The sequence below is a fragment of the Eschrichtius robustus genome, chromosome 17 (genome assembly GCF_028021215.1).
Source record: "Eschrichtius robustus isolate mEscRob2 chromosome 17, mEscRob2.pri, whole genome shotgun sequence".
Taxonomy (NCBI): domain Eukaryota; kingdom Metazoa; phylum Chordata; class Mammalia; order Artiodactyla; family Eschrichtiidae; genus Eschrichtius; species Eschrichtius robustus.
This window is the reverse complement of record NC_090840.1, coordinates 44,217,167-44,289,255: the sequence shown is the minus strand read 5'-3', so window position 1 is coordinate 44,289,255 and position 72,089 is coordinate 44,217,167. Positions and strand designations below refer to the sequence as shown.

Genomic DNA, 72,089 nt, shown 5'->3' with positions numbered 1-72,089 from the left:
TATCATGAGCTGGTAACCCTGGTGATTTTTATTATAGAATTTAAATAATAAAATTTAAGATTTACTGATGATGTCCCTCCTATGTTCCCCCAACCTTCTCTAACACAGAAACACTGCGGCGTGTTTAACTAGCATTAAATTTTCAGTTCTATGAAGAAGAGACCACATCTGCTTTATTTACCACTGTATCCCCAGTACAGTTCCTGTGTCAAATTGTGATATGCATCCAGTACATATTTGAATATCTAAACCCATGAATGATGGCAACAAGCTGGTTCATTTGACTAGTTACATGAAATGCTAAGATATGTTTCTTGATTGAGTCATTACAATTTTTCCCATCACCTATTGTTTTACCTTAGAATCATAGAAACTTAGAGTTATAGAGGCCTTATAAGTCATGTGGTGGAGTGGTTTTCAACTTTAAATGCACACCGGAAGCATCTGGGAGCTTTACAAAAGACCAGTGCCTGGGTCCCACCACCAGAGATTCTGATGCAATTGGTCTGGGATGTGGCCCAAGTGCTGGGAGTTCTAAAAGCTTCTCAGGAGACTCCAATGTGCAATCAAAGTTGAGAGGCATTGCTATGTTGCAGCCTTTTAGAGATAAGGAAGTTGAGGTCCAGAGAGACTGACTTGCCCCACATCACAGAGTTAGCTCGTGGCAAAGAACGGAAACCCAGGTGTCCTGGTTCTCAGATCAGTGTTCTTCCCACTTATACCTGTGTTTTTCAATCTGGACTCACTCACAAATCATTTACTCTATCATTCAATATTTTCCCTTAAAGGGACTCCTTTTTTAGCAGTTAACCGATTTGTCTTAAAAGAAAATTTTGTATCATTTGATAACTGGAAAATCTGTTTCACTTGCTATACATAGATGAGAACTAAAAATAAAAATGTTACTAAGTTTTAGCTCGATGAAGTTGCCTGCTGAAGACTCTCAGCCTGAAACTTGTTCTCTCCCTGAAAAGAAGAAACAGGTAACTATCATTAAGTTGAGGCTTTCTCCTTAACAAGAGGATTGAAAGGGAATTGAAATGGAATGACTAGACATAGAGAATGGAGATTAGGTTTAACATAAATACACTACCAAGTGTAAAATAGATAGCTAGTGGGAACTTGCTGTATAGCACAAGGAGCTCAGTTCGGTGCTCTGTGACAACCTAGATGGGTGGGATGGGGGCTGGGGTGGGAGGGAGGTCCAAGAGGGAGGGGATATATGTATACATACAGCTGATGCACTTCATTGTACAGCAGAAACTAACACAGCATTGTAAAGCAATTTTACTCCAATTAAAAAAAAAAAAGAAATAGTGGTCTTCAAGAATCAGAAAATAGGATATGAAATCCCGTGAAAGAAAGATGACACTTGTTCCCTCTTCTCCCGGAGGGCAGAATCATTCATTCATTCATTCATAAAAAAAGAAAAAAAAAACGAAATGGAATGACTTTTTATCTATATGAGTCAAATAATAAATTTTAGAAGAATGAATGAATTCTTTTATTAATCATAGATTCCGTGTCCACACAGCACCTACATCTGCCTCAAAGGCCAAGGTGGGCCACATCACATCCTCTGTGAAATCCCATGATGCAGGCGTAATTGGAGCCACAGCTGTTTCGCTGCTTTCTCTGCAATGGCCATCGAATCAGAGCGGTTAAAGACCAAAATATATTAAGGGTAGAATTATGGCATAAAAGAAACTGTATATAAAGGGGAGAAAGGAACAACACAGCATTCTCTTTTGATATGCCAAAAAAGGAAAAACTCACCAAGAATTTCTCTTACTGGGTTTAAAGCTCTTTCAAATTTTTCAGTTATCAAGTTCTGATGCAGATTACAAACTGGTATATTTACTAAGTGCTCTCTCCAGGGAGAAAAAGCAAAAACACTGGGTGGAATGAAAATAGAAGATAAAAAGTGGGTGGAAGACCCTGCTGAATTCTCAGCTAAGCCAAGCCTGATTAGACCACATTTTCTAAAGCAAATGTTTATTTTCTGAGGCAAAAGTTAACCTTATCAGACACACATGGCATGGACAGTGGAATGGGACAAATTATGAGGGACACAAGCCTGATGTCTGTTTCCTCAAGCATTATTCCATACCGAGGAAACGTTTGCTGGAACAATCCTTATGTTCTCCATAGCATTTGAACTTATTATAGGCACTCATCCAGTTTCTTTCTTGGAGGCTGAAAACGTCTTTGTCTACTTTGTGCTGTTTAAAAGTTGTCTAATCAACGTTGGCCTAATGCTCTGTCCTTCCTGCAAAAGAGCCAGCTGGGATCTTTGGTTCCATCAGGGGGTAAGTTATAATACAGCCATTTTCCTTTCAACACATTGGCTGGGAAATCTCCCCTGCCAGGAACTAAAAGGCTTTAATTTTATGAATCATCAAAGCTTTTTCTTCTACATGATGTAGAATAACCTTTTCTTTTCAGAAGGTCTAATCCCACAGACTCCCAGAAATCAAGATGTCACCAAATGGCATGTGCGTGGAGCTCAAGAATAACAAAGGCGAGCGCTATTCAAGGCCAAGCTGCATCTTGCAGTCTTGCATAACACCCGGTGTTAGAAAACCTCGACCCATAAAACACTCACCTACTTTGTGGAGTTTAAATAAAGCAGAATGGTGTTCCTTTTTAAAGAAGTGCTTTACAGTTATCTTCCTGTCAGAATTTCAATTATTCTATGACTCAGTGGGTATATGTCTAGCTTTTTTTTAAATTCTTTTTTTGGGTAAGAATGTGAAGAAGTTTTTCGGAGAAGTTTGTAAAGGAAACGTTTATATAACAATGCTAAGCTGCATCAAATACAAATACAGTTTATTTCATTATTGGAAATACAATGTTTTAAAAGTAATGTTTTAAGAACTGAGCCTTATCTATACAAGTGAACAAACTTTTCTTTGGTGCATTTGAAAACATGGTAGTTCACTTAGGAATTAACTGACATTTATGGCAGAGTTGAGGTTATTCAATATTCACCTGTCTCAGTCCTTAGGATTCAGACTTCCATAGAAGAAGATAAATCAGGCTGAAATTTCTTACATGCAAGGGATTCATTTTTCCTGCTTTTGACAAAACCTGAGCATCTGTCGTTTCTCTCGTCTATAGCATAGCCTGGCCAGCTGCTCCCTATACCCACCTCCGCCTCTGAACACACAGCTAGACTACGTTCCCAGCCCTTCGTGCAGATTAGCACGGCCTGTGACTAGTTCTGGCCAGCAGAACGTGGACAGAAGTGGTGCGCTTTTCCCGCCTGGCCCATAGAAACTCCCTGTGACACCCGCGCCCATCACCAAATGGCCAAACATCCAGGGAGGACACTGAGGCCAAGTCACAAGCTGAATGGCCATGTGCCAACCGCAAACGTGCACAACACTGAACTCTGAGTCTGAAATAAGCTTTCATTGTGTTAAATCACTGAGAGTTTAGAGTTTTTCATTGTTTTTAACAGTAACAACCAATACATCACTGTTGTCTTTTCTTCTCTCTTTCCGTCTCCTTCTACTCTCCTCTTTCCTTCGCTCGTTCCTACTGTCTCTCTTTATCGTGTGATTAGGTCTTTCCGATTTAATGACTAAACCAAATTGCTTTTATTGGATTTGCGATTAAGGCCTTAACAGTGTTGAAATAATAAGCAGACTCAATTAATTTAATTGGGAGAAAAACTTCAACTTTTCAAAAAGCGTACAAGTTAATATTTAGGATAATTTTTATTAAACAACTGAGTAAATAGTGAACATTCTATCTCATTTAGAAATCACATGAGAGCCTCAGGGTAAGTTATCTTAATGTTAATGACCCAGCAGATGTGTACATGACAACCATCTTCTAATGAGGAAAACCGGCGTCCATGCACTTGGAAACAGATATAACCTTGTGTTCTCAGACAACTCTATTTGAATGGCACTGTGACTTCCAGTGGGCAAGCATGGGCACTGTCACATCAGGCAGGCCAGAAAAAACACTAGTACTACATATGACCACGTGAGGCTTCCAAAAGAATTAGAGTTTCAAAGTGGCTTTTAGAAAATCCAAAATGAAAATTCCGATCTGATCTTGTGTAAGCTGCTTTCTTTCAGACTTAATATGGCAATTAACCCTCCTCCTTCTTTTCTTGCTCCAAGTTGGTGATTCTCAAACTGGGCTCAGGGAAGCCCATTTAGAGGTTATCTCAAGAAGTAGGCTCCAGGCAACTCACTCCAGATTTGACTAGAAAAGCTTTATTTTGATCTGTTTTGCAAATTGGGTTTCTGCATAAGCATTTATTTTTGTGTGTGAGTGGAGAAGATTCTTTTGCTTTAAAGCAAAAAAACATTGCTCTATACGTTCTACCTGGATATGACGTCTACTCTCCGAGTTTTAGTCACACAAATGTCCAAAGATGTCCAAATCTGAACCTCCAGCACATCATCCCACTTGTATTTCACCACCTCCACTTGCTGGATGCCTCATAGCCACCTCTTCACAATATTCCTGAAATAGAATGCATTATCCTGCCTACCCTCTTCCTGCATTAATGACATAGCCTCTACCTGATTACTCAGCAGAAAGCTCTGAATCATCCTGACCCCCTTTCCTTTTCCTCCCCGTATCCCAGCAGTCGTTTAGTCCAGTTTGTAAACTGTCCTAAGTATCCATTAAATATGTCCTTCCTCTCCATCCTCGTTGCCACGGCCTTAGTGTAGGGCCTCGTCATACTCCTTCTGGACCATCACAATAGTCCCCAGTGGCTCTCATGTTACTCTGCCCCTACTGCACTGATTTTTCTGAAATACAGTAGAAATCATAATAGTTAATATTTATTTTTAGCTTGGCAGTTAATAAAATGCTTTCATGTACATTGTCATATTTAAGTATCACCACATTCCAGCAAGAAGACATTGTTAGTCTTCATTTAGATCAGGAGGCCTCAGAAAATTATCTTGATCAGGCATCCTCAGAAAGTCAAAGAGCTGGTGTTCGAACCCAAGGACTCTGAAGTTAATTCAGATGATATTAACCACACTACCAAACACACATCAGTCCTTGGCTTTAAGACCTTCAATTCCTCACCACTGCCTACAAAAGAAAACCCAGACCTTTTAGCACCTCGAAAACAGCTCGCTCTAATAGTGCCCCAGGAAGCTTTAGAAGTTAGCAGTAATAGTTAATTTAGTAGTTAACATTCCAGCTCTGGAGTTAGAACACACATTCTAGTGTAAAACCTTGGATAAGTTGCATAACCTTTTTAAACCTCAGTTCCTGACTGTGCAATGTAAGGCTAATAATGGAGTTTCTCCCACGAGGTTGCTGTAGGGCCTAAGTAAGATTGCGCACGTGAAGTGCTTTACACACTGCCTGTCCCGTAGAAAGTGCTCAGTGAATGTTGGCTGTGGGGAGCAATTTACCAGCCTCTTCCTGCTCTGTTTACTTTCTATCCTCTACCCTTCAAGCAGCCACACTCTCTGCGATGTTCTCCGTGAAACCCCGAAAATCCCATGTGGTAAGCCCCCACCACTTTGTACACACCTCTACAGTTAGATACTTGGTTGGGTTATACCACCCGTAAGACCAGGGGTGGAATGTTCCCTGGGGCTGGTCACTAGGTCTTGGAGAAAGTCCGCACAATGGAAGCCTCTTCCCACAAGCTCTCCTAGGTCTCTTGCTTTAGGTTTCTTTGCTCTGCCTCTCCCCCCACCCCTGGCACTTCTGACATCAGAGTTGTTCTCCAGCCTTGCCTGTGCCCCAGCCGGCTAGCCCTGCTGTCTAAGTCCGGCAGTTCGATGGCTATCTGACCTCAGCTCCGTGCCAGCACAGTTGTTCCTCTTAGGTGCAAAGCTTTGGCATCTGGTCTGGGTTCTTTCTGGCATCTGACCTCCAGTTTCTAGCTTTTCTGAAGCTGATGACTCCCAGGGTCTGACCAAGAATGGGTCAGATGGGACGATCATGAATCTTATCACGCTGTTTTGTGCTGTTTGTCTTGTCTTCCAGGGAAGAGGGATCTTGTCTTTGATCTTGGTAGGTCCTCCACAGCACATGGTTTAGAATAAACACTTAATCAGTGTTTGTTGACTGAATATGAGACAGGCTGGGACCTGCGACCTGGGACCCTTTGTTGTAGTGCTGGCACCTGGACAAATGTCTCCTCAAGCAACAAAATGTAAAGAAACTATAAGGGACTAAAAACAACTGTGTGCATGCACAGTTGGGGCAAATTATGGACAACAAGATACAAAAAGACAAAAAAAAAAAACCAAAAACCAACTGCCACTTCTGAAGAGCCGGGAGCAAAAGCAGGGTGTTGGGAGCAAAAGCGGGGTACTGTGCATGACCCTTGCACACAGCACTACCAAAGGGGTGAGCAAACTACCTAAGCCACCTCTTCAGCCTGACCCCTGGACAAACCCCTACTCTCACCCCAGAAAAGGAACCAGAGAGTGAGCAAGCAAGGAAACCTGTTGCTTGTTTTTTCTCCCCCCTGCTGTAACAGAGGCCCCAGTAAAGCTTTGCCTGAATTTCTTGTCTGGCCTCTTATCAATTTCTATTGATTAAGGAGGCCAAGGATCCTGGTCTGTAACAAATAGACTATTCTTTCCCAAACGAGTGGCTGTGAGTCTTGGGAACTCCTGATATATACGTTCTTAAGACCACCTAGAGGCATCTGACAGCGAACTCAGTCTTCTGAAACCTCTCAAACACCACAACATTCAGATCAGTGGGAAGTACACATAACTGTGGTCATACGTGAGGGTTTTATCCCAAGTGGAATTAAAAAAAGCATTCCACCTGTAAAGTGTTTTTTTTCTTATTTTTGTCCATTATGTAATAATAAACTTCATTTTACGTATTTTCAAGATTGACTGCTTTTTGCTAAGCACTGTGTTGATAGTAATTCCTTGCAACTGTACATAAATTCCTTGAAAGAAGTCTTATCTTTGTGTACTTTTTCTTTTTGGTGGCACCTTGTTGAGCAACTTTATGAAAAGTGCATGCCACAAAATGTTTCTTAAGTTGAAATACACTGCAGTTTTCCAAGTTTTGTAGCTGAAAAATATTCTCATTTTGTGTTTGATTCAGTTATTGTGGCTTTCATTGGATACACTTTTTTAAACCACTGAGCGTTATTTTTTTTTTTAATCTGTAAAACAAAAAAGTTGCCTAAATGATCACTGTTTCTTCTCAACTCCAGCTATCTGTAGTGTATAGTTAAAAACCCTGGTGTCTCCCTATCTCGAATGGTCTCAGAATTAATCAACAAAGATCCTAAAATTCTATTGGTTTACTAAAAATAAGAATACACTTTGAAATTATTAAAATTTTAAAACATATACTTAAGAGAAATGCAAAATAGTGCAACAATGAGATACTACTTTTTGCCTACTTATTACTTAAAAACATATACTTTAGGGAAATGCAAATTAATGCAGTGAGATACTGTTACTAAGTCCAGGCTCACTCTGCTAGCTGCACAACAGGCCAGTGAATCGGAGATGAGGTGTTGAGGTAAGCAACACGACTTTAATTCGGAAAGCCAGCAGACCAAGAAGATGGCAGACTAGTGTCTCCGCAAACCATCTTATTGGGGTCTGGATGCCAGTTTCCTTTATAGAACAAACAAGGGGAGGAGATGAGGAAGTAAAGTAAAAAGGTCATAAGTTTTGCAAATATCCCCTGGAATAGACAGCCTCGGGGAGGGGATGTGTTAATGTTAATTTCTTCTTTCTTACAGCCATCCACAGGTGGACAGGGTCCGGATGTTTCCCTGAACAAAGGCATTTTGGTTTAACATTCAGGCAGAGGGGCAGGGTTCCCTGAGGCAATCCATTCTGTATAGACAGTATCCTTTTAGTGAACAAAAGCAATGGGACGCAAGGGTTAAAGTAAAAAAAAACAGATCCAACATGTAGTCAGATTTGGCTCTTCCCTGTTAAAAGAGCACAAATTGCCTACCAAAAAGAATGATTATCCCCAATGCCATGAATATTATCAGACACCACTGGTAGGAATGTACAACCATTATGGAGGACAATTTCACAATATGTATCACCAGACTTAAAAATGCATATTTAAAAAATGCATATAGGGCTTCCCTGGTGGCGCAGTGGTTGAGAATCTGCCTGCCAATGCAGGGCACACGGGTTCGAGCCCTGGTTTGGGAAGATCCCACATGCCGCGGAGCAACTGGGCCCGTGAGCCACAATTACTGAGCCTGCGCGCCTGGAGCCTCTGCTCCGCAACAAGAGAGGCTGCAACAGTGAGAGGCCTGCGCACCGCGATGAAGAGTGGCCCCCACTTGCCACAACTAGAGAAAGCCCTCGCGCAGACACGAAGACCCAACACAGCCATAAATAAATAAATAATAAATAAATAAAATGCAGTAATTAAAAAAAAAATGCATATAAACTCTCAACCAAACATTATTCTTCTAGAAGTTTCTCCTAAAGAAATGATCGAGGATAGATGCAAAGCTTTATTTTTTTTTTTGCATCTTTATTGGAGTATAAATGCTTTACAATGTTGTATTAGTTTCTGCTGTACAACAAAGTGAATCAGCTATATGTATACATATATCCCCATGTCCCCTCCCTCTTGCGTCTCCTTCCCACTCTCCCTATCCCACTCCTCTAGGTGGTCACAAAGCACCGAGCTGATCTCACTGTGCTATGCGGCTGCTTCCCACTAGCCATCCATTTTATATTTGGTAGTGTATATATGCCAATGCTACTCTCTCACTTCATCCCAGCTTCCCCATTCCCCTGTGCCCTCAAGTCCGTTCTCTACATCTGCATCTTTATTCCTGCCCTGCCACTAGGTTCATCAGTACCGCTTTTTAAAATTCCATATATATGCATTAGCATACGGTATTTGTTTTTCTCTCTCTGACTTATTTCATTCTGTATGACAGATTCTAGGTCCATCTACTTCACTACAAATAACAATCTCATTCCTCTTTATGGCTGAGTAATATTCCACTGCATATATGTGCCACATCTTCTTTATCTATTCATCTGCTGATGGACGTTTAGGTTGCTTCCATGTCCTGGCTATTGTAAATAGTGCTGCAATGAACATTGTAGTACGTGTATCTTTTTGAATTATGGTTTTTTCAGGGTATATGCCCAGTGGTGGGATTGCTGGGTCATATGATAATTCTATTTTTAGTTTTTTAAGGAACCTCCATCCTGTTCTCCATAGTGGCTGTATCAATTTATGTTCCCACCAACAGTGCAGGAGGATTCCCTTTTCTCCACACCCTCTCCAGCATTTATTGTTTCTAGATTTTTTGATGATGGCTATTCTGACCAGTGTGAGGTGATACCTCATTGTAGTTTTGATTTGGATTTCTGTAATGATTAGTGATGTTCAATATCCTTTCATGTGTTTGTTGGCAATCTGTATGTCTTCTTTGGAGAAATGTCTATTTAGGTCTTCTTCTCATTTTTGGATGGGGTTGTTTTTGTGATATTGAGCTGCATGAGCTACTTGTATGTTTTGGAGATTAATTCTTTGTCAGTTGCTTCATTTGCAAATATTTTCTCCCATTCTGAGGGTTGTCTTTTCTTCTTGTTTATGGTTTCCTTTGCTGTGCAAAAGCTTTTAAGTTTCATTAGGTCCCATTTGTTTATTTTTGTTTTTATTTCCCTTACTGTAGGAGGTGGGTCAAAAAGGATCTTGCTGTGATTTATGTCACAGAGTGTTCTGCCTATGTTTTCCTCTAAGAGGTTTATAGTGTCTGGCCTTACATTTAGGTCTTTAATCCATTTTGAGTTTATTTTTGTGTATGGTGTTAGGGTGTGTTCTAATTTCATTCTTTTACATGTATCTGTCCATTTTTCCCAGCACCACTTATTGAAGAGGCTGCCTTTTCTCCATTGTATATTCTTGCCTCCTTTGTCAAAAATAAGCTGACCATATGTGCATCGGTTTACCTCTGGACTCAAAGCTTTAGCTGAATGGTAGTTCTTGACCTTGAGATTGGAAAAGAAATGAAACAAATGTTTGTGGATTGGCTGAAATGCCATTTCCCCAACAAGTTGGACAGATCTTTGGGGTGATTGTTCTGTAAGCACTGTAGGCTGGGCACACAGTAGTTCAGAAACTCACACAGACTCTTTCTGGAGCTCAAGTCTCGGGGCTGAATCCCACGGGGGTTAGGCTGGGCAGGGCCATTTTCCTTTATCCCCTCCCTGTCTTCGTTATGTGACAAACCAGAGGGAACTGAGCATCTCAAAATCTGAACCAGAGGTTTGAGGAAGAAGAGCCTGGATGAGGTAAGGGAGCCGAGGAGAGGAACAGAGGTAAAAAGCTAGAAGGGAGGACAAAAGAGGAGGCTAGGGCAGAGCCACTTCCGCACCCCCTATGAGGGGACGAGCTCCGAGAACAGGAGATGGCTGGGTGGAAAAGCAAAGCGCTCTCTTGCGCCACCTTCTGGTAACTATGCGTATATGCACCATACAGACATCTTCTGCTCATAGATTCTGCTTGCTCTTCTAGATGGTTAGGACATAGTTACCGGATTACAGTAGAAAGTAACCAATAGGTCCAATGGTGGAAGATGGACTGAGAAAATTTTTATAGACGACTACTGTAGAGGAGGAAAAATAATTTTCCTTTTACTCTTCTAAGTTCTTAGCTGAGAACCCTGTAATAAAGACATTAACAAGAGAAAAACAGGAATTTTATTAATGTATATGTCATGTATACATGGTAGAGACCCAGAGAAAAATGAGTGACTCCTTGAGGTGGCTCTTAGAATTCAGACTTAAATACCATTTTAATAGAGAAAGGGGAAGGGAATGTAGCCCTCTCATCAGGGAGTGAATGATTTTTAGGAGAGATGGCTGGGCACTTAGAAGAGCAGGTGGGAGGTATGATGATTTGTGGCAAAGCTTGTCTGGTCTCCTCTCCTGTGGTAAAAGTCTGTCATCCCTGGTTGATGAAACTCCCGGGGAGGAGACTTATCACCGTTGAGTTCCTTGGAGAATCTGTCTTTAGGCAGATAAAGCGAGTTCAGAGAAAGCCTCTCCCTGAATTTGCTGCTTTTCCAGTAACTACAGCTGAAAATTTAAAAAAATATACAAAGCAGCATATTTTGGGGTTGCATACTCTGCTGTCCTTCACCATTTTCTAACATGAAATGCTATTTACAATACGCAGTTGAGTGAAAAAAGCAGGTTACCAAAAAAGTGTGCGGCCATTTCATTGCTGTAAAAACAACACACAAGTCATATGTTGTATATATACAGTCAGAAACATGGAAAAAATATGAAATGCTACTCTTTAAGGTGTTAACAGAGTTCTAGGCCCTGGGGTTAGATACAGAAGCAAACAGGACAGACAAAGCTCCTACTTGTGGACCTTTCATTCTCGTGAAGACATACATAACTTAAAAAATAAGCTAATAAATAAATAAATAATATGTGCCACATACTGTTATCAGTGCTGGGGTTAAAATTTTGTGTACATGACGGGTTGATATGGTCCCTATCCTGATAGAAGGCTCAGTCCTTCTGAGGAGGCAGGCAGGAAAACAGGTTAAGTCGATGCCACGATCAGTGCTATGGAAGGGGAAGTGAGGTCGCTGTAGGGCTGAAGGGAAGGGGTGCCCGACCTTATCCTGGGGGTCAAGGAAAGCTTCCTGAGGAGGGAAGTCCAAGCTGACAGCTGGAAATGAGGTAGGAGTTAGCTGAAACACGGGGGAGCTTTCCAGAAAGAGGCCATTGCAGGTTGGAAGGCCTCAAGGAGGCGGGGAGGTGGAAGAACAGACAGACACACTGGCTGAATGATAGAATGAGTCATTCCGAGAACCGAGTTTGGGTTCTCTGGTGCTTAGAGTTTGAGTGTGGACAGAGCAATGAGAAGAAAAGAAACTGGAGAAGCAAACAAGGGAAGACCATGAAACCATGTTAAGCAGTGTTTGGACTTGACCTTGAGTTACCTCTCAAAGATCATCATGAGTAATTCAAGGGATCAGTAAATGGGGTTAGCCCTAGTATGCTCCTCTTCAGGAGGAAAACATTTTAAAATAATGATGTTGTTAAAATCAATTTCTGAAAAATATTTAATCGCATGCGAATATGTTTATTCTATGCAGTTTTTTTTAAAAAGTAGGCTACAAAACAATGTGTAGCATATAATACCATTATGGAAAAATGTATAAGTTTGACATCTATTATTTAAAATGCAAAGAAAAATGTCTAGGGAAATACGTCATGGTTAAAATGTAATCTGTGTTTATTTATCTCTAGTGATAGAATTTCAGGTAGTTTTTGTTTTCCTATCTTTTTTCTCTATTGCCAAGAGCTTCTACAAGGAATATATATCATTTTTATGATCAGAAGAGAAAATTTAAATGCATTAGAAGTATGATTTGGAGATAGAGAGCAGTGTCTTAAGGGTCAGAAATCTCCACGCATCCTAATGATGTGAAAGAGATATAAGCAGTGGGAAAAACTCAGACTCAACACTGAGGGTCCATGAGATTTTACTCTCATTTTTCTGTAACAATTTGAATTGTAATCTGAGCAGCACTAAAGTAAGCTGTTTATCTTTTGACAATAAGACATAAATTTCCCTATTGGCAGATAAATTTCACCTGTACAACTACTCTATATGCACATATTTTTACATGTCTAATAGCGTCATTTGCATATAATTTAAAATCAGAAGTCATGTTGGAAGAATTCTGAGCCATACTTGTTGTACTCAACAAACAAGGGAAACAACCTAAATTATATCCTGTCTCTATTTAAACTATTATCAGACCAGCAGTGGGTGTCCTGAGGAGGCTTTAATTCCAGCTCTCCATTGAGGGGCCTTGGATCTACCACAGAACTCCTTAGGGCTTCAGTTTTCTGATCAACACTTGAGGGAGGTAAGCAACCATTGCTAAGGTCCACCGAAGTCTATGATTTGGGGACTTCTTTTTCCCCATGGTAAAACTTGACAACATCTTAAAAACATTCTACAACTGAGCACTCTTTGGATACTAATAATCTTTATTCTACAAGTTTTACAGAAAAGTAACAATTGTTTTTTTAAAAAGAAATGTTTGAAGCTGCTTTCTCATTCTGGAAAGTGGAAAAGACAAGGCTGATTTTTTTGTTTGAGAAATACCTGGAAAGAGCTTTTGGGTTATAAAAGGTGGGCTCTGTCTGGCATATTCTGGAAAGAGGTATTTTGACAGAGAATCTAACTGTTCTGTAGGTAAACTAGAGAGATTGCGGATTTGCAGTGGTAAAATGAGTGGTGACTATCAACAGAAATGGCTTCAGCTGTTATCCTATAACCTCCAGTAGACCCCTCAACCCACTCCAAGTAACATATAATCTAAGTTTTTAAAAACAAGGTGCTTCTAAACAAAGGACACTTGGACAGAGGGACTTTACCCCTCACCTCCAATCAAATTTTCCTCCCCAAGCCCCTTCCATATAGTCTGATAGTCATCACTGGCAGAAGGAAAAGGTTTAGGAACCCTGGGGACTCCAAGAAGAAGATAAATGGGAAAAATTTCAGGGTGGAGAGGAAGGTAGGTCCCAGCAGCACACAGCAGGCCAGCGCCTGAAAGTTAAGACAACAATGTAAATTCCCCACAGTGGAGAATTGGCTGAAGGACTCTGAGAACACCAAGGCCTAACATTCAACTTGAAGTTGTTTTCTGATCCATGCTATGCTGTAGCCCCTCCTCTGTTATTCCAGATCTTTGGCAAACCGTTAAAACATACAGATATCTAACAGGGATCAAATGGATGCAAAAAGGTATTAACAGATATAATCAAAGAAAAAAAAATCCTCAAAATGAAGATTTGAATCTCCAGAACTAAAGTACACATTCTATTTGAAGAAAATTAATATCAGTGTGTTTAACTCTAAGGTAAGTCATTGGACTTTAAAGATAAAATTCTTTAAGCATCCAGGCAGAAAAAAAAGTCCCCTACAAAAGAAGAAAGTTAAACTGCCCTCAGACTTCTCTACAGCATTATTAACTGTCCAGACATAATGGAAGAGTCTCCAAAATTTGGAAATAAAATTTGACTCAAGGACGTTAGACCTAAGTAACCTGTCTTGAATTCAAAGTTTAAGAGACAAACATCTTCAGACATGAAGGAACTCAGGGTATATGACATACAAAACTCCTACTTGAAAAAATAAAAAAACAAACCCAAAAATTATTCAATGATGAAATTCAGCCAAGATAATGCAAATGTTAAAAATATGGTAAACACGATTAATGTAACACTCAATTACAAACAATTAAGTAATGTCTCTGGGTCCTGAACAAAACTAAACGTAAGCCAAGAGTTTTGAACGTAGTCAGACTTTTCTTGAGTATAAAGAGAACAAATATTATCAAACATGGAAGAAATCAAGAAATGGATCATCCATGAGACTTTTCTAGAAAGTACAACCTGCCAATGGAATTAATTCAATTGAGAGACAAATAGCATGTAGACATCAAGAGTTAGATTTTGAATATTAGAAATACTGCAGAATGGAGGCTTCCCTGGTGGCACAGTGGTTAAGAATCCACCTGCCAGCGCAGGGGACACGGGTTCAAGCCCTGGTCTGGGAATATTCCACATGCTGTGGAGCAACTAAGCCCATGTGCCACAACTACTGAGCCTGTGCTCTAGAGCCCTCGAGCCACAACTACTGAGCCCATATCCCACAACTACTGAAGCCCGTGCCCCTAGAGCCCATGCTCCACAACAAGAGAAGCCACCACAATGAGAAGCCTGCACACTGCAACAAAGAGTAGCCCCCGCTTGCCACAACTGGAGAAAGCCCACGCGCAGCAAGGAAGACCCAACACAGCCAAAAATAAAAATAAATAAATTTTTAAAAAAAAGAAAGAAATACTGCAGAATGATAGGGAGTTTCATACTCTTTGAGTGGAATTTAAATTAGTAACATTGTTCCAATAATAATGGCAATGATTTAAAAAATAGGTCTGAATATTTATACCCTCTGTTCCAATAATTCACTTCTAGTCATTTATTCTGATGAAATTATTAAGGATTTAAAAAAAGATATCTGATGAAAGACAGTGATGTCAACACCACTTGTGAAAGGGTAAAATTCTTTTTTGATCTTCTAAGACAAGAATAGTTATGGAACATCTACAATATTATGCATAAAATTTCTGAAAATGTATATCTTGCAATTTTTTACTAGTGTAAATTATGTTCTTTCTGGATACAGAAATAGTCTCATACTGGATGGATAGATAGATAGATAGATAGATCAATAGGTAAATTAACTGATTTGGGAAACCCAGACATGTAGATGAGACCCCGCAAACTCACTATTACACACTCAACAATTAGTATATAAAGTAATAAAGTAAGGTAGCCTTTGACATTTGAAATAAGGAAATTAAAACAATTTTTCTATCCTGATGAACTTTTACAGATGATTTATATAAGTAATATAAATCTGCCTGTGGTGTAGTTGTTAGTCCAACTCTGTTGGCAGTTTGGGTTTCTAGAGTGAAATATAAGCGTAAGAAAATTTATGAGTAAATTTATTTTTAGCATTTAATTTTTCAAAATATAGTTTCAATGTATTTTGTATTTACAAAATATTTCACAGGGCAAAAAAGGAACTTGTTAGTAAATTTAGTTGTTATGTAAACTGATTGACTTAAAAAAAGGCTGACATAAACTCAAAATGGATTAAAGACCTAAATGTAAGGCCAGACACTATCAAACTCTTAGAGGAAAACATAGGCAGAACACTCTATGACATAAATCACAGCAAGGTCCTTTTTGAGCCACCTCCTAAAGAAATGGAAATAAAACCAAAAATAAACAAATGGGACCTAATGAAACTTAAAAGCTTTTGCACAGCAAAGGAAACCATAAACAAGACCAAAAGACAACCCTCAGAATGGGAGAAAATATTTGCAAATGAAGCAACTGACAAAGGATTAATCTCCAAGATTTACAAGCAGCTCATGCGCTCAATATCAAAAAAACAAACAACCCAATCCAAAAATGGGCAGAAGACCTAAATAGACATTTCTCCAAAGAAGATATACAGATTGCCAACAAACACATGAAAGAATGCTCAACATCATTAATCATTAGAGAAATGCAAATCAAAACTACAATGAGAAAAAAAAAAATACTACAATGAGATATCATCTCACACCGGTCAGAATGGCCATCATCAAAAAATCTAGAAAAAATAAATGCTGGAGAGGGTGTGGAGAAAAGGGAGCTCTCTTGCACTGTTGTTGGGAATGTAAATTGATACAGCCACTATGGAGAACAGTATGGAGGTTCCTTAAAAAACTAAAAATATATCTACCATATGACCCAGCAATCCCACTACTGGGCATATACCCTGAGAAAACCATAATTCAAAAAGAGTCATGCACCAAAATGTTCGTTGCAGCTCTATTTACAATAGCCAGGACATGGAAGCAACCTAAGTGTCCATCAACAGATGAATGGATAAAGAAGATGTGGCACATATATACAATGGAATATTACTCAGCCATAAAAAGAAACGAAATTGAGTTATTTGTAGTGAGCTGGATGGACCTAGAGTCTGTCATACAGAGTGAAGTAAGTCAGAAAGAGAAAAACAAATACCGTATGCTAACACATGTATATGGAATCTAAAAAAAAAAAAAAAAAAATGGTCATGAAGAACCCAGGGGCAAGAGGGAATAAAGACACAGACCTACTAGAGAATGGACTTGAGATACGGGGAGGGGGAAGGGTAAGCTGTGACAAAGTGAGAGAGTGGCATGGGCATATATACACTACCAAACGTAAAATAGATAGCTAGTGGGAAGCAGCCGCATAGCACAGGGAGATCAGCTTGGTGCTTTGTGACCACCTAGAGGGGTGAGATAAGGAGGGTGGGAGGGAGACGCAAGAGGGAGGAGATATGGGGATAAATGTATATGTATAGCTGATTCACTTTGTTATAAAGCAGAAAATAACACACCATTATAAAGCAACTATACTCCAATAAAGATGTTAAAAAAATTAAACAAAATATTTTTTAAAAGGCTGACAAATAAAAAATTCAGAAATCAAAAAAAAAAAAAAATACAGATGTCTAGTGTTAATAGTACTTCAGGGAAAGATGGAAGAAGGGTGGGGTCCCCATAGGGGTGAAGTGACAGGAGCAAGACCTGTAGCTGCAGGAGGTGAGATGAGGAACAGGACTTCATCAAAACCATTCAGAGCGAGAGTGACTTGAAGAACGTAAGCCAACACGGCTCCCACTCGCGCTGCTCCTCTGCTGTGACCCATGCCACACCCCTGAGCACCTGCACTTGTGCACACACACAAGCGCACAGAAGAAATGCCTGATCCACCCCACAGGCCATCTCCCCTTACCTGTCATTAAGGTGTCTTCATTTAAATGATTGAGTTTTAGTATCGATGCTGTGTATACTCCCCGATTCAGTGTGTGTAAAACTAGGAACACTTAGCACGTGACTATAACAGAAGTAAATATACAAGATGTGACTTGGGTCTCGAGGGTCTTTTTTATCCTGATTCATTCTGTGTCAACTGAAGAAAAATGCACAACCTAAAATTTGCGAGTTAAGTTGTTTTTTGTTTTTTTTTTAATTTTATTTTTTTATTTTTGGCTGTGTTGGGTCTTCGTTTCTGTGCGAGGGCTTTCTCTAGTTGCGGCGAGCAGGGGCCACTCTTCATCGCAGTGCGCGGGCCTCTCACTATTGCGGCCTCTCTTGTTGGGGAGCACAGGCTCCAGACGTGCAGGCTCAGTAGTTGTGGCTTACGGGCCCAGTTGCTCCGCGGCATGTGGGATCTTCCCAGACCAGGGCTCGAACCTGTGTCGCCTGAATTGGCAGGCAGATTCTCAACCACTGCGCCACCAGGGAAGCCCCCCACGCCAAGTTAAGTTTTATTTGGGGACTTTACTGAGTACTGTAGCCCGGGAGACAGCCTCTCAGACAGTTCTGAGGAACTCTTCTGGGAGGAGCCAGTATACATAGGAGTTTTTACAGGAAAAAAAAAAGTGTAGTCGAACATCGAAAGATTACTGCTATTCACAAAAAACCAGACATCTCAAGTTAATGATTTTAGTGCTTTTCTATGTACGGGAAGGTGCAGGAGTCTGGGCTCATTGAAATTATTTCCTAGATGGGCTTCTTAACTATTTAGGGCCAGTATTCAGAGCACAGAATGTTTTCTGATTTTCTTCCCCCAGAATTCCCCTCAGGGCGCACCATCAGGAGGGCAGCTGCAGTGGCTGATGACTTGCTGGAGGGCAACATTCATTGTTTATTGGGATGGCAGGGGACATTCCTTTTCCACATCTGTTAGCTTCCATGACCACCGACCGCAAGCTAAAGAATGGTCCAAACCTCTGTCTGTACTCTTGCTGCCCTTGTAAAAGCAAAGTTTAAAGTACAAGATCATGAAACCATTCTGTGAGCCAGAACTTTCTTTGGTTATTCATGAACATATGTGAGTAAATGCCTTTTGGGTATGATGATTATAAGTGTAACAAGATGGGAGGAAAATTCTATTAGCCACTGATGCAAGCATCCCTCTCAGGGAGAGCTTGCCTCCCTTAGGAAAATGCCATTCTTGCCCGAGCTAAGAGCTGAGTCTACGGTGGTGGGGTATGTCTTGTTACTCCGCAAGGAGCTCCTGGGTGAATTTGGGAGGGGTGTGGGGAGAGGAAGAGAGGGAGAAGGACAGAGGCAAAGGGAGAGAGGAGATGTCCAGTGCTGTGCCACGACTGGGATCTCCTGAATCCTCAGAAAGTTAAAAGAAACCCAACACAGAATACTTGGTATGATTGCATTTCTCATGGAAACCCTCAGTGGGACTGAGAAGCCAAGCAGCTAGCGCCCATGCAGTCACAGGGAGAAGAGCCCCTGTGCGGGTGACAGACAGGATCAGCCTGCTGGGGGGAGATGCAGGAAGAAGCTTAGAGAACAGAAGCCGAGGTCTGCGGCAGGCGTGCACACTCGGGAAGTGGACTGAGATAGTGAAAAGATACCTATAGGACAGATGAAGGACATGTCATGAGTTTGAGGGAAGGCTTGAGTGGAAGAGCTTGTCCTGTCCAGCAGGGACATAGGAGCCCGATCCTTATAGGAAGAAGAAAAATATACCTATCTTATTGTCTGTTCTTAAGAGGAATGCAGGCATTCTTGGAAACTGTGTCATAAAGTGGAATGCTACAAAATAGAATCTATTTTCTCCCGAGGAAAATTATTATAGCAGAGTAGCATCCTGACCGAGAACTCAGCATTGCATAAACCATAAATACAACCAACACATATCGTGAAAGCAAAGATACATGTAAATTTACATAACCACTTAAAACTGTAACACTATTCTTGAGTTCTTTAAAACAGGCATAAGTGTAATATACACAGAATTTTATAAAAGACTCCAATATGCTATAAAGTGAATAGCTGTAAAAACAACTAGTGTAACCAATTTAACATGAAATATGTTAGTTATAATAAAAATTAAACAATTAATAATATTGTGTTTGCCTTCTTAGCGCTTAAATGTAGTTTTCTGGAACAGTAAGTATAAGCCTTAAAGGGGTTATTCAAGAAAGTTTGAGCTAATGCCTTCTTTTTTCTATTAAATGTCCCTGAATTAAGCAATGCTGCTGGCAGTCAGTCAATTAATCAGAAGTTTCTTAAGGAACATAGTTGATACTCACTACTTGCTTGCTATTCTTGTTGAGGGTGAAGATGAGGTCTTGTCAGAAAACCATGAATAGCATATTTAGAAGAAAGAAGCAGAGAGGAAGGTATAAGAGGAGGATTCTCCACTGTGTCATTGAGTTGAGTGGGCTGCAAGTGGTTATCTGCACTCTTAGGAGGTAGGACATTGTATCAAGTGAAATTCCTACTATGGTTTAATTAGTGTGGGCTGACTGGGAAGTAGTTGTTTAGGGGTGTTTTAAAAGTCAGGATTGCACTATATTGCATGTAACGGACACCTGTCTACAAATAGGGGTTTATAGTTCCCAGTAACAAGAAGTGCCAGCAGCCCTGGGCTGACCTAACTGCTCGAGACAGTCATCAAAGACCCAGTCTTCTGTACTATCCTGCTCTGCAGCCTCATGCTTGAGCTCAAGATGTCTTTGGCACCTCCAGGTATAATGACCACACTCCAGGCAGGAAGAGGGAAAGGGCAAAAGTATGTTAGTTCAGTTTATCCCTTTTTATCAGAAAATCAATAGCTTCTCAGAAGTACTAATGAACTTCTGCTAGTCTCTCATAGGCCACCATGAAACATGGCCACCTACACCGTGGAAGTTGAGCATATTCCATCCCAAATGAAACCAGTGTTCCATAGTGAAGAAGGAGGGGAGAATGGATATTCCATAGATGGCTAGCAATGTTCTTCCACAGGTTGATTTATTTGGGATAGGAATTCAGGGCTTTGTGGTGGCATACTCCATATCACAGGCTGTGTTCAAATGTCAGGGCCGTTAACGTCTTTCACATACATTGTCTGAGTTTAAACTGATGTGCTGCTTATAAACCTGCCCACCTGCCCTCTCAAGATTATTATTTATCATTTTAAAATATATAAAACTAAATTTTAGGTTAAATGACTTGTCCAAGGACAAGTGGATTCAGTACGAACATTAATTATCTTCATCTGGCACTTTACATGGAGAAAGTTGTCAGTTGTGGATCTTGTACTTAGAGATAGAAGAGGCCCTAGAAATTACTGGGACTACAAATGATGGAACAGAAGCCCAGACAGCAAAACTGGTTTAGCCAAGGTCTAGTTACCAACAGAGACAGAACTAAACCCAAACATTTTGACTTCAGTCTCACATACTTTCCAAGATCTGCCTGATAAATATTCATCTAACCTTTGAACTCCTTTCTTTTGTGAGGAAGAAGAAATGAGTTTCAGAGCTTTCATTTGATCTCCATCCATTTCAGACTCTCCTAAACCACTTCTTATTTATAGAGTCCCTCAAGACAACCCTAATAACAAGGCTTGTTACTTTGCGGACTTAGACACATACATCATGGGATAAATTCTATTTCCCAAAATGGTAGGACTATATAAATAACAGCCTGGCGTGGTCCAGTTAGTCTCTGACCCTTGAGCTTATTCTATGTGCAAGAATAAGTGTTCTTTAGTATTTTAGTTCTCAAGGCTCACCATCCAAGGGGCCAAATAGACACCCTCCTTTGATGTGGCGATTTTGTCTGGGAAGGTTTAGAATTAATTTTTATTGCAGTATAGTTGATTTTCAATGTTGTGTTAGTTTCTGCTGTACAGAACAGTGAATCAGATATACATATACATATATCCACTCTTTTTTAGATTCTATTCCCATATAGGTTGTTACAGAGTATTGAGCAGAGTGCCCTGTGCTATATAGTAGGTTCTTATTAGTTATCTGTTTTATATAGTAGTAGTGTGTATATGTCAGTACCAATCCCCCAATTTATCCCACCCCCTCCTGGGAAGGCTTTGTGTGCACACCCAAGTGGCAGACTGGGAAAGGACCATGGAATCCACATGGTCCATACTTTCCCCAAGGAAGGTAACCCCTCTCTGCATCCCTACATGTGCCTTTCTAAGGCATGTGTAGGAAGACCTGAATGATGAGGAACCACTATTATTTAGGTGGCTTTAAATTATCTGAAAGTTCTTCCCTCTCTTGAGCTGAAATCCACTGTTTCATAGCTTCCATTCATTGATTCTAAGTCAGTGGTTGGGAGCTATATGGACATTAACTCCATCTTCCACAGGACAAATATTTGAAGAAAGTCACCGTGGTCCTGGTTAATCTTTTTCCAGTTCCTTCTGTTATTCTTCCTGGGACATCTCTAGATCCTTCATCATCCTAATCACCACCCTCCAAATAAAATCCAATTTGTCAAGGCCCCTAAGAACCAGGTACATTCGGAGCCAGACACCATGGGTGAGTGGCACATAGTAGGGCCATTCCCTCCTTTCTTTTGGATACTCAATTAAAGTGGCCTTAACTTGCATTAAGGAAGCTAACACTCCTCTCAGTGTTGTTCCATCTTGAGCTTGTTGGTCAATCAAAGGTATTTCTCTTTTTCTGGAGCACCGTTTTTTGGCCATGTCTTGTCTTCGGGACTGTCATATCTATACTCACCGCAGGTATACACAGAGGCATTCAAATAAGTGAATGTGTCACATCAATTTGTTTTGAGGTTGTCAAAACAGTAATTCAGTCACAGTGATGTACATTCATTGTGCGCTTACCTGTTCCAGGCTCTGTGCTAACAACTTTACGTGTATTATCTCCTTTGATCCTTACAATGACCCTCTTGAGACAGTGATCTTCTAGTTTGACAGATGAAGAACAGACTCAAAGAGGTTGAAGAGTCTGCTTATGATCACATACAAAGAAAACAGAGAAGTGGGGAGTTCAGATCCAGGTCTCTCAGAATTTAAAGCTTTTGCTCTTCGCTACAATTCTATTCTGTCTCTTTATGGTAAGCACACAGAAAACCAAAAAAAGGATTCAATGAGGGCTCTTCCTGCAGCTTTATAATGACCAAAGAGAGAGGGCATAATAAGAGAAATGGGTTTGAAGTTCTGCTTTGGTTAGTATCTAGGATAGATACTCTGGTCATAAGATCTCATAACCCTCTACCCTCTGGGGGTTACAGCTACATTGCTCTCGTAAGTTACAGAAGTATTGAAAATGTCAATTTAATGAGTCTCCCTGGCAGCTGGCATTGCTGTGCTCATAATACGAAGCAGCTGAAAAGGATACATGGAATGACACCCAAACATTTATTAACATATTGGGAATAAAAGTGCCATGGAAACACTGACTACAAATATTTATCAAAATATTGGGAATCAAAATGCCATGCAGACAGTGGCTACAATTATTCCCAATGAGAGCTGGCTTGAGAAAAGTTCAACAGAGACATAAGGGGAAAAAGAGCTCTATGATTTATTTTAAAACTATTTTTTAAATGCCCTGGTCTACTAACAGCTGTTTTTTCCTGCTGTGTTAGTTCTGTCCTCCAGCTCCTCACAACAAGAGTGGCTGCAAAAAGAAAACTGCTAACATGAAAACATGATCAGAATAATAGGCGACCCCCAGCAAGGAGCAGACCTTCTCCAAGTAGGACTGGGGCCTTGGCTTTGGCTTTGGCTTTGTGTTCTGAGCTTGGTCTCTCTCCCTTTTAGGTAACAATCCTTTGAAACTATGTGTAATGATGGCTTTGAGAAAGGCTCCAGAAAATGAGAACTGTCCAGTGGATGGAACCACATTTAGCTGGCTAAAACAAACAAAACTAAATCTTGCTCTGGTTGCTGCAATGGGGAAGTAGATAGAATCCAGAACTTAGTTTTTTCTTGCTTTGAAACTGTATGCTTGACTCTAAGCAAATCCTCTCTCTACTGTTGCTAAGGTCTGTCAAATGGCCCACCCCGAGCTCCTGTAAATGTAGTTGCTCCTACCTCAGGGCCTTTGCACATGTTCCTTCTCTCTGGAAATCTTCACCCTCATTCCCACCCCATCATCCTGGCTGACTTCTGCTCATCATTTATATCTCCACTACCCTCCCACAACAGGTCTTACAAGGCTACCCAAACTATTTTAGGTATTTTAGGTTTTATGTTCTTTTACCCTGTACATTTTCTTTTAATTGCTTGTGGTAAGCAGAATAATGCCCCCCTCCAAAGATAGTCATGTCCTAATCCCCAGAATCTGTGAATACATTACCTTACATGGTAAAAAGGACTCTGAAGATATGATTAAGTTAATGACCTTAAGATGGTGATTATCTGGAGGGCCCAATAATCACAGGAGTCCTTATAAGTAAAAGAGGGAGGCAGGAGATTCAGAGGCTGAGAGGGATTTGAAGATGCTACGCTGCTGGCCTTGAAGAAAGAGGAAGGAGCCAAGAGCCAAGGAATCCAGGTGGCATTCTAGAAGCTGGAAAAGGCCTCGTATCCTTAGGACCTAGCCCAGTACCTGGCATGTATAAGCACTGGATAAATATTTGAAAATTGATTATGCTCTATAGGAGCAAGCAGTAATGGCATCACGAGATCTCCCCCAGTCTTCGTGATAATAGACAATAACTCTGACCAGAATACCCCTTCATTCATTCATTCATTTTCATTCCTTCACACATTTGCTATTTTTTTTTTTTAATTTATTTTTGGCTGTGTTTGGTCTTCGTTGCTGCAAGCGGGTTTTCTCTAGTTGTGGCGAGCGGGGGCTACTCTTCATTGTGGGGCGTGGCTTCTCATTGCGGTGGCTTCTCTTGTTGTGGAGCACGGGCTCTAGGCGCGTGGGCTTCAGTAGTTCTGGCACACGGGCTCGGTAGTTGTGGTGCACGGGCTTAGTTGCTCTGCGGGCATGTGGGTTCTTCCCGGACCAGGGCTCGAACCCGTGTCCCCTGCATTGGCAGGCGGATTCTTGCGCCACCAGGGAAGTCCCTACTATTATTTTCGAGGTGCAATGCCAAACAATTGGGATAAGGGAGTAATCAAAACAGACCTGATCTTTCCCTTAATGATGAGACTAAGTGGTGCCACCTGCTACCCAGGAGCTTCCTTTTCTGTCACACAGTTGTGCCCAAGTATCCCAAGTGATTGATTGTGGGGCGGGGGGGGAATGCAAATCTTTGGTGAAAAATCTTGTTTATATTTGCTATGTCATTTAAACATGGATTTGTAACTGAAAGGTGTATATAAGAAGGTTGTTTGTAAGCTCATAGTTATAGGATGTAGTTTTAGTAAGCAGCAGGTCACTATATATAAATTCCATCATTCTCTCCCCAAGGAAAATAAACAGGTACAAGTTAAAGATGATCAGACTGGTAGAGACCAGGCCCAGTGACAGGCTTGACCATGGCTCTCTCAGTCAGGTCAAGACTGTGTGTGATTATTTTTTTCTGATTCCATCAAGTAAAAGAATAAATATGAGATATAAACTAGAAAACTAATAGCATCATAGTATTAAAAAGTACAAATATTGCGTAAACAAAAAATAGGGGGGAAACAGACACATGCCATCACACTTATCCATGCTGAAAACCTCTCTTGTAATCTTGCTTAATATAGAGGTGTCACTCATGTAAAACAAACTCTAAGAGAATCAAGAAAAGAACGTAGGCTGCATTTTGGAAAATATATTGCCTTTTGCTGAAGGTTTAAAGTTGCCACATTAAAACATACAACATATAGTATTAACATACAATATAGTATGTCACATTTTACATTATGATATATCGTATATCATAGCATATAAGGAAAATATCATACAGAGTCCCATTTGGTGAGATTATATTTATAAAAGAGGCCTTACATACTCTGGATAATGTTTTGTGTTTTTTTTAAGATTTTAATGTAAATGTGTATTTTATTAAAATGAAGGAAGATTCCATAATCATTATTTATTTATTTATTTATTTATTTAATTTTTTTGGCTGTGTTGGGTCTTTGTTTCTATGCGAGGGCTTTCTCTAGTTGTGGCAAGCGGGGGCCACTCTTCATCGCGGTGCGCGGGCCTCTCACTATCGCAGCCTCTCTTGTTGCGGGGCACAGGCTCCAGACGCGCAGGCTCAGTAGTTGTGGCTCACGGGCCTAGTTGCTCCGTGGCATGTGGGATCTTCCCAGACCAGGGCTCGAACCCGTGTGCCCTGCATTGGCAGGCAGATTCTCAACCACTGCGCCACCAGGGAAGCCCCATAATCATTAGATTTTTAATAAGCTTTTTTTTCCTCGAGACATGACCTGTTTTGTGATTCTCTCTCTTATATTTCTACTTTTAGCATTCAATTCCCAAACCTGGGTTGAAAAAACCTCAGCATTACATATACAGGGAGGGACAGTAGAAGTGAGGAGCGGTGACAAGGTCAAGGTCCTGAAGTGCGGCGCTAGGGAGCCCTGTCCCCAGGCTCTGCAGCCCAGGGAGCTCAACACCCTGGAAAGCGGGCCAGAGTTCAGCATGCGCTCTACTGCCATCCGCTCTCACCGTTGCTTCAGTCAAACAGGGCAGAAACGTCGAGTCTTAACATCTTTGAGATCCCTGGAAAATAGTCCAGTCTAATAAGACAAATCCTCTTGCTTTATATAACATAGTATCACAGTCATTTGTTCCACTTCCTTACCAACAGTTGGCATTTTAAGTTTTAAGATATTAGCCATTTTGATGGTTTGGTAATCGGTGGTATCTCTTGATTTTATTTTGCATTCTCACAATGACTAAGGTTGAGCACTTTTCACATGTGCTGGTTGGTCATTTGCGAACCTGGTTTTGGGAAATGCATACTTCAGTTTTTTGCCCATTTTTCCATTGGATTGTCTGTCTTTTCCTTATTGATTTGATGAGTTCTTTATTCTGGATGGAATGCTTTGTCAGATATATGTTTATAAATTTTTTCCCTCATATTGAAGTTTGTCTTTTCATTCTTATAATGCTGTTTTTTGATGAACAGAGTTCCTAATTTCAACATAAATTGAAAATTTACATTTACTGTAAATATGCATAATTGTAAATTTAATGTAAATAGTGAAGTCCAACTTACCAATGGTCGGTCTTTTCTGGGTCTTAAAACATCTTGGCCTACACCAATGTTATGAACATATTTTCCAATGTTATCTTCTAGAAGCTTTATCATTTAAACTTTCACATTTAGATCTACCATCTGCTGAAATTGATTTTTGTGTGTAACATTGGGGTAAAGATTCATTTTTTTCCCTTGTGATATTCAATTGAACATTGAGAAACCACCCTTTCCTCACTGCACTGCATGTCACCCTTGTCATAAATCAAGTGACTGTATACCTGTGGCTCTGCTTCTAGTCTCCCTCCCACTGGTCATTTGTTTATCCTTGGGCCACAGCCATGTATTTCTTTTGTAATAATAACTATAATAGAAGGAAAGTTACTTTTTAAATCCTACAGATTGCTTTTATTGGGCAGTTTGTCTACTGTTCTAGCACTCCCGGCAATGTGACAGTGTCTTAATACAGGCTCCCAGGGGACTAATCTGGGTCTTTCTTTCATAATTAAATATTCATGGGACTTACTACCACTACTACTACTACTATTACATAGCTAACATCTACATAGCATTTACTATGTGCCAGGCACTCTTCTAAGCACCGTACACACAATAACTCATTTAACCTTCCCAATAACTCTCTGAAATAGGTACTATTATCCCCTTTTACAGATGAGCAAGATACCCCAAATCACCCAGCTACTACGTGGTGGAGTCAGGACTTGAATACAGGCAGTGCGGCTCCAGAGTTTGTGTTCTCAGCCACTATCCTTTACTGCCTTACTGCCTCTCTTATAGGCAATGTATTTTCTTGTGAACCATGACATGCAGCCAGGCAGTCTCCTAGCCCATGGACCGTCAATTATACCAGAGCAATCTGACTGTGGAAGGTCCCCTCTTGCCCCTCTCTCCATTCACTTACTCTTCCGGGTACTGAGTATTCATTTGTAGGTAGGCTGGGAAACTTGGCTTGGTTAAACTCTCCATGCACTGTGGCTTGATGTAAAGGCCTTTAATGATATGGCTCCTGTTTTCCTTTCCAACCATCTCCCTCCAAAACCCCCAAATGTACTATCCTGTGTTTTTTTATGGGATAGTCAGTCATGTTCGGCCACAAGAGGAGACACAGTAGAGGCTCAGGAAAACAAAGTTTATTATACTCACAGGTCAGAAACAGGAGGCACCCCCGCCATGCAGAGCCACATGGGGAAGCACCAGTGTTGGTCAGGAGGCAAAGGGACAGGAGTGAGGGGAGAGCCTAGGCCATGGCCTTTATTAGTTTCTGCATTTCTGCAGGGAAGGCAAGGCAGGGCAGGGTAACAACTTAGGACTGGTTAGTTTGAATAATTACAGCAGGCCCTAAGCTATAGGAGTGGTCCCTGGTTGCCTGGTACCTGGTCCTGGGATGACTAAGGCAGAGGAATATCGTTTCCAGGGGGGTAAGGGCCAGATAGTGCAGGTATAGCTCTGGATTGGTGAGTTTGCATATCAGAGGCCTGCTTCTGTCTGGGTCCTTTGCTACCTCTAAGAATTGGCTAGTCCCAGCAGGGCAGTCTCTCCCCAGTCAGAAAAAAATTTTAAGATGTTAAAACATCATAATATACAGAATATTTTTAAAAAATATATAAACAATATATGTATTCTGTATTCAAATAATCTGTAGTAGCCAATGGCCATGTGCTTCATCTCAGAGCATATATTGTTCCTTGCTTTGATTGCACTTGTCTTGTTTATCTTTAAATCTTTTAGATCAAATACCACTCTGTCAGGTCAAAGCCCTGATGACCAGAGATGTGCAGTTACGAGCTTTCCCCACATCACACCCTAGTGGCTGTAGCACTTTTCAGATTGCTGTAATTATTGGTTAATATACCTGTTTCCTCTACTAATTGTCTTACCCTTCTGAGGGGCTCGGGAGTGGAAATGGGTAGAAATGTTGCTTGAATGAATGTATAAATGAATAAGCAAATGAAATAAACCCTCCCTTTCAGAGACAACATTCCACTCTCTACTCTTTTCTAATCTGTACCACAAACCACACCTACAACATGGGGTAACAGCTCCTTCTTGCCTCCTTTCACTAAAGGTCTGACATCTACCAAGGCCTCTTCCTTGTTGAGGCTGGGGTGACTGAGGCAGAAATAAGGTCCACGATTTTCATTGCTTAGTTACTGAAATCAGTAATCTCAGTTTTAATATCATAGAATTAATTTATTAGCAAGATAGAATATACATTTGAAGGCACATATTTCAAACTAAAATATTTTAAAATTCCAGTGTTCATAGTTTACTATTATAAGCCTTTTTTTTTTTTTTAAACATCTTTATTGAAGTATAATTGCCTTACAATGGTGTGTTAGCCTCTGCTTTACAACAAAGTGAATCAATTATACATATACAATATGTTCCCATTTCTCTTCCCTCTTGCATCTCCCTCCCTCCCACCCTCCCCATCCCACCCCTCTAGGTGGCCACAAAGCACCGAGCTGATCTCCCTGCGCTATGCGGCTGCTTCCCACTAGCTATCTATTTTACATTTGGTAGTGTATATATGTCCATGACACTCTCTCACCCTGTCACATCTCACCCCACCCCCTCCCCATATCGTCAAGTCCATTCTCTAGTAGGTCTGTGTCTTTATTCCCGTCTTGCCACTAGGTTCTTCATGGCCTTTTTTTTTTTTTTTTCCTTAGATTCCGTATATATGTGTTACCATACTGTATTTGTTTTTCTCTTTCTGACTTACTTCACTCTGTATGACAGACTCTAACTCCATCCACCTCATTACAAATACCTCCATTTCATTTCTTTTTATGGCTGAGTAATATTCCATTGTATATATGTGCCACATCTTCTTTATCCATTCATCTGTCGATGGACAGTTAGGTTGCTTCCATGTCCTGGTATAAGCCTATCTTAATGAATTAATCCTTACAACAAGTGGTAAGCAAAGGATATTATTTCCATTGTAAACATGTGGAATGAAGCTCAAAGATGCCAAACAACTTGGTGTAAAGTCACAAAGCTAGTAAGTGACAAAGGGCAAAATTCTAATTCAAATCCATGGCTTCTGTTACTAAATTTGGAGCATTTTCCCATTAAGCCACACTGCTCTTCAACTTACCTTTATTTCCTCACAGCTTTTATTGTCAATGTTTACTGACAACAAAAAGGTTCATGTTTCATGCTTGCAAGCACTGTGTTAATGGTCATTTTGAATGCTTCTCAATCTAGGAAAACAGCAGAGCCTTCTTAAAAGGCAGTTTGCTAGGGCAGCAGTATGAGAGAAGTAAGCGAGTATAAACATCTCATAATAGACAGACTGATCTGCAGAATCATTTCAAGGGCCTGTGCATTTCTAAGGATGATAGAAAGCACACAGCAGCTTGTAAAGAACCTCTAGGTGAACCTAGGGTCATTATGAAATGACCAAGAGATTTATCAAATGTTTCTATGTAATCCGTAAAATTAAGGATATAATATACAAAGTACAGTGGGTTGGTTTTACAGAAATAGACAAAATATTATGGGTCTAGTAGAAAATTAAGCACATGATCACAAAGTTTAAATCGTGGCAATATGAACACAAGAGTCAATAGTGTATGAAAACCTGTACACCCTTTTATGTATCTAACCAAAATAAAAATAATATTGTACAAAACTACTTTAAAATGATTTTTTAAATGTCTTTTCTCTGTCTTAATTTATCAGCAGGTGAGCCAACCGATCATATTTTTTGAAATTTCCACTTAAATATATTCACACGAATATTAACTTCTTTTATGTAGAATGAGAGTTGTATTTCTTTCATAAGCTTCTGAGTAGGTGGCTTTAAAAATCCATGCTGGTACATTTACTTATCTCTGAGGCTTTTAGAAAGGCATTTCTGTACTGTGACCCTTAAGAAACCGGAGTTTCAAATCCTCAACTTATTAGCCTCCCCTCTTCTCAGTCATCCTCAAGATTCAGAGAATGTAAAGGACTCAGCTTAGCAATGGCTGGGGACACCCGCCCCAATACTGTTGTATTCCTAAATGCTATTTCATAAAATACATATTAATAAAACAGGAAAGAGAAACACCAAATGTTTTATTCTATATTTTCAATTCAGTAATATAAACAATATTTACACAGCATTACATTTAAGTATTTACACAGTATTAACATAGAAGGCAGTAAGAAATGTTGCTTTGGGGGTTAATGACCATTATACTTGAAATAAGGTGACTTTCAGGTTCATGGTACACAATGAAAAGGATTATTAAAGAGCATATGAAGAAAAATAATATCATGGAAATTTATTAACTACATGGCTCAGGATTTACATTAATTATATTTTGGCTCCTCATTTTTTTTCCTTATTTAAAAAAAAAAATACTAGCCTACTAACTTATGAAGCCTAAGCTTACTTTCAATAAATCACCTTGTTAACGTAACTTAGAGTTTGTTATTTACAATCTTTAAACATAATTGAAGAGCAAAGCTTTGGGAGTGCTCTTACAATGTTAAGTAATGTATAAATGTATAAAAAACTATATTACAGCTCAATAATGTAAATGATATTAGAGATATAAACATACTTCATGGAAAGAGTATATTGACCTAATAATACAGGTATACAAAGGAATGACTACGTACCATTTCACGAGGTGCCTATTACTCCAATAGTGAATCAGTCCACTGCCAAACAGGGTGAACAATTAAAATGAGGCAAATTGATTCAGCCCATATACAATTTCAAATTTCTAAGTAAACTTGAAAGTATTTTCAACATTTATTTAACCATAAAATATGTAAAACAAAATACTGAATTGAAAACTAGGCTTGAACTTGGAATCAAAATTCTTTTTCAATGTGAGAAAATGTAGGCAAATCTAGTTCATAAAATAATCTACAGAGACAAATGATGGGGACTGTTTTGAATATCATTAAAAAAATGTTATGCTGAAAGCAACATTTAGATTTTTTTTTTTTGTCCCATTGTCAGAGCTATCTAGTCTATGAGCTGGTGAATTAAATACCATGCATAATAGGAAAATAATATTTTCCATTGTATCACACTACATGTTCACAAAGCAAGTTGTATATCTACAAGTTATAAAAATAAATCTTCTGTAGATTAAAAAACAAATAAAAATAGAATAATTTGTATTACAAGTTTTAAAAAATACAGCAAACTAACCTGATAATCATGACTTTTTTTTGCCATGATTATAATTGTCTTTATCTATTCAATAAATTAAATCAGAAATCTTTGATCCACCAATGTTTTGGATGCCAAATTCTTCTGTCCTACTGTATTACGAATAAATCTAAAAATCTGAAAAAAAGTAAAACAATTCAGAAGGAAAAATATATATATAAAGGAAATTAATTGTGCACATCAATTAAAATATCTAAATTAAACTAGCTCATTCTCTCAACTATTTATTTTCATGTATCAGACATCTGAATTCCATGGTGATACACAAAATTATTTCAAGACTATTATCATCTTTCATAATACTGAAGCAGTGTGCGTCCCTATTCAGAATATATTTTTATAAATTAATGATACAAATCCCCTTATGTTCACAGGAATATACTTTTAAATATTTGGCAAGACAAGTTTCCTCTAGCTCTAAAAGCTATGGAAACATCAATAGAACTGTGAGGAACAGAATTTGTTCATAATTCTAGATCTCTATCAAAAACTAATACATTATATCTTATTAACTCATACACTTCTTTGACATAGTGGGGAATATTTGGGTGATATGAATACTAACATTTCTAGAACAAATTTGGTTTTTCTTGAAGTCTCCATTTCAGGCTCCACACCCATCCACGCAATTGTTTTCTAATCCAAGCAGATAGGGGACGTGTGAGAGTTACAAGTTAAAGTGGCTGAGCCTAGAGCTAGATCTCAGAGCTTGCCTTTTTGTTACGGTAACATCTGGTGCAGAGGGTGAATGGGACTCTTAATTACTGCTCACTGTTGGCATCTAGGAGAGATGGGTAATTTAAATGTCTTCCTATTAGGTTCCTTTCACATTTGCTCAAGCAACTTATGCCTTCCCCGAGACCTCGGTACTTCATTGACCCTGAAGGAAAGTGTAGAATGAACCTGGTTGAAATGTTTTTCCTTTTTTTGGCAGGGCTAATCATATTCTAAATCTTTATAAATTCCTAGTGAGAGTATACATTGTTACTCTCTGCTATAAAAATAAATATCTACTTCTAACATATTTCTTTTAAATGAAACCCAGAAAAAATTCTTAAATTTACCTCTTGCTGTAGGTACGTAAGGAAGGATGCTAAAATAAAATCTTGGCAAGCCAAATCCACAACACAGAAGAACATCAGATCATAAATAAGCAGAGTGGCTTCATTTCCATAATACAGAACACTGCTGAAAGAATAACTTTCATCTATCAAAAAAAGCAATTTATATGACATAAATTAGAAATTTAAAAATAGAATAAACCTGTGATAAATTTCTGGTGATAAAACTTGGATATTTAAAAACAACTAGTTACTATAATACTTCATGGCTATTTTATGTCAATTATACCTGAATTTAAAAAAAGAAAAAAATACTTCATGGTTTACAAAAAATAAACAAAGGGTATTAAAATTTGCTAATCTAAAAGGTTAATCAAAGAACTCTGCTCATAAAAAGCAGTTTTAACATTTGCACCAAGGGTTGTAATTGCTAGTAGTTTACGTATACAGTCAATATCTTTCAATGATCAGGTAATGAATATCCTTTCTCTACTTGTTTATATAACTAAAGGCTAAAGAATCTTAGAAAGATTCTCTAAGATAGATTAAGTTTAAAAAGCAAAACACACTTTTCTGCACAGCAGAGAATTAACACAGCACTGTAAATCAACTATACTTCAATTAAAATAAATAAATAAATAAAAAGCAAAACAAAACCAGCAAGGACTAGAATAGTGTGCTATAATTTATGTCTCAAGTAGTCCCCTAAGGTTCTTCTCTGAGACTTCTTCTCTTCTCACTCCCCAAGTAAGGGTTCATCCTTTTTGGGATGTGAACACCCTTTTAAGATTCTGATGAAAGCTACAGACCCTTTCACGAGAGGAAGTGGGGGAAGTACACATATACGAATCTTGCACACAATTTCAGGGAGGTACAGAGAATCACTTCAGTGATTCAGCTGCCCATGGATACCCAGTTAGGAACTCTTGTTTTATACAAGAGGACATCTGGCTTGCTGCTAACATTCTTTTTTGATCAGGGCGTTAGTTATAGGAATATATTCAGTTTGTGTGAAAATTCACTGGCCGTTAAGCTATATCCTTACAAGATATGCACTTCTGTACATATAGTTGTATACATATTTAAAAAAAATAAACAAGCCAGCAATATACACTCTTCATGGGTGACCTTTCACTGCCATTGCTCCAGCAATGACCTCATTTGATGAGACTCCCCAGCTTATTGTGTGCCTTTACTTTCTCCTAAGATCCAGTCCCCCACTTGGCTTACTGGACATCTCTTCCTAGATGTCCCAAAGGTACCTCAAGACACAACATATTCAAAACCAAATTCATCCTCTTTCCTTCAAAACCTGGTCCTCCATCTGCACTCCCTGTCTCAGTGAAGGGTGGCACCACCAACAATCACCTAGTCACACAAGCTGGAAATCCGGATGATTTTTGACTACTCTTTCTCTCCTACCTTCTTTTCCTTAACATCTCTGGCAATCTTTTCTTCTTTATCCTCATCACTACTGCCTTAGCTCATATTCTCCTAATTTCCCAATAGAGATGAAGAAGTTGTTGATGATGATTGTATTATTATTATTATTAGAAATGGTAACAACATCATTTTTCTGAGCGCCTACCCATACCAGGTTCTTTACACAATGATTACACATGTATAAACGCAACAACCTTTAGAAGGTTATACTTAATTTTATAGAGAGGGCATTAAAGTTCAGAAAGGGTAAACAACTTTCTCAGGTGCACAAAACTAGTAGTCAGATCTTGAACCCAAGACCAGAAAACTTTGAAAGCTATATTCTTAATGACTAAGTTATATTGTTATAGTCTTACATCTGTTTAACCCAACCTATTCACTACTGCCAGAATAATTCTTCCAATTTATAAATCAGATATGCTGAAGGCTTTCTGATGACATCCATGTTCATTAGCAGTGGTTTCCAAATTGTTCTGATCATGTATCCTTATCAGAATAAAATGCTGAGCATGCATCCCATAATAGGCGTAGTTTATTAATTACTACTACATATAATTTTTCCAAAATATAAATTAAGAATGATGGAATTGCAAATATACAAATAGACTTTTTAATATTTTCTTCTCACACCTCCATGGATCAACCTGCACACACCTTGTAGGACAAAAATTGTTTTAAAAATGTTTTTGGAAACAAGTGCTCTATAGGATAAAGCAAAACTCCTTAGGGTGTCAGACAAGGCCTTTGGGATTCAGTCTCTGCCCTGTTTATCGTTCATGCACTCTCTCTCACTGACCCACTTCATTCGAGGCTTCAATCATAAAGTTCCTAAGTGTATAACGCCCTTTGCCCCTTCTGCACAAATGTCTTCACCTCTCTTACCTGGACCCTCCTGTTTGACAACACCAACTTAATTTTTAAGACCCAGTTCAAACTTCACCATGTTGCCTCTCTGGCTTCATCCTGTATCTAGTTAGATTTTCTACTTTCCTTTCTGCACCCAGTGCAACCTGTGTCTGCACAGACTTCTATCCCAGCATCACTCCACTCACCCATCACATGCCTACTTTCCACAGTCTACTAAACAAGATGCCCAAGGGAGGGACCATTAGTCTGTGTATCCCAGGACTGACACAATATGTGACACTCAATAACACAAGGGTAAGTGATATCTAGGTCAGGACACTGGTTATACCATTTCCATTCTTCCCAAGCCACACAAGAGGTTATCAGTCACATTGACAGTGACATATATACTTCCTTTTTAATGATAAAAAAACATGTTTAGTCACTATTCCTGTCACACAGATATGTGCAATTTTTAAGAAGCTGGATAAAATGAAAAATTAAATGTTAAAGATAAGTCATGAACATTATTCTTCTTTAAGTGTTTCATAAGTGTGCCACTGAATGAACAGTCCAATAAAATCTGAACTTTATGTATTTGTTTTACTATCTCTTCCATGTCTACCACTGATTTTGTTTTGTTTTGTTTTGGCCGTGCCGTGTGGCATGTGGGATCTTAGTTCCTTGAACCAGGGATCGAACCCGTGCCCCTTGCATTGGGAGTGTGGAGTCTTAACCACTGGACCATCAGGGAAGTCTTGTTTGATTTTGAAATTCAGCTTTTTTTTACTTTCTTGCAGAATAATTATCTTTTATATATTTGTTTCTTGCTATTGATACATGACATAATAAAACGGGACACAGAAAACTACTATAATTCCTTGAAGTTAACTAAGTTCATTATGTTTCCTATATAAAAGTATAAAATCAAAAGACAGGAACTACAAGCATGTTTTTTCAAACTTGGAAAATAATAATCAAGTTCAGCAAAGGCATTTGAAGGATACCATTGTAAAAGATGCTTTTTTCCATTGGTTCCATGAATTCCATTCCAAGAATTCTTTCAAGAAGCAATTTATCTTTTATAAAGTAGTCCATTTCCTTATGAACCTAATATAAAAAACGAGAGCCATTTCAAAAATAGCAGTGAAATGAATGCTTCCCAATTTTTGTAAAATCAGAAGGAGAGAAAGAAAAATGAATAGGACACAAAGAAAATCTGTTCTTCAAAGACAATTTACTACGCTGGACTTTATAACAAAATTCTCTTCACGAATGTTTTAAATTTTAAATGCTATTAGTAGTACTTAGGACTAGATATACTGAAAATCAATTTATAACAAGATTTTTAGGAATACAATCATAGCATATTTCTACAATAAATAATTGATAATATTTGTTAAGTAACAAAATTCCAGTACAGACATATTTTAAGGTAATCATCATGCTGATAGACATGTAAAAATCTTTTCTTTTACATAACTTAACTCCATCCCTAAGCCACAGTATTAGTTTTTACAGCAAAAACAAACAAACAAACAAACAACCCCACAAGGCGTAAGTCCATTGACTTCGTTGACTGAAGAAATAATTGACACTCCTCGTTAACTTTTTAAAAATTGCATTTTGATTCTAGCTTAAAAATAAATGATGATACATACATGATCGATGAAAGAGCCAAGAAATTTATTCATAGTATGATATGCTTTTATACTCTGCTCAAAAGTACTTCCTGATGAACTCAATAGTCTAGCAGGGCCATTTTTCTAATGTGAAAAAGAGACAAGGATAAATGCAACATGCCTTACATCCTTGGTATCTAAATAACATGAAATACTGACAAAATATATGTGAATTGTACTTTATACAAACCCTTGTTAGTGTCTCATGAATTCTGTCATACTGTTGTCTCATCTGGCTAGAAATAGCAATTTGAAAAGTTTGACCATCTGTATTGGGTATCAAACCTCTTTGGCTACACAAATTTTCCTGAAAAGTTAAAAAATTTAAATTAAGATCAAGACTATGAAAATTTTGCCTATCTTAAAAAGAAAATACAATATTTAACATTACAAGATTTGGAAGCCAACTGAAATTGTACTGAACTATTATATTTGAGACAAAGAGATTCTAACAGTATCCAAGGTTCCCACTCCCCTCTAGGTTTTACTAATTTCTATTTCGTCATACTTCCTTGCAGGTGCTATATCATCTCCTTTACTCTGCCCTACTTAAAAAAAAGTCTCATACTAAGTTCACTGTATATTGATATTCTTAGCTTTCTTTATAATTAATTTATTGTTCTTTAATAAATGACAAAAAGTCTAGTCTTAGAATTAACTACTTTTGTAAATGGTTTTTTTGTTTTCTAAACACTTTAATATGCTTCCTTAATTAATTCCAATAAAAAAGGTAGTGATACATGACCCAATGGTTAATGTTATAGACCAGATATCTATTTCAAGTCTCTTTGACACTACTTGAATCCTGAGAACCATATGCCTGTAACATTTTGCCCTACCCCCGACCTAGCCAATTCTCATAGATGCTTTAGGGTTCAGCATAAGTATTCTTGCCTCCATTCTCGACTTCATTTGCTTACTCTGGAGCTTAACATTCTCCTCCTTTATCTAAACCTAAGCTGTAAACATAATATAACACCTGGTTTTCTACTGACTTAAAGGCAGTCTATGTGTAGTGAATTTCTCTATTTAAAAAAAAAATTTTTTTTTCCTGATTAGAAAAGCACATGCTGCTACAGATAATTTATAAAATATGGAGAAATACAAAAAAAGAAAAAAAATCACCTACAACCTGAACACCAAGAGATACAGGTATTTTAAGGTATTTCATTTCCACTTGTTGTCTAGGCATATACATATAGATGGCATAAAATTGGGATCATACTGATTTCTTTTTCACTTAACATTGTATCCTCAGCAACTCTCCATGTCATTAAATGTTCTATAAAACATGATTTTTGGGGGCTTCCCTGGTGGCGCAGTGGTTGAGAATCTGCCTGCCAATGCAGGGGACATGGGTTCGAGCCCTGGTCTGGGAAGATCCCACATGCCGCGGAGCAACTAGGCCCGTGAGCCACAACTACTGAGCCTGCGCGTCTGGAGCCTGTGCTCCGCAGCAACAGAGGCCGCGATAGCGAGAGGCCCGCGCACCGCGATGAAGAGTGGCCCCCGCTCGCCGCAACTAGAGAAAGCCCTCGCACAGAAACGAAGACCCAACACAGCCAAAAATAAAAATAAATAAATAAATAAATTTATAAAAAAAAACAACATGATTTTTAATGTTTACCTAGGGTTTCACTGTATAGGTAAACCAATTTACTTAATATTCTCTCATTTTTACATATTTTTTGCCCTTATAAATAACCCCTGTGATGAAGATCCTGAACCTAAGTAGTTATTCACATTGCTAATTATTTCCTTGAGTTAGATTAATAGAATCAGTAAGTCAAAGATAATGAACTCTTTATTTTTTTTATTTTTGGCTGCATCAGGTCTTAGTTGCGGCGCGCCGGCTCTTCCTTGTGGTGCGTGGGCTTCTCTCCTGTTGTGGCATGCGGGCTTTTCTCTAGTTGTGGCATGCAGGTTTTTCCTCTCTCTCACTGTGGTGCGTGGGCTCCAGAGCACATGGGCTCTGTAGTTTGCGGCGTGCGGGCTCTAGCTGAGGCACACAAGCTCAGTAGTTGTGGTACGTGGGCCCAGCTGTCCCACGGCATGTGGGATCCTAGTTCCCTGACCAGGGATTGAACCCGCGTCCCCTGACCAGGGATTGAACCCGCGTCCCCTGCACTGTAAGGCGGATTCTGTACCACTGGACCACCAGGGAAGTCCCAAAGATAATGAATTCTTAAAAAGCTCTTGTCAAATGCTTTCAGGCAGGTTTGTAAAAATGTATTCTGAGACCAGTGCCCATTTCACCCTGTCCTTGATGCTACTAGCTATTAGCTTTTTTAAAAAAGTTTGGTAATTTGAAGAAAGTAAAAATGTTATTTTTACATTCATTTCTTTTATGATTTATGAGTTGGATATTTTTTAGAGGTTTATTAGTCTCTTTCTGTTTATTTACATATTTTAAAAAATCTTTTTGTCATTTTTCCATGGGAGTTTTTTGTTTTGTTTTGTTTTGTTTTTCTTTTTTGGCCACGCTCTGCGGCATGCAGGATCTCAGTTCCCCAACCAGGGATTGAACCTGTGTCCCCTGCAGTGGAAGCGTGGAGTCTTAACCACTGGACCACCAGGGAAGTCCCTCCATTGAGGTTTTAACTTAGTTTGCTTACTGATTTATATGACTTTCAATAGTTATCAATATGGGGCTTCCCTGGTGGCACAGTGGTTGGGAATCCGCCTGCCAATGCAGGGGACACGGGTTCGAGCCCTGGTCCTGGAAGATCCCACATGCCACGGAGCAGCTGGGCCCGTGAGCCACAATTACTGAGCCTGCGCGTCTGGAGCCTGTGCTCTGCGATGGGAGAGGCCGCGATAGTGAGAGGCCCGCGCACTGCGATGAAGAGTGGCCCCCACTTGCCACAACTGGAGAAAGCCCTCGCACAGAAACGAAGAACCAACACAGCCATAAATAAATAAATAAAATTTAAAAAAAAATAGTTATCAATATGTTTGTCATATTTACTATGAGAATTTTACCCCATGTCTTTTATTAATATAATTGTTGTCTACACAAATGTTCTACATTAATAAAGTAAAATCAACAAATGTTACTTTTTGGATGCTTTCTGTATTTTATGCTTAGATTATCATCTCCCAATCTGAAATATTCTTTTCTAGGTTTTCATAGTTTCATTTTTAAATTTAACCTTTCAGTCCAGGTATAATTTCTAATAGTTAACCAACTGATTCAGTTCAATGTATTAAATAAATTGTTCTTCTCTGAGATGTTGTTATCATCTATTAAGTTCTTGCAAGTCACAGGTATAGTCCCTTAATCAATAAATCCTCTTGGTTTTTCCTCTTAAGTACATATTTTTCTTTTAAATTTTCTTATGGAAGTTTTCTAATATACATAGTAGAGAGAACAGTAAACCATCCATCACCCAACTTCAACAATTACCAACATTTTACCAATTTTCATCTATCCTCCCAACTTTTTTCTTTTAAAGCAAACCCCAGATACCATGTTATTTCATCTGCAAATACTTCTGTATGTATCTCTAACCAATAAGACCCTGAAAAAAAATGCCATTTTCACACCTAATAAAATTAATCTTTCCTTAATATAATTTAATATTTAGTCTATTAAATCTCCAAGATTTTTCCCAAAGATTTTTTTATAGTTGGTTTGTTTGAATCAGGATCCAATCAAAGTCTACACATTATATTTGATTGCTTTTTTCTTAAATTTCTCTTATATCTAACAGTCTTCTTCCACCACCACCACCACCACCACCTCTCCTTTTCTTTTCATGCCTTTGATTTGTTGGAGACACTGGGTCGTTTGTCTTGTGAGACATCCTAACATTTTGCATCTGGCTAACTGCTTCCTGTGGTATTATTCTGTCTCTATCCCCTCTATTTCCTGTAAACTGGAGGTTAGATCTAGAGGCTTGATTACATTCAGGTTCAATTTTCTTAGGCAAGAATACTTCATGGGTGATATTATGTACTTCCTTACTGCATCATAAGAGGAAGTGCATAATGTCAGTTTTCCTAATTTTTACTTGTAGTAAGGTTGAGCCAGTGTGTTCAGATTATATCAACCTGATTCCTCATTATAAAGTTCCCTGTCATCCTTCACTTAATTGTTTTAGCATCCATTGATGATTGTAGCCTATAGGCATTAATCCATTAGTAATTACAAAATGGTGATTTTCTAACTTAGAATTCCTTTTACTTTCTTCCAACAGGAAGATCTTTCCCTCATGAATTATTTGGTTACTTTGAAAGAACTGTAGGATGGAATTTGATTCATTCCCTTTCAGTGTTGAGGGTAATGAGTTGGTATCCTAGCAACTTTCAAAAGTAATCAATGAGGATTTTTAAAAAGATTACTACAAATCCCAGATTAAGAGGATCCATCTCTCAACTTAAACAACAAAAAGATATAAAATACATTCATACCGCTTCTCTTTTAAGATTCATATTCATTTCTTCCATATTAGTATCGGCATGCCCATGTACTGATCTACCATGAATGTAATAACCAAAACATCTGTGGGATAACAGAAACACTGATATCTATCAAAAGAGAAGAAGAAGCAGTTAGCAGCTCATCTGCAAAACAATAAAAATTAAGTTCTTCTTAAAATTGCTTCCTTTCTCTCAAAATAATGAGGGTTGAATTCTTGGAAAACATATAAAGAGAATAATAAGATAATAAAGGATAATGAGGTTATTTTAAAAAGTAGATGCAAAAGAGACTGGAGACATTCCCAAGAAAGGAAGAAACAGGGTTGATATATGAAAACTTTTCAGGGACTTCAGGCTGAGTCAACTGTTTGGTGGCATAAGCAACTCATAATTAAGAAACTGCAAAGAAAGAAGGAAAAATTAAGACAGTAAATATTAACTTGTAGCTTGTTATAACCATCTCTGGAATTAACCACCAGTGGAAATCAGACTAAAAATACAATCATAGCAAATCACTTTTAAAGCCTCTTATAGTGTACTCATGACCTTTAAAAAGGAAAAAATAACAGTTGCGAGATAAAGTCAGAAAGTACTTACGTTGCTCATACAGCACAAGTCAACAAACTGTCGAATTTTATCTTCTATAAATCTCTCATAAAAGACAGCAAAGAACACAATCTGAAACATTAAGCCAAGTTCATGTTTATTAGATTTTAGGATTTAATTTTCTTTTATAGTCACAGTATAGTGTCATAAGAAAAAAGAAGTTCCAACCAAGAACATAGTGGCCAATAACAATTCCTGTGGGATAAAATCCTACTTATCATTTCTGATTCTTCTGTCAAAGGAAGGGTGCTTTGGAATTGTGTTAAGATTCACTGAGGGAGCTTATTTTGAATTTAAAAAACTTTTCTGTGTCATTAAAATAAGACAGGACAAACACAGGGGGAGGAAGTAAGGGGCTTTAAAAGCTTTAGGATAAACCAATGCATTAATGGCCAGATTTAGGTCTGGTTCTGCAATTCTGCTCATCTCCTAAATTCAAAAAGCCACTAGAAAAATTGCTGTGTTTCAAATTAATCTTTTCTGATAGAGTAGCACATAAAAAGCATGTCAAGTATTCTGTTTCAACTACAGATAATGTGTTAAACATTCAAATGGAATGGTTTCAAGTATCTTCTTAGATAGATTTAATAACAATACTACAAAGGGAAGTTTTATAAATCAAAAGAGAAAAGTTTACATTGTAGGCCTTCTTAGATACACTTCAGAGAAAGATAACATTTCCTAACCACCCAATTCAAAGCTGTCACCTGCTGTCGCATTCCTAACTTCCACTCCCCTTACCTCCCCCTCTACTCACTATCTCATCTCCCTGCTGATGCCCTTCACAGCACTTGTCACAACTGTGACTTGTTCTTGTTACAGCGTATCTCTGAGCTCAGCACAGTGCCTTGCACATAAAATGTACTCAGATATGTAAATGAATATAGCAGGTGAATACTGAAAAGACTTTCCTAAATACTCTATGTACACATTTTAAAACTCCTTTAAATGACATGAAAAACAGTAACATTCAAAGTTTAAAAACTAAAAGATGCCACTTAAAAATTGAAGAAGCTGGGTTTGGGGAAATATAAGGAGTGAACAATAAAGCCTAATATTATGAGAATCAAGAAGAGTTTGTATAGACAAATTTATGGAACTGTAATAGGCTAAAGGAACTTTTATGGATATTTTAGGAATAAACACTGATAGTTTGAGAATGTGACCATGGAGAGAAATACTTTCCTATCAAATGACAGCAGAATGGGAAACAAAGAACGAGGTTAGACGGTAGTGCCCAAGACAGCTAGTTGCTGCCCGAACAATCCTTCCCCTTCCCCTTAGTGACAGAACCCTTCTTTTGAGTGGGCACACTGCTGCCCAGCTGACAGTGCAGTGAAGTGTGGCCAGGTGACCAAGTTCTGACCAAGGAGATGTCAAAGACACTTCTGAAAGGGCTCTCAAAGAGGAGAGGGTGAGCGTACACTGCACTCCCCCGATCGGCAGGCCCACCAATCTGCACACAGGACCAGACCCCGGTGGCCCCTATGGTCCTTGAGTTGGGGCTGCCCTTGCCCCACTGCCCGCCTCCTCATCCAGTCATGCTGGAGCATCTGAGCTCACTGCCCACACAGGTGGATTACAAGGGCCAGAAGCTAGCTGAACAGGGGTTTCAGGGAATTATTCTTTTCTGCAATACTTGGATTTATCTATGGGTACGTGGCTGAACAGTCTGGGTGCACTACATAGTTATGGCAGGATTTGCTTTTTCGTGTTTGCTGACATTTTCCTTCGTGGCCCATTTATCACTGACACCCTCTCAAGTGGTTCGAGACTTGCTCTGTTTGAGACTCCGGCACACAAGACAAGAAACCAGGGGAAAGAAAAATTAAGAGGCATGCTAAAAACAACTGATAGGGGTTTTCATGATTCAGCTTTACTACTTTACCTGCTTGTGTTTCATGTGAAATGAGCTAAATTGTTTTCATAACTAAAACGTGAGCTAAAAACCACCTATGCTCAGCTATATATAAATTTTTCTCTTTATATTTTACTTCTCAGTTGGGTTTTGATTTATAAAACTTTTAGACTTTCTCTTAATAATCTTCCTCAGAAATACAGAACAGAAAACAGCACAAGTATGCAAACTTTCTTGCAGGTCTACAAAATAAGGAAGAATAAATGCCTCATAAATGATAATACAATTTAACTATTACAGTTTCATAATTCATTATGAGTAGTTAAGCTGTTTTAATGTTTTCAGTTAAAACTCATAGTGAAAAAAAAAAGAGGAAAGGGTGAGGTCTTCTCCCCTGGCTCACCCCTGCAGCTCCATCAGCCATCACGGACTGCGAGGTGACCTTAGAGGTGAAGTCCTGAGGGGCAGAGCAGAACAACAGGCATCTGGGCCTGACAGCAGCCACCCTGATGGCCCTGCATTGCCGACCTCTGCTCTTCTTTCTCACGGGAGACAGAAAAGTCACTTTTATTTCAGCCACTGCTATTTGGGGTTTCTGTATTGTTGTACTCAACCAATATGAAAAGCTTCAGATGGTATTCCCTTAAATTCTCTACACCCAGATAAATCTGATCTATTCACAAAAACTTATATTGGTATATGTAAAAATAAATATTTTCTTACTATTATACTGATGATAAACATCAAACCCCATAATACGGTTGACAGACAGTAACTAGACTTATCATGGTGATCATTTTGAAATGTATAGAAATATCAAATCACTATGCTGTGTACCAGGAACTAACATAGTGTTGTAGGTTAATTATACCTCAAAAACAAACAGACAAATGAACAAACTCTTAGAAGAAGAGATGAGATTTCTGGTTACCAGAGGTGGGGGCTGGAGGGGGAAGTGGGGGGAAGTGGATAAAGACAGTCAAAAGGTACAAACTTCTAGTTATAAGATAAATAAGTACTAAGGATGGAATGTGCAACATGATAAATATAATTAACCCTGTTTTAGGTTATACATAAAAGTTAAGAGAATAAATCCTAAGAGTTCTCATCACAAGGGAAAAATATTTTTCTTTCTATTTCTTTAATTTTGTATCTATAAGAGATGCTGGATGTTCCCTAAACTTACTGTGGTCATCATTTCATGATGTGTGTAAGTCAGATCACTATGCTGTACACCTTAAACTTCTACAGTGTTGTATGTCAGTTATATCTCAATAAAGCTGGAAGGGAAAAAAATCAAACCCCATATTCTTTTAATCGAATTTTATTTCAAATCCTAATTTCTGTTTCTCTTCCTTTTCCGATGGTCAAACTATCCCTCACTAGCTCTATCCTATAGCTTCAAGTTTGAACAAGTCTCACCAACTTAAAATAAATGGAAATTTAAAGAGTCTATTCTTAAGTTATGGAATGACACCTGGGTCCAATTCTGTAGAAATTTTGGGATTTCAATCCCAAAGACCTTTTAAAATAAGCTTTTTAGGCAAATATTTGCTCTCCAGTTTATAGGAAGTTCAACCTATTCTTTCTAGAGGTCCCACCTTCATTTGCTTACTTAAAAGTTAAAGAGATCTTAATCAAACAGAAAGTCTTTTTCCACTCATGGGAGTGTCTGTAAGCAAGAGAAAGAAATGCAGAGATCAGAGTTAAGCGCTGTAGCTGCTGCTTCTTTCTTTCTTTTCTTCCTTTCGTTCTTTTTTTTAAAGCTTTAAGAAGATAAGGGAAGTAAACATAGAAAAGATCCTCTGCTAGAGCCCTGGGACCTGAGAAGATTTATTTTTAGTTTCAGCTATTTCAATAAATATTTCAAAGAAGATTTCAGAAGGGGTACTGGTTTTTGAGAGATTTAATGATATACAGATAAATGTAAACTATAAGTTACATTTCAAAAGAAAAGAAAAGATTAAGGGTACCTTAGCAATTCCTATCATTATATATAAACTAAATCCTGTGACTAGAAAGCTGCAGACTCTGAAAGGCCCTTCAGAGCCCCACTACTGATAAGAAATGAACTCTGAAATCAGATTGCCTGGGTTCAAATTCCAGTTCTGCCAATTTCTAATTGCATGACTTTAGGTAAATATTTAACCTTTCTGTGCCTCAGCATCCTCAGCTATAAAATGAGGATACTAAAAGAATCTATCTCTGAGGGCTACTATAAAGATTAAGTAAGTTAATTTGTGTAATGCAGTTCATTAACACAGTGCCTAGATTATCACACTATGTAAAAATTAGCTATTAGTTATTATTATTGTTGTTCTTATCACCTTCTTTATACTATAGAAATCATGTTGTGGTCAATTTTGAGGATTAGCATGTAAACAGAGTTAAAAATATAGAGAGGCAATGTTGCTTAAAAGAACAATCTCTTGTTACCTGTATAATTCCAATGACTAGCCAAAGAGCAGTAGACACCGCATATCTCAAAATGCGGCTATAAGGAGCTATGTAGCTAGGTGGGCTTCTGGAAAGACTAGAAGATGAGTCCATTAATGCTAAGTTCTTGAATCCCACAACCTGAAATAATAAGAAAAAATAATTTAAACAGACATAGATAAAGAAAACTCCTCTAGTCTGAAAATGAGACCCTCCTCTCTACTCCTTACCTTGAAAAACTAAAGTATTCAAGTTTGTATAAATGGTAGAAAATCTAGATAAAAATAATTATCCAGTACTTTAATTACAAAGTATTTAATACAAAATATTTAACCAGTTCATTTGGTATTCTCTTCAATATGACTAAAGGCCAAATATAACCTTATTATCATATATACAGACAAAGCTCAAAAATTTCTGTCAAGAGACTAAAGCTTTCTTCAGTAAACTACCAATGAACAACCAGTATTTCATGAGTTTTAACATATGCCAGGCACTATGTAAAATACCTTTTATACTTTAAAACAGTATTTTCCAAAATGTCTTTTGAGGAAGATATCATCTTTGATAAAAGGAAACCATGGTTAAATAAGTTTAGTTAGTATATTATACTCACCTCCATGCCTTCCACCCTCATAGAATAAAAGCTCTGGAAAGTTTTATGGTAAAGGAATCTACATGACTTTACTGAAGCCAGTGTTTTCCAAACTTACTTCATTATAATACTTTTTTCTCACATAACACCTTTTAAAGCTTTAAAAAACACTACTATAAATGAATTTTTGAGACAGTGTTCATATATCCTAGGGACACACACGTTCCTCTAGGTTTAAAAAGGAAAGGAAGGAGAAAAGCAGGAAAGAAGGAAAAAGGAGGGAAGGCAGACAGACATACAAGTTAATAATTCGTATCTAACCTTACTTAAGCAGCTAATTCTAGAGAAAATCTGTTACTCATACAGTTTCCATATTTCAGTCTCATATTCAGTACTGAATACTTCTTTAATAATTCTACCCAGACCCATGAAATAACTGTAAAGGGATCATAAGCATGTACCCATTCAGTGTGTCTTGTTAAGCTACAGCTCCAGATCTTAAGACAGAACACAGTCCATAGTAGGTGTTCAATGATAATTTGTTAGAAAATTTCAACCTTCTAATAGTGGTTCTAATACAGGAGTGAGAATATGAACAATGGGGGGGGTTCTTAAAATACAGATACCTGGGCTCGCCTCAGAGCTACGGAATTGAACATAATCTCGAGGGGTCAGGTAAGGCATAGGTATTCTGCAAAAGCTTCTTATGGGATTCTGCTACAAACCAGTGGTTTAAAAATCACTCCTTACCTACAGTAGACGAATTCAAAGAGACAGAAAGTAGAATGGTGGTTTCCAGGTGCCGGGGAGAGGGGAGAAGACAGAGCTGTTGTTTAATGGGTACAGAGTTTTAGTTTTGCAAGATGAACAGAATTCTAGAGACTACTGCACAACAATGCGAATGTACTTAACAGTACTGAACTGTATACTGAAAATGACTAAGATGGTAAATTTCATGTTATGTGTATTTTTTAATGGCTTGATTACAATATTTTAACCTTTAGAAAACTCTTCCACTGACATGAAAACTTATCTGGAATTATATTAACATTTATGAGGTACCCATAAGTTGTATACAATTACATCAAACAGTTTATACCTCCAAAAGGAAGAGGACAGTAAGTACTTGAAAGAGTGGGTTAATTTTTCTCACAGTCTGAATTTCATTCCATTCATTTGCCACAAAATATGTTCTCCATATGCTTACGGGAACGGTAGCACTCCGAACACCACCCTCACCTGGTTGGGGAGATAAAATGAGTAAAAGCGTTTCACCTTCTTTGCTCTACAATGGTGGCAAAAGAATCTTGGTACAAATGGTTAATTTCATTACCTTCAACAGCTTTAAGAACCTTTCCTTTAGGTCGCTCCCAATCAATAAAGAATATGTCTATGGTAATCTGGGAGATGAGCTTATGCAAAAATTGCAGAGCCTGAGAATGACAAACAAAGCACCTTAAAGTATCTGCATTAAGCCTGCTTATGAAACCAACAGTGATTCTTTAAGAATGTCCATCGACAGATGAATGGATAAAGAAGATGTGGTACATATATACAATGGAATACTACTCAGCCATAAAAAAGAACGAAATAATGCCATTTGCAGCAACATGGATGCAACTAGAGATTATCATACTAAGTGAAGTAAGTCAGAAAGAGAAAGACAAATACCATACGATATCACTTACATGTGGAATCTAAAATATGACACAAATGAACTTATCTACGAAAACAGAAACAGACTCACAGACATAGAGAACAGACTTGTGGTTGCCAAGGGGAGGGGGGCAGAGAGGGATGGACTGGCAGTTTGGGGTTAGTAGATGCAAACTATTATATACAGAGTGGATAAACAAGATCCTAATGTATAGCACAGGGAACTATACTCAATATCCTGTGATAAACCATAATGGAAAAGAATATTAAAAAAAGAGTGTCTCTATGTGTATAACTGAGTCACTTTGCTGCACAGCAGAGATTGGTACAACGTTGTAAATCAACTATACTTCAATAAAAAAAAGAAACAAACATACTGTAATCACAAGAATATGTAATTTTCACAAGTTACAAAGTCGTAGTACCATTAGGAGATCAACAGAAGCTCACAAAATAACGGAATCACCAAATTCACAGAATTTTTATATACATATTAATTCGACTTCCCTTCTTCTGTCTTTCTTTGAAATAGGGATATGAAAGGAGACACACTACCTCCTCCTCATACAGGGATCTTGCATTAACTGTCTCTCTTTCCCAAGGTTTCCAAAAGCATACTTTGTTTTCTAGATCATCTAACTCCTTTATAAGTAAAGGTATTTCCAACTATAATTTGCTTGTCCTAATTAAAGTTTTAGCATGCTCTCACTGTTGTTTTTTTTTCCCTATTTCTGGTATTTTCATTTACAGAATATGTTTAAACTAAGGCTTCTTCCTAGCAGGTACATTATTGATCAAACAAGGGATAAAAATCTAAGTATGGGATGATTCCTCTCTTCGTGGAGCTCACAGATCAGTGGGAACATCAGACACTTAATAATCACAACACAATTGGATGAGATCTACCACAGAAGCATGTAAAGAGCTTCACATCCATCGACACAACAATGAAGTAGGGAGGGGGGTTGCCATGGGAAGACGAGGAAAGGAATATGGAGGCAGAGAACAAATGCTAAGAGTTCAGCACTTTATCCAGCATGGTACCTTTTACTCTCAATTAACAGGTTAAATTAAATAATAATAAATTATTTCAGGCAGATCTTCAGAATAAGATATCTATTATAAATAAAAGTAGACTTCCTAGTAAAACAGAATTAATTCACGTTTTCTTCCAAAATTAAACTAAATTTTACACCAAAGATTTTGAAAGCAGTTTAATTTTAAAAACTTATGTGCTTATTAGCAGGTCTTTTAAATTCAGTAACCCGTGCTTTGAAACTTACCTTCAGAGCAAAAGCACATCCCACATAAGTAACAAAACGTTCTTCCTGAGCCGGCATTGGTAGCAAAACAGAGACAGACTTCTGTGCCTATGATAAAAATTACGCTGCTAAATATGACCATACAAAGTTTTTACTAAACACAAGTTATAACCCAAAGAAAGCATAAAAGAGGAAGGTGGTGATGCACTCAATAAACACAGCACACTCAGGGAATGGTGAGTTTAGCACTTGCCCCAATACTCTTGATCAGAAATATCCTCAACTAAAGACAGTTCCTTTATAAAGAAAGCTTACAAGTTATTCCAGTACTGGCACTTAGGTTAAATTCAGAAAATCACTTACTTTGAAGAAAATAAGCCAGTAAAGACCTGTTCCCACAGTGATGATAAAGAAAACATTGGCCAGGTCACCAGCATAGTAAACCAAGAATTTCATAACTGTCTGCAATTTAAAAAAAGAATTACAGCCATTATAGACACAATCTATTTATACTATTATTTTAATAACATGTTATCTACCCAGTTTCTCAAGCTTGAAGCCTTGTTTCATGTATACGTGGATCAGTTAGAAAGACCAACTGCAGCTACTTCCTAGAAACCTTTTGGGTCCTAACCTTTTGATCCATTCCCAATAGCCTCTGTCTTATTCAACCCTTCTCATCTTTCACCATCTAAGAAATTTAGAACCGCTTCCTAATTTTCTTCGAGTTTGCAATCCTTCTTTCCAATGTATCCTCTATACTACCATCAGAGTTGGCTTTCTAAAATGTAAATTGGATTGTTTTACTCTCCTTCTTAAAAATGTACAGTGACTCCTTATTAAAATATAAATTCCTGACTCACAAGGTCCTCCACAACCTAGACAAAAATTAAATGTTTAGCCTCATCTGCCAGTTCCAACCACTTACTCAATAATTAACTACTCCACACTTTCATCTCAAATGTTTTGAGGAATGAAATGGGCACTGATTCTACAAATATTCTTCCCTTCTTCTCTCTGGCAAACTCTTGTGAGCTCTGAGGGCAGAGACCATGTTTCTCTTTGCTCATTACCACAACCCCCCCAGTGCCTAGTAGAGCGCCTGGCACTCAGACAGTTGGCTGTCAGTGACTATTTGTGGAATGCGCAGATAACCCAGCTTAAAGTTCACTTCTCTTGGAAGCCTTTCTTGACTATCCCAGACAGTAAATCAAGCCCCCCTCCTCTGATTCCTTGACACATTGGCTCTGGAGTCAGGAAGATATCCCAGCACAAACAAGTTTACTACGTGCCTTTCTCATGTTCTTAATCAGCTAAATGGAAATACCACCTATTACTTTGTTGCTATAAAAATTAAATGAATAGGAAACTTACTTAACCTCTGCCACAATTTCAGCATGTATAAAATGGGAATGATAATAATACCTAACTTCATAGAGCTATTGTGAGGACTAAATGAACTATACATGTAACGCTTAAAAAAGTGCCTGGCACATACTAAATATTCAAAAAATGATAGATAAAAATAAAAACAAACATAAAAAAAGATTAATTGAAAAGAGAAACTCTAAAGTTAATAGAATAAAATACGGGAGAATACCTTTTTGATCTTGAGATAGGGGAGGCTTTCCTAAACAAGATCCTAAAAGCACATGCCATAATATGAAAACCTATTCAGATGTGACAATATGTTTCTGTTAAACAAAGTAACACATAGATAAAATAACACATGAATCACTCTTGGAGAATAAATTTCAACATCAAAAACCAAAAGTGGATTTATATTTAGAAAATACATAAAACTCTAAATAAATAAAATATAAAAACTTGTTTAAATAAACAAGAAAAACTGAAAACTTAATTAGAAAAATGGGCAAGGGATATAAACAGGAAGTTCACAGAAGGGGAAACCCAAATGATTAATAAAGCATACGAAGAGTAATCAGAGAAATGAAAATTAAATCAAGAATAACATATTACTTACCCCACCAAATTGGCAAAAAATGGAAAGGCTGGAAAAACAGCAAGTGTTGGTGAGGACGTGAGGAAACAAGAACAGCACTGCCGTTGGGTGCAGACTGGCCCACAGCAACACGGGAGGGAAATGAGCATACACCTCTCTTAGTCCTATACACCAGAGAACTTTTTACTCATTCTTTTTAGTCATTCTCTAGCTGTGTCTTACTAGAAGGATATAAAACAGCCAAAAGATAAAAATATACTTAAAAAATTCCTGTGATCATACCTGTAAATCGATCATGGGACTCCCAATGCGTCTCTTCCAACCTGCTGTCTTCAAAAGAGACAATAAAACAGCTAGTCCACCCAACACACCCAAAGCAATCTAAAGGAAAAAAAAAATTTTGGAATTTATGTAATTTCATAAAGTAATTTCATCCATGTTCAAAGACACTGTAAATAGAAAGTAAGGAAGTACTCAAAAAATGATGGTGGAAGGTGGCTAAAAGGACATAGCAGCCAAATTTAAGGAACCCCCAATGGTCAAATCTGGGACAATTTGAGCAAGAAAATAGATAGTAATGAATTATCATTGCTAGAATAAATAAATATCCATGAGTCCATACTGATTTAAATAAATAATTGAATAAGTAAATCAATGTGGACAAAGGGACAGTTCCTCCTTATAGTAGAACTTTAATTAACAAATATAGAAGAAATGATGGAAATATACAATCACCATCAGACAAATGTCACAGTAACACTTTTTACTGGCAAGAATTAACAATGGGTGCTAAAATTAGAGGGCAAAAGAATAATGAGGAGCAGGATATTTGCATAATCTCAAGTATCTCCTCACAAGATACAAGATACTTATTAATTATAAGTGGAAAAATACAGTGGAGAACTCTGTGGACACCATCTTAGCCATATGATCGAAGTTGACATCACTGTTAATAAGATACACTGACATCAAGTATCTTCTGATATGATTTGCTGAGAAGGGTACAACATCATTTCTGTGGCATTTGTGCTAAAACTACATTTAATCATGGGAAAATATCAGATAAACCCAACTGAGGGCCAAAATACCAGTGTCAGTCATGAAAGACAAAGAACGACAGAGGACCTGTCAGATCTAAAGATACACACGATGGCTAGAAGTAATATGTGACCCTGGACTGGGTCCTGAAACAGAAGAAGGATAGTGAAAAAAATCTGTAAAACCCAAAGAGTATTTAGATTAGTTAACAGGACTACATCAATATTAATTTTCTGATTAAGATCACTGTACTACCATCAGGTAAGATGTTAACATTAGGGGAGGCTGGGTGAGGGATATATTGCAAATCTCTTTATTTTGACAACTTTCCTGTACATGTAAAACCTTTTTTTTTAATTAAAAAATATACTGTAAGTATTTTACAGGTTAAAATAAACTCACATCTGTCTGGATATGTGCTTCTCCTTGATCCATTTCATATGTGACCGAGAAAGAAACCTGATATTTAAAAGAAAGCAAATTAGCCATACTGAAGTTATATAACACAAACCTACTTTTACTATAAAAATACATTTGTAGCTGAATTTTACCATAAATGTCATACTTTTGAACTATCAATGTTACTAGAGTTGGCCCTTATTTGTATCAATACATAAATGAATACGCTTTTGGGAATTATTCATGCTACTTTAAACATCCCTTTTGAACACATGTTAAAGAAAGAGGGCTTCATTAGGAGTTAGGTTAGGTTCATTAATAGCAGTCAAGCCAAATTAACCATATTTCATTTTCTGATAGGTTTCTGTAACTGAGGAGTGTGACTGATCTTATGTATCAAGAATTCAGCAACTGGCTAAACAATCACAGCCTAAGATGGCAGATTAATCAAAGGGCTGAACAAGAATCTTAGGGATACCACTATATTGAGACAGGAGAAAGAAGAACCAGTAAAGGGTTAAGAGAAACAGGAGTGTGAGAAGTAGGAGAGGGAAGATACCTAAGTCTTACCAAGGTCATGAACAGGGAGTTTCAAGAAGGAGGAGGTCACCAGTAGTGTCAAATGTTGTACAACTGGCCCTTGAACAATGCAGGGGTTAGGGACACCAACCCCCGTGCAGTCAAAAATCCAGACAGAACTTTAGAGTTGGCCCTCTGCATCCACGGATTCAACCAACTTCGTGTAGTGCTTTGGCCCTCTGCATCCACGGATTCAACCAACTTTGTGTAGTGCTGTGGTACATATTTAGTGAAGAAAAAAAAAAACCCATGTATAAGTAGACCCTGCAGTTCAAACCCATGTTGTTCAAGGGTCAACTGTATAAGTGTCAAGTTAAAGAAATAAAGCCAGTGTATGTGGAATTCATTGCTGACTTCATGAAACAGGTTTTCAAAGAAGCAAATGGCAAGAGCAAAACTGCAAATGATGAAAGAGTAAATGGTTGGGAAACCAAGGAAAGACACACAATAGCAAGCTGAACAGCTGGCAGAGTTGATGGAAGATTTTACTGTTTGGTTGTGTTAGTTTGTTTTTAAGATGGGGCAACCTGAAGGGTATTATAAGCAAAGGAAAGGGACCTTTCCTTTGAATAAAGGGTTGTGGGTGAAACAGGATACTGGAGGGAGTACCCTAAACAAGTACAGGTTGAAAGTTCGCTAAGAAAGGGGGAAGGGTCCTTTTTTCTTAGAAACAGGAACAGGAGTCAGGAAAGATAATGAAACAGAGATACTTAAGTATTAAAGAGGAAATCTGAGGGAATTCATATTGGATGGTTTTGATCTGCTCAGTAAAATACGAAGATAGGTTATTTGCGATTGGTGAGAGAGCAGAGATGTAGCTGGATACTTAAAATGAATGTAGAACTTTTACAATAGCTGTCATGAGAAATTAAGAAATGATGAAAGAACTGTACATTCTACAATTAGAATGAATTTGAGGTGGACTTCCTCAATATGGTTTTATGATTCTCTCAACTTTTTTTCTCTTGTTTTCTAACTTGTCAAGACTTAGTCTAGAATATTTTGGATGAGAAAAATATTTAAAGAAAATACCCAGAAGTGTTTTATTTTAAGATAAATATATTCCTGACTACCCAAGGATGACCATTCCAGGAAGACGTAAACCAGGAAGTCTTTTGTTGTTACTAAGCATGTTTCTGGATTTTCTTCTCCTCTCACTATACTGTATACAAATACAGGCAATTGAAGCTAATTTTAACATGAAATCAGGTAATACAAATGAGGATGTGAAATCTTTCAGAGAAAAGTTATTTATGTGCCTACTTTTCACTTAATGAAAGCCTGAATCCAATAGTAGCTGAGCACAAGTACAAGCACAACAGAGGGGCCAAAAGCACTGGCTGAAGAACTAGAATATTAAAATTCAGAAAAGTAAAATAATAGGAATTAAAAGCTATTAGTGAGTTTTGGAGGTAAGGAATGCTCACCTTCCAAGTCTCATGTTTCTGGAGAGGACAGGGAATGAGGAAGAAGTACAGAAGGATTAGCTTGCTTTTGATCTCTACCCTCTCTCATTTACCCCTCGTCAAAGCAGGGGTGCTTCACCTGCCTGGTGAGGTACAGAGGAGGAACTGTGTCGTGCGGGTCGGCCTTCCCCAGGCTCATTCTCTTTGGTGTAGCCTGTTTTCAGTGTGTACGTGGTATCGCTTCCATATATAGGCCCTGCCCGGCAGGGGAGGATTTTAGTTCTGTGGTTAAATTTAACTGAGTTGGGAAACAGCAGAAGACTAATTGGCTGCAGGTCCAAACTGCATTCTCTAGCTCACTTCAGCGCTACTAGTTATAAAGCTGATAATTTGATTCTCTTTCTGCCTGTTGAATTGTGTCTCTATCAAGTGGGCAAGACTGGTGAGAAGAGGAACACACATGCCCACTTAAGGTCTGAGTTCCTGGTTTAGTTAGTCAAGGAGGCAAAATCTTAACAGAAGCAAGGTGGCCAAAGAGGACGGGAGCAGATGCCGCATGGCTCAGCATACCCCAGGATACCGAACAGGGAGGCCCAGCTGCTGGTGACGCTGTCTACTGACAAACATAATTCTTGCTTTTTTATACCCAGGATCCATAAGAACTCACCTCTTACCACTATTAGTAAAAAATAATTAAGTCTTGACTATATAAAGTGCCATGTTTATTTAAAACTTTAAAAAGGACTAATTGTCTTTTGACCATAATACAAACTCTATCAGCATTATACTAACACATAGAGAGGCAAAGATTAGCAAGGAACTCACCTTCACAGACTTGCTGTTGGGATCTTTGATATCAATGTCACTGTAGGCAATGGTAATTAAGGGAGGGTAGATATTTCCATTTTTTGTGTTGGGTACAAGGCGGATACTGTTTAAAAGAAAATTCATTTTTAGTTATAAATACATCTAGGCCCTTAAACATACATTTAACTTATTGTTTCTTCTGAATTAGATATGGATAGTCTTGGTGATCTCAGAACTACCAGTTACTAAAAACTAGAGGTCAAACATAAACTAATGGTAACAACATAGGCTATTTGAAGTGGTCAAAACTTTATATTGAAATATAACCTCTGAGACAAATTAGAAACTCTTGTTGATCTAGGTCCTATGAAGTTTACAAATGAAATCAGTGAAGTACTGTGCACCACTTTTGAGGACTACTCAAAAGAGAAGTGTTACATGAAGCCTAGAGGAAGGCAGATAATATCCTAATTTTCAAAGAAGATGAATTCTTAACAAAATACTGTGTCATATCTAATACTGTTTAGGGCACATAATGGGGTACATTTTGCTGAATTCAATGCATTAGCAATGTACAGTTTGTAAACTCAGAAAGGAAAATGCCAAGCACCAGTGGCCAGCATAGTTTCTCCAAGAGCAAATCAGGCGTGACTAGTTTCAATTTCGTTTTCACTAGGGATACTACATTAGATTGAGGGACTGCTAAAAACAGCACAGTTGGATTTCAGCAAGGTATATGACAAAACTTCTGTACTGCCTACCTCATAAGATTATCATAAAAATCAAAATGAAAAAAATAATGTATGTTGAAGTGCCAGAAAGAAGATGGTGTTGATTTTCATCAGTGTATTCAAGGTGCACATCATAAAATATTGGAGTGGGAAGGCTGGTTAAGGTCTTAAGAGATAGGAATCTCACACTGGAGAAGACACACGAGGGCTGCAAGGCACTACCCTAAGGCAGGGTCATCATTAAAGTATCCTAGGAAGGGACTTCCCTGGTGGTGCGGTGGTTAAGAATCTGCCTGCCAATGCAAGGGACACGGGTTCAATCCCTGGTCCGGGAAGATCCCACATGTCGCGGAGCAACTAAGCTCGCGCACCACAACTACTGAGCCTGTGCTCTAGAGCCTGCGAGCCACAACTACTGAGCCCATGTGCCACAGCTACTGAAGCCCGCACACCTAGAGCCCGTGCTCCACAACAAGAGAAGCCACCGCCATGAGAAGCCCGTGCACCACAACGAAGAGTAGCCCCCACTCGCTGCAACTAGAGAAAGCCCGTGCGCAGCAAGGAAGACCCAACACAGCCAAAAATAAATAAATAAATTTATTTTAAAAAAAAAAGTATCCTAGGAAGAGTGAGGTGTTGATAATTAATGAAGGCCAACCTAGAACAGTAGCTGTTAAAGGAGATGGAGCCGGAGGAGGCCTGCCTATTGCAATCACCTGGCAGGCTCTAACATACCTGCTTCAGCCCACTGATCTTCACTTTTCCCCTCTCAACCCGTTCTAATTTAGCAGGTCTAGAGTGGACCTACAATATGAATTTTGGCAAAAGTCCTTAATCTCTTCTGACGTAATTCTCCCCTCTATTAGTGTATCCCAATCTATCGGGACATCTAAAAACACATTATGTATTGTTCCTGTTCAGGTGTTCTTATTGTTTTCATCTGATAATTACAGGTCAGTACTTTCACTACCACATTTTCCCATATACTCTAAGACTCATTTAGTGCATTAGACGTTTGTTTACCTCAGTGATATTTGGGTAGCAACTCGAATTAATCTTGGCTGACTTCCTAAGTCGTTTTCTCTTCCACTTAGTGCATCCACTAAGAACATGCGCCGAGTCAGAAGCCACTTGCCGGAGCTACTGTCTTTTATAATAAAAAAAAAAAAAAAAAAAGATGGCATTTAAAAAATACCTTCAATTCTTCAAGATGGCTCTCAAGGAGAACTTTTGCAGTTCTACTAATTTTTCTACTAAAATTAGCCCTGATTTTACAGTTCTACTAATTTTTCTCAGGATACACTTTTAGCAATAACATAATTTCTTAATAATAAGCCTGATATATTTAGTAAAAATTTCTAAATATACCAGCAACCTTACTGTTTTACTTTTAGGCATGCTATATAGAAACTTATACTCAGAAAGAATCTATGACCATTCTTATAATCTGTGATTTATTAAATTATCATGTTGGTTGACTGGTTTATTGATTTCAGCTCAGAGAAAGAGTGGTATGTATGGATGCCTTACCTTGGTTCACAAATATTTTATTGTGCTGAAGATTTAAGTTTAACACAGGCACAGCCCAAATATATTGGTGTTGATTTTCATCAGTATATTCAAGGTACACATCATAAAATGTAGGCATGGGGAAGTCAGTTAAGATCTTAGAGATAGGAATCTCACACTGGAAAATAAAATGAAAAATGAAAGTATCCAAATTGAAAATTAGAAAGCATATTTATTAACTTTAAAAGTTTTTTTTAATTGTAAAATGAAATATCTTCAGTTATCGTGTTTATACACATTTCCATGTGTCTTTCAAAACATGAATATTATGTATGATTCTTTTATAAGGGCCAAAATAACTAACAGTAAAGAACCACCTGGATCTTGTCCTACAGCCCATTCATTCTCAACAGTAAGTGTACAGTGAAAAGGTTTAAAAACTCCTATCCTATGGGATGAGGTCCCAATTCTTTCTCCTGATGTACACTGCAGTTTATGATTCGGCTCCCCTTAACAGAGCCAGGTTTATCTCCCACTGCTCCCTCTCTGTCTATGGTCCAGTCACACTAATCTACTTACAGTCTCTAAATATGCTATGCTATTCTACATCTCTCTGACATTGCAAATGGTGTTTCTGCTTGACATTCCCTTCCCCACTGTGCTCTCCTGGCAAACTCATGTTCATTTTACAAGCTCAAGTATCACTCACTCTGTAAAGCCTTTCTGTATTTCCCCAGGAACTGCTAATGAACCCTCCTTTGGACTAACATGGTACCTTGTTCATATCTATAGAACAACACATCACATTCTTTGCAATTCTTTGTCTGTCTATATAGCTGTTTTCTGTACTGGCTGTGAACTCCTTGAGAGGCAACCAGGTTCAATGGAAAAACTATGATTTTCAAGCCTAACAGAACATTTACTTGATGCAACACCTTGAGTAAATTACCTAATCTTACTGAGCACCATTTCCTCATTCATAAAACACAAATAATATGTATTTCACATAGTTATTTCATGGGTCAGATGAGATAAAAATGATAAAATGCTGAGCATACAGCAGCAGGCATTTAACAAGTGTTGATTCTCCTGGCCCAAGGTAGACACAAAATAGCATTTTTTAAAAATAACATAGAAGTCATTTCTGATAATAAAAGTAAATTCACGTTCATGATAGAAAATTTGGAAAATATAAAAAAGAGAGAAAATCACCTGTAATCCCACCATTCAGAGATAACCACTGTTAAAAATGTTTATCTTCTTCTAATCTGTTTTCCCTGATAGTATTTTTCAATGTGGTTTTAACAAAACTGGAAGCACAGTTTTGTTCTATGGCGCATGTATATGCATTTTATCAAGAAGTATTTTTGTAGACTAGTGAATTTCTTTCAAAAGTTTAATGGCTCACAATATTCCTTTGTACCATACTGTAGTTTTAAAATGCATTACCAAAGGAAGGAAGGTCAGGGAGGGAGGGAGGGAGGAAAGCATGGAGGGAGAGAAAAGGAAAGCATTTTTATTTGTTTCTGGAGGGTAGAGGGAGGAGGGAGTGATAACACTTTATTGTTCATTAAAAATGAAGTAATACTTTTGCTTTATTCTAAAATGCTCAAAAGTAGAGATTATTTTTATGACCTATATGCCTAGAAGTAAATAAACAATTGATTATGATGTTTAAGACTCTATCTATGACAAGGTACTCTTTTCATGCTGATTAGATTAATAAAAACTATATCAATCGGTGAAATTATTCATTACTACAAAAAATTTCCAATTTCAAAAATTCAAAGATATTCCAATTATTGCTGATGTGAAAAACTGAAGCTAAAATACAGACTGTCTAAAATAGTTCCAACTTACATTCTGTTGATAGGTTGTTCCAAAGGAATAAGCAGCATTTAGTCTTGTCTCTGTGTCTGGACAAAGCTACAGCAAAAGAATACAACTGATAAATATCTCTCACAAATGTTTTCTTTGCTTATAGTCAAGGGTTCTCAACACTCAACATGGACATATACTTTATATAATACTCGTTCAATGTATCAAGGGAATGAAAAGTTAAGGGAGCATCTTTGTTATAAGTCATAACTTAAAGTAGTTTTAAGAAATTCCAATTTAAAACACATGAAAAAAATCAACTCTACCAAGCAACTGATGCTCTATCCAAGCAATAATCTAGTGTTTTCCTCATCTTTGCCTCAGTCAAAAATAAGACACGTTAGGAATTCTCTAGTTCGAATCATACTCACCTGTAAAACACCTCCTTCTAAAGTTTGCCACTTGAGAAAATTTCCTCTTACATCATAAGAAGCAGCAACAAACTTCAGTTTTGTATTCTGATTAAAGAAAAACAAGAATAAAACAATGTCACATACTCTGAAACTCTATAAATATATATATTACATAAAACAGTCTATACAAACTTTCAGAGTTTAGACTTCCAGAGTATATATTCAGTAAAATAGTCCATAAAATTTTTTTCATTGTTGATTGATCTTTTCTTTTTCCAGAGGTTAAACACACCAAAATAAATGGACTGGGTTTTCACACAAAAACTATTATTTCAGAATTGAGAGGCAGTGCTGGTGACAGACAACTTCTTTTCAAACCTGTTAAATGTGTGTGTGTGTGTGTGTGTGTGTGTGTGTGTATGGGGGGTGAGTAGGGGAGGGAAAAATCTGTTCTTTCATTTTAGAAGGTCAAAAAATTGAGGTAAGAATTTGGAGCTGTGAAGTGCTAAGGAAAGGGATAAGAATCCCAGTCAATCTTTGGAAGCCGTTTTTAAACATGTGGAGATACAGGACAGAGATGGCTTTGCATTTGGTGATGAACACTGTCCTTCCCAACCCCACAAGTACTACTTGCTGCCATAACGACATAATCCAGAGGTATCATATACTCAAGTAAGGCAGCTAAACTTTATATTGTTTAGTTCCTCAGCAGCTAATATTTAGATTTAGTTTAGTAATTAAAGTTTTAAAAGCCTATCAAGAATTATGACTAGTAATATTCTTGTTACCTTTTAAAATTATAAATCAAAATGTAGTTATCTTTCAATAATATAGTGACTTGTACCTGGTTTTCCCCTTTAAAACTGAAATTTGTAGGAAGAGGTGTAGTACTGAGTACTTGAGGTGCTAATCCTAGCTGGTCTCCATAGAACAGCCATGGAAGATTCTGTCTCCTATAAACAATCACAATTGTTTTAATAATGGGGAACAATTCTTAATATGTATTTGTGAAAGTAATTGCACTGAATTTCGTCAAAATGATGGTTCGTCATTTAGAATAGCCTTACCAAAATGAAACAGAATGAACAGTGCCCAGTCCAGCAGTATTTTCAAAGATAAACTGAAACAGTCGACATGCATCAAAAGTGGTAGAGTCATAAGAATTCATATTCATCACACACATATTTCCAAGAGCTTGGCAAGATGTTAGATTGGCATACACCTACAAGAGAACAATGACAAAGAAATGTATGGACTTTAACATCCTAAGCAAAAGTTGATATAAAAATTATGCTCGGTTTTAACTTTACCTATTCTGCAAATTCTTTTTTTGGATATTCTTTTGCTTTTAATACCTTTCCTCTAATTTAAGTAGAAAAGAACTTTCTATATGGCAGATAAATAATTTGTACATTTTAACTGTACATTTTGGGTGGAAATATAAAGACAAGCAATTAAAAGAAGAACTAACAGCATGACATTTTAAAAAGCTATTATGTAGAATAATTATTTTTGAAAGAATAATAATTTGTTCCTATATTAGAGCTTATGCATATAAATCTAATCCATTTTAAGTGATTTGTTTATGAATAGCAAAATAAGATCATTTGTTGAGTTTGCCCCTCAAACTTCTTTTCCAGTTTTCCCTTTCAGGAAAAGACCACTCCATTTTTAGTTATTCAAATAAAAATCACTGCAGTAATATTCTTTCTCTCCCTTCTCGTATCCAGCTCATCATTAAATCCTATTGGCTCAATCTTCAAAGTATATCCAGAAGCTAAACATTTCTCACACTTCCATGGCACCACCCTTGTCCACGAGTCCACTTTCTCTCACTTGGATTACTCTAATGCTCTCCTTAATGGTCCCCCCGCTTCCGTCTTTGCCCCAACAAAATCTGCTCTCCATATTAGAGTGATCTTGTCAAAACCTGAGGTCAACCATTGTCTTCCTTTGCACAAAATCCTCTACATCCCTTCCAGTAAACGCCAAGTCCTCACCATAGTCACTCCCTTCATCCGTGAACTCATCTCTCCACTTTCCCTGCTCACTCTGCTCTAGCCACTCAGGTCTCCTTCCTGTTTCTTTAGCACGAACACCAGAGAACTCCTGCTTTGGGACCTCTGCACTTGCTGTAGTCTCTGCTTAGAATACTCTTCCCCTAGATATTTACAAGGCTCTCTTCTACTTCCTTCAGATCTTTACTCAAATATCATGCTCCCAGAGATGCCTGTCCTGACCACCCTCCATAAAATAGCACCACCTTCCACTCTCTATGCTCTTTATCCTGATTTATTTGTCTTCATAGCACTTAGCACCACCTAACATTTACTTACAATATAATTCCACGAGGGATTTTTCCTCTGCCTTTTCCTGAAATAGATAACTTAAAGATTTGAGAACAGGGCCTGGCATACAGTAGGCCATCAATAAACATTTACTAAATGATAGTATGAATCAGTTTCCCCTAACATTCAATTTCTGCTGAATAAGTTTGGACACATTCAATTTACAAATAATGAAATGTGAAATGAATAACATTTTCTTTAGTATTCTCTTTCAGTCCACTTAGAAAGGGTTTATTTTTCTTACAGAAAATGACTAAGGAGATATATCTACTTAGAAAAGTTTTATTAACTGGGGAAAAAATTGTATCACAATTCTTTGAAATGAAATAAAATTATTTTCTAGAAATTCAAACATACCCAACAAGCAGCTGCTGATGATTGCAAATACTCTGCAAACCATTCTGAAGTGAAAGACATGCCCTGTAAACAAAAAGATGAATTTTAGTTTTAAGTTCAAATAGAAATTCCTTAACCCTACACTGTTTAGAAGACATTAATATGCATATTGCTGAGTCGGAAATAACTAACATTACTTTCTCAATATTATCAGAAAAATAGATTCTAATGGGAATATAAGAATTAATTCTAAGCAATGTCAGTAATTACAAATAGGACTGAATTACAAAATCACATCACTTAGGCAAAGGATATAAGGAAACAAAGTATGTCTATAATCAAAAAAAAAAAAAACCAAACACTATTATGCCCATTTCACTAAAACAAAAAACAAAAACCAAAGTGCAAAAAAATAAAAGAAAAACTAGATTCTGACTTAGTATTGGTTAACATTTACTGATTTAGGATTATTACACTGTATTAAATTGGCAAGTAATAAAAAAGAAATATTTGTGAATGATTTCTAAGCAACTGGAGACTGGGGATATACAGAGTAACTAATATGTAAAATCTCCAAAGTGGTGATTCGCAAACAATGATGGGTATCAGAATCAACTGTGGAATTTCCTAAGAACAGAAAATGCTTGGCTTCATTCTAAACCAAATGAAACAGAATGTCTAGGATGAGACCAAGGCATACATGTGCTCTGAAAGCTGCAGATACAAGCCTCTAGTTAAGCACCACTGCTGTAAAGCTCATCTGCATATCTTGTTAAAAAATGAGACACCGAGAAGCACCATTTAGAATAAATTCTCTGAACATGGACAACGGAGATAAAACCAAATTATATGAATCGTGACACCACAACTGTCAAAGAAATCTAAAATAAAGTTATGATGGTGAGTTTACAGCAGGGGGTGACGGTTAGGTTGACATCACCAGTGGTGGGACAGATGGACATCATGTGTCTCCTGATGTGACGCATTGGATTGAGAAGAGCACAACATCTTTTCTGTGGTTTCCTGCCAGGCATGTCCTGATTATGAAAAAAGACTGGATGGACCCAGGTTGAGGGTCACCCTCTGGATTGTAAGGCCTGTAGTCTTCAAAACTGTCAAGCTAGGGGACTTCCCTGGTGGCCTAGAGGTTAGGATTCTGGGTTTTCATTACTGTGGCCCAGGGTTCAATCCCTGGTCAGGACACAAGATCCCACAAGCCGTGTGGCATGGCCAAAAAAAAAAAAAAATAGTAAAATGACAAAACTGTCGAGTTCATGAAAGGCAGGGAAAGACTGAGGACCTGTTCCAGATTGGAGGAGACTGAAGGGGACATGACCTCTAAATGACTGGTAATCTGAGACCAAATATGAAAAAGAGACATCGTTGGAATTTTTGGCAAAATTATTTTTACTTATTTTGAAAAGGAAAAAATGAAAATTAAAGGCCTGCAAATTTGATAATGGTATATGTCACTATAATCCGAGGCTGGAGAAGAATGCCACAGAAAACATAAATCTTATTACAAATGAGCCAATTTTTGGATGATCTTAAGCTCCCTATGCATATGTCTATTTTAGTATTTGTTTTTCTGCAAATATTTGGTACTTGCTTGTAATCCCACAAGACTATACTGGAGGAGAGGAATTTTTGCTTTATTCATGAGGATTCCAGATTCCACCCTCATCACGGCTATCCTTACAGCCCCCCTAGTCACTCCCATTTATTCAGTGATGATTGTAGCAACCAGATCCTAGCCTGTCCACACAAGCTCTACTCATTAACTAACTCCTAGTTAGTCATCTAACTCCTATTCTCTCGGACTGATGACCTCTTCAGTTCCAATCCATCCACTTCCCATTTTACATCCCAGATCTTGTCATCACCAGATTCTGTTGCAAAAGCTCTAACTATATGCCATCACACTCTATCTATAAACAAGGAACTTGGCCAGATACAAATAATCCTCAAATCTCCAGTGACTACCATGTACAGGCTCTGTGAGGTAGGTATTATTATACCCAACCTACAGACAATAAAACTGACGTTTAGAAAGCCCAAAGGTATAAAACTAATGACTGGTAAATCCAGGGTTCAAATCTAGAGTCTCTGGTGCTCTTAACTATATTATACTGCATTCTTTATAGGATCTATAAAGGACCTTTCCAGCTTAAACATTCTGAGATCCACTGAAAAAGAAATGAGCTAAGGTAGAGAAGAGAGCAACTGTACTTATAAATTATAATGCTGAATTGTTGTCTAATGTTTCTTATTGACTGATAATTTCTGTTTTAAAGTGATTTACACATAAATGTTTCTCATTTTAGCCCAAATTAATTACCAAAGGAAGAAATGCAGAAATATCCCTAACAATAGAACAAAAAAAACCTGAAGCATACTCACAAGATCTCCATAACGTGCAGCTGAAATCATATGTGGAGGGAAATTCCCTGTGCTGCTGAAGCATAATCCCCCTGTCTTCATTAATAAATAAGAAAAAAAAAAAGTTTATGGAAGAATACAAGTAATTTAATTTAAAAGTATATACATTATCAATTTGATTAGACTTACTAAAATGTTAGGTTCTGAACACACACAGGACCTGCTGGTATTAATGAATGTTGGTTCACATTGGACACACCTGTCAATATAACAAAAATAATTTTTTAAATGTTAATAAATTACACTAGCCCTAATTTAATTGAGAACTTGTCTTCCTAACTGATTAGATTAGATTCATTCAACTGAGCAATTACTTGTAATAAAGTAAACATATTAAAAGTACTAATGCTGATATACTACTCTTTGTATTACAAGGCAAGGTATAAATAAATAAAATTAACCAATAATAGGCGAATATTCTTTTGAAACTGCAGGTAATATAAAATAAATAGTATTGAATAGCAAAGATGGTTAAGTCACTCAAATAACAAAAGAGCCCAACAAACTCATATAAATGAAACCAAATCTATTTTTATAAGTAGTTATTATCGAATATACTTTCCTTATTTTTCTGCCACAAAGCAAAAAGGTAACACGCTGAAAAGAAACAAGTATCTATACCCTCATCAAATCTACAACAAACACTCTTAAAGTCTTTTCATTGTCTTTATTTATTTTAGGAAAATACTTTATATTTTTCATTAATGAAAGATATAGAGGGAGGGAGGGCAGTGGACTAGTGGGGACGCTGATAGGCTTCTATGGGTACTCATTACTTACAAAATAGAACAGGTAGGAGGAGGAGCTGGGGCACAGCACAGAACTCAGACTAGGCTTGGGGAGGTATAAGAGGGGAGGAATAGGGGATCAACCCAGTAGTCTGTATTAGGATGCTACAACCTAGGTCAGCCTGAGAGAAAAGATGATCCAACACTAAGTATCCCCAGGAGAAACTGCTCAAGTATTTTCTGTCTCAAATTTGGGAACTGAAGAGAAAATGGTATTTAGAGGGAGGTCAGCATGTAGGCGTCTAAAAAAATTGAAGAATTGGAATAGGGATGATGTGTTTGAGTTAAAGAAAGGGAGGGGTGTGTGTGTGGTGTGCAGGTATGCATGCATAAATGGGGAACAGGAAGTGACAGAGAATAAGGCTATAAATCAGGATACCTGGGTTATGATAATTATCATCACATTTATTAACATATTTTTATGTAATATAATATATAAAGATAGTACCTAGTATATAATAAGTAGATTGCAAATAAAAGTTACTATTATATACTATGCATTATATTATAGATTATGTACAAATTACATGACAAACAAAAATAGCTACCTTTTACTGAGCACTTACTCTGTAGTGCTTAGCTAAGAACTTTAGGTATGTAAAGTATGTTTCTGAGCTGTGGTAACAGCCTATGAAGTGGGTGGTATGTCCCCATTCTGAAGACAAGGAGACAGACTTATCGAGCGAGGTCAAACAACCAACAAGACACTGAAACAAGAATTAAACCCTATTCTGTCTCATTTTCTGGGCCTCAGCTTCTTTACCTGTTTATTTCTATCCTCCCTTGGGTTATTGTGAGGAGCAAGGAATCTGATAGGAAAGGCACAGATTCTACATAAATATAAGACATTAATGAAGTCAGCACCCAGCACACCGCTTACCTGTTTCCTAAAGCATTTGCTATTGTAAAAGAGTTTTCACTTTCCTCACAGAGCTTACAAGTTGCTTGAGACAACAACGTTCCATTAACATCTCTTTCCACTAAACAATTTAGAAACAATAAGATGTTACCTCATAGTCAATAGATAAGCTTCTATACACTTCGTAAAACCCAGGTGTAATTATTATTCTAGTAATTCTCAAAACACCTTGTTTGCATAAAGACATGTCAAACACCATCCATAATAAAGTACTGAAAAGTGAAGGCTTCCCCATTCCCACATAAAAAATACAGAAACCAATTTCCAAATCATCATCGTCATAATAAATTAATATATTTTCCTCAAAGAACTTCTTACCTCTTACCTGCATGTCCCTGTTACACTGGATTTGGGGAAACAAGTATTTTCATAGACTTCTGATAAGTTTCACAACTTAGAGGGCTTTTGGTGGTATCTATCAAAATTGTAAATTCACATACCTTATAATACTACAATTCCATTTTCAGATACCTAACCCACAGAAACACTTGAACATGTACATAATAATATTCATCAAAACATTATTTGTTAGAAAACAATCTAAATATTTTAATAGCAAAATGCTATGAAATACCATGGAGTGGATTAAAAAGAATGTGGTAGCTCTAACAGATCATACCATTAATTGAAAAAAGTATGCTGGAGAACAATGTTTTTGGTGTGAAATATTTACATAAAAAATACCACTTATATTTCCTGTGGTTACAATGTATACAATGTACATTAAAAACAGGAAAAAAAGAGAGTCTATAAGGACACATTCTAGAATCTACTTCTTACCTAAAATATGGCCAGTGGGACAATGGCATTTTCCTTCTGCAGTTAAACCACCAGGGCAAGTAATACAGTTCCAGCCATCTCCAGTAACACCTTTCTAAATTAAAAAAAAAAAAATTATTTTCCCTTTCTTAATTAATGTTCTCCTTCTTAATTGATCATGTAAGTTCAAAAAGCCACAATAGTGTATAATTTGCAGGAGATATGCAAATAAATTATACAAATATGAGCCACATAAAGATTTCCTGGATAGACAATTTGTGCTTATATTCAAAAATTAAGCTATACATTATTACTATAAGTACTGACTACTATTAACTCCAGGCAATAGTTCTTTCTTCCTTATGATTTTCAATTTAAATGAGTCCTTACTCTCATAATTAATATTGTCATTCAGTTTTTCCATTTACAAAGAAAAAATGCAACGAAATTCAACACTATTTAATCAACAGATAGCCAATTAATAGTTTAGTCTTACCTGTTCTAAAATAGTTATTCTAATTTTTAAAAATTCAAATACAATAGCTTTTAACAATTAAGTTATGATTTAAAATGGATGAATTTTATGGTAAATAAATATACTTAAAGTTGTTTAAATTATGAGATCTTTCCTTTTATCTACTAATAGTTTGTACTAGTAAAGGTTTTTGATAAAATACGACATCATCAAAAATTGGGCTTAAAATATTATATGGTTTAGAAAAAAACCTGGGGTAAAAATACAGTAATTTTATTACAAATATGGATGTAACCAAAATTAATAGAAAACAATGGTAACAACAAAACAATGCCACAAATTATTTTAGGTTTTGGTTGAAAAGACTAGATATATCAAGAAATGCTCCTATATTTATTAGTACATTTATACATGTAGGACTATTTAAAAATTATGATAGCTTAGTAATGTCACTGAAAAATAAATCTGCTTTGGCACCATTTCATATTAGCAGCTTTTTATCACTGTAATTCAGCTAGGGTCAATATTTCCAAAAATATAAAGTTTCAAAATGATCATCAAACCTGTAAGTACTAGTCATAAACCAGGACTGGTTTATATATTAAATATTAAATTCCCAGACTCAATTTTTTTAATACAATAATGAGAAGAAACATTACTATAAAGGCAGAACTGGCACACTGACTCCTAATTACCCAAAATGATTCAAAGATATATTTCTGTTAATTAAGAATCATCATATATAGTAACTATTAATTTACTTATTTTCCAGAAATTATGATATAATGAAATGATTAACAAAACAGCAACAGATATTAACCTATTTACTGATGAAACTGGCATTTCATGAACTCATCACTCAGATATCATTACGAACATGAATCATTATATAAAACTGTTGACGCTAAATCTAAGACACTGAACTCACTCTGTACCAAATGATACACACATGCAAAACTGCTCTATATATGTATCATTCACTCATCTATTGATATTTGCTTTTATAACTCAGTTTCTCTATGAAATAAAAATAAAAATAAAGACACTCAAATTTTCACAGCTTTGTGCTTTTTCAGATTTCAGGTTTTAAAAAGTAAAGCAATATCTTTGTTTTTTTCCAAGTTTGCAAAACTTCACTGATCTCCCAAAATTTACTCTAGTAAAAACAAAGTTGGCTTAATAATTTTAAAATCTGTGGGAAAATATTAGAGTACAGCATTAAATTGTAGTTTAAAAAGCAAAGGTATTTAATTTATTATTTTTTACAGTAAGATTATTTTTTAAAATAAATACTCCATACCATGTTTTCTGGGCACTTTTTACAAATAATATCAGGTCCTCCATTATTAGAGATCATCTGAAATCCTGGTAGACACACACATACAGTTCCTAAAAAGAAAAGAGCCAATTTTGACCTTGATAAATAAAACTCCAAGATAGGAAAATTTTAATAACTCTTAAGAAGTAGTAGTTAAGAGCAAGACAGCGGAGGGACTTCCCTGGTGGCACAGTGGTTAAGACTCTGTGTTCCCAATACAAGGGGCTGGGGTTTGATCCCTGGTCAGGAAACTAGATCCCACATGCATGCCACAACTAAGAGTTTGCATGCCACAACTAAGGAGCCCGCAAGCCGCAACTAAGGAGCCCTCCTGCCACAACTAAGACCCAGCGCAACCAAACGAATAAATATTAAAAAAAAAAAAAAGCAACACAGTGGAGCCAGTGCTGCGTAGGTTCTAATCTTGACTCTGCTACTTGGTTGTGTGACCCTGAGCAAGGTACTGAACTGCTCTGTGCCTTGGCTTCCAATTTGCTAAAATGGGAACAACAAACAGTACCTACCTCACGGGGTTAATATAAGTTAGTTATTATCTGTAAAGGTCTTAGAATCCGTCTGGCACACAGTAGGTATTGTGTTTGCTACCATTTTAAGTGCAAGCATAAATAAACTATTAAGTTATAACCGTTAAACTAATAACCAAACTACTGATTAACTGCTATGGGAGATTTTACATTTCTATTTCATCCAACCATACACATATATTCAATGAATTCAAATTTACTTTGTCAAAACAAAACCTTATTAGGAAAGTTATCTCGATTCAAATAAATCACTGTTTTCCTCTGTTTGGAAAGATAGTAAACTTTATAAGATAATCACTACTCAATTTGCTGGGTAGGTAAGGACAGCATTCTTTAAGAAGGCATTAAGTGGATACAGCACCCATAGGAATCCATGTAGTAGAATGCTTATGATATCAGGGTTCATAACTATGAACCTTGCACTTTAGAGTCTGGGTAATGCTTTCTCATTCATATTTCCTCACCTGAGAATCCTGACCTGTCCTACACAATGACTTAAATAAAGATACATCAAATTTCAAGATGGCAGAAAGTTAATACCCTGGGTGCCCAAACCGAAATTAAAAACATTCTAAACTTTATAATATGGGAAAACTCTTATTCTGAGCAGTTTCAGTGAGGACAACTAGGACCAAATGATGAACGTCTCAAGAAGAAAAAAGTTAAGTTTAATCTAAAGAGACTTTAAAGGCAATCAGTAATATTCAACAATGAAAGGGCTAAATCCTAAGGAAATCTATAATATTACGGACAGACAGTATAGTGGAGACACATAGGTCAAGACTGAGGGCAAAGAGACAGGAGTTCTTCCCGTCCCCAATTTAGAAGACAAAGAAGACATTACGACCTCATCTGGGCTTCCATTTCCTTACCTGTAAAACGAGAAGACTGGACCTGATTACGGTTAAGGTCCCTTCCAGCTCTAAATTCTGGGATTTGAAAAGATCAAAAACTATCAAAGTTTACAAGCGCTAATTTGCATTCCCTCCCTAACCTGTTCTGTCACCTGCTCCTCTGCACCTCAGATTACTTCTCTATTTTTCTTCCTTCGGTAGTCAGCTTTGAGGTGCCTCCCTAAAGACCCCCCGGATGAGGAGTGGGGTACTGGAGCCGAGAAATTAATTACGACAGCCTATGAGGTAGCGGACTCAGGGTTTCCCCAACCTCATTCGTTGTGTGCAAGCTTCAATCCTCCAAGGAAACCCTCCTCTCAGGCGTTGGCAGTTAACCTTTCTGAAACATTCCTTCCGCAGACGAAAAGATGTTTTAGTGACGAGGGGTCTGGGGACAGCATCAAGGCGGAGGTGTTACTTTGGCTAGGGCCCATCCTGGACCGTCTCACCTCGAGCATCCTGCCTCTGATTGGGTCCACACGCGACACAGGAGAGCGCGGAGATATCGAAGTACTGGTTGTGGCCGCACGTCTCCGGCTGCCGGAAAGGGAAGAAGAAGGTCTGAGCCTGTGAGACGCGAAGAAGGACCAACAAGAGGAACAGAGTCACACCCGCAGCGTTTAAGGTGGACCAAGCCGCCATTGCCACCACAGTCCCACGTCCGCCCGTCACCATGATGCACACACTAGCGGCCGCGCAGTCTCCGACGCCCCATCAGCCTCCGCGACAACTCTGCAGAGCTGATTGGACAACTGCGGTCCGGAAGTGTCTGCCTGCGCTGCCTGGTTGCTAGGTTACCAAAGCCTCGGGAAGCTGGCTGGTCTGGGAAAGGATGAGTTAGACGCAAGCCTACCCTGGAGCCTGGCAGGCGGGACCGGCTATTTAAAACGTTTGCTTCAAACTCTGCTACTCGACCCATTAGCGGGACGTGAAATCAATTTAGGAGGTCGCGAAATAACCACAGCAAAGAAAATATCTGATTTTTATCACACAAATTAAGTATTGCTTCATTAAACTGTTAAATGATATTTACATCAAAATT

General features: G+C 37.6%; 1 protein-coding gene and 1 pseudogene across 2 annotated transcripts; one reads left to right on the top strand and one right to left on the bottom strand.

The window, feature by feature from the left end:
* Positions 1-30,568: 30,568 nt before the first annotated feature.
* TMEM67 (transmembrane protein 67) lies at positions 30,569-71,745 on the bottom strand. 2 transcript variants are annotated; one of them, XM_068526007.1, is made up of 29 exons: positions 71,497-71,745; positions 69,592-69,680; positions 67,838-67,931; positions 67,019-67,118; positions 65,480-65,549; positions 65,312-65,386; positions 62,933-62,995; positions 61,295-61,449; positions 61,072-61,180; positions 60,246-60,332; positions 59,857-59,922; positions 58,018-58,174; positions 57,511-57,634; positions 55,775-55,880; positions 52,968-53,024; positions 51,810-51,908; positions 49,928-50,026; positions 49,586-49,672; positions 47,980-48,079; positions 47,746-47,885; positions 46,052-46,192; positions 41,749-41,829; positions 41,143-41,259; positions 36,920-37,036; positions 36,709-36,813; positions 36,055-36,157; positions 32,762-32,904; positions 31,677-31,814; positions 30,569-31,174 (listed from the first exon to the last, which is right to left on the bottom strand). In XM_068526007.1, exons 1-28 carry the CDS (start codon positions 71,720-71,722, stop codon positions 31,734-31,736), a joined length of 2,991 nt encoding a protein of 996 aa, XP_068382108.1. In that variant the 5' UTR covers positions 71,723-71,745; the 3' UTR covers positions 30,569-31,174; positions 31,677-31,733. The 2 variants fall into 2 exon arrangements, with proteins under 2 accessions (XP_068382108.1, XP_068382109.1); XM_068526008.1 differs by lacking the exons at positions 30,569-31,174; positions 31,677-31,814 and adding an exon at positions 32,216-32,577.
* On the top strand, positions 43,299-43,611 carry LOC137751371 (signal peptidase complex subunit 1-like; annotated as a pseudogene).
* Positions 71,746-72,089: the final 344 nt, after the last annotated feature.

Bases quoted from the DNA above. Each gene is read 5' to 3' on its own strand.
- TMEM67 (XM_068526007.1), bottom strand. From the start codon at position 71,722: ATGGTGACGGGCGGACGTGGGACTGTGGTGGCAATGGCGGCTTGGTCC. The intron at 61,450-62,932 runs GTATGTTTGAAT...GTTCTCTTGTAG, and splicing joins CATCAGCAGCTGCTTGTTGG to GTGTATGCCAATCTAACATC. The intron at 41,260-41,748 runs GTAAGTACTTTC...CTCTTTTGATAG, and splicing joins ACTTGTGCTGTATGAGCAAC to ATATCAGTGTTTCTGTTATC.